At 40.2% G+C, this 63657-nt stretch overlaps 2 protein-coding genes across 2 annotated transcripts; both read left to right on the top strand.

Annotated features, from left to right (window-relative positions):
* Positions 1-6055: 6055 nt before the first annotated feature.
* pik3ap1 (phosphoinositide-3-kinase adaptor protein 1) lies at positions 6056-16693 on the top strand (the record flags this gene model as incomplete). Its single annotated transcript, XM_083897363.1, has 17 exons — positions 6056-6170; positions 7329-7754; positions 8234-8457; positions 8636-8789; positions 10562-10704; positions 10796-10928; positions 11043-11239; positions 11822-11990; positions 12073-12135; positions 12226-12483; positions 12642-12698; positions 13417-13610; positions 13704-13776; positions 13947-14102; positions 14856-14926; positions 15983-16086; positions 16576-16693. Exons 1-17 carry the CDS (start codon positions 6143-6145, stop codon positions 16691-16693), a joined length of 2568 nt encoding a protein of 855 aa, XP_083753489.1. The 5' UTR covers positions 6056-6142.
* An 11331-nt stretch (positions 16694-28024) lies between these two features.
* On the top strand, positions 28025-56541 carry sorbs1 (sorbin and SH3 domain containing 1). The gene is made up of 26 exons (XM_083897619.1): positions 28025-28073; positions 28492-28608; positions 29367-29470; positions 29600-29741; positions 29971-30000; positions 30749-30882; positions 31035-31095; positions 31230-31304; positions 33153-33188; positions 33303-33405; positions 35338-35452; positions 38330-38413; positions 42257-42306; positions 44094-44272; positions 46145-47626; positions 48818-48876; positions 49184-49354; positions 50482-50528; positions 50877-50991; positions 51138-51263; positions 51771-51965; positions 52138-52659; positions 53285-53380; positions 54955-55142; positions 55261-55367; positions 56233-56541. Exons 1-26 carry the CDS (start codon positions 28040-28042, stop codon positions 56298-56300), a joined length of 4440 nt encoding a protein of 1479 aa, XP_083753745.1. The 5' UTR covers positions 28025-28039; the 3' UTR covers positions 56301-56541.
* The last annotated feature ends 7116 nt before the right edge of the window (positions 56542-63657 follow it).

Here is a 63657-nt window from a genome sequence, read left to right on the forward strand (position 1 = left end):
AGTAAAATGATCTTTAAATAGTAGTTAAAGATGACTGCTTGATAAGTTGTTCCACAACAGTTTTGATCAATGAAGCATGCATTCAATATATTGCCTATTTAGATATGTGAGATAAATTTAACTGGTCTTCCAAATGATTCATAAATTATATTTCCTTCAGTTCAAGGTAATGACTTCATGGCCTCGTTGAATTCTTATTATACTTCAGGAAACGTATTAAAACATAGGGCATCGTATTGCTTAATACCACTTGTAGTCGATTCAGTTTTTAATCCATCACAAAGTGTTTTAAATTAATTCTTCTCTCCACATATTACACTTGTTTGATCAAATTTTCAAAGATTTTTGAATTATAATGCAATAAGTGTCTTTTCATGAACCACACACAGAAATCCATAAGACGAATAATTGAAAAGGGGCTTTGTTAGCATCCTTTTCAGGAGAATGCTTTGCCTCATGTATAAAAGTCTGTTAATTGATTTTGGTGTGTAAAGTCAGGATTGAGCTCAATCTGGGGAAAATGTCAATTTTCCTCTTTACCAGTAAATGCAATGCTTGTTTAATAGTAATTTGAATCGTATCCTGATGTTTGCTGATCATTTCCTTTGTCTGGCTTTTCTATACCTAAACTGCATTTAGGTGTAGAGTTTTTTAAAATAACATTTTAGGATTCATGTAAACATAATCTGATTACCTTGATGGAGAGAAAATGTATGTTTGATGGTTGTTTATTTGGTTTTTCTGTTCAATTGTGCTGAAATTGAGGCACTTTAACCACAGCAAATAAATGGCTGCCACCTATTTTTTTTAACAACAGCACATTGTTTTTTTGCAAACTCTGAGATTGTATATAGTTTTAGTCTTTCTCTGCTCCAGTCTGGAGAGACGCTAGGGAAAAAAAAGTTTTTTGTTGTAAAGCACAATGCTTTGATATGGCATTCCACAATCCACCTGCTCAGGAGTCAATACTGCCAGGATTCATTTGTGTGACTTCAGATATTTCTAAAAACAAAAAAACGCATACATACACTGATTGCCAGAGGGCAGTGAGTGGGAGTCTAAAACTATTCTGTGATAGTTTAGGATTTCCCACTCCCCATAAGCCTCTCATTGTGTTAGAGGACCTGCTTTGTACAACTACTTGCCAGCTGCTTACCAAATGAGGTTATAGTGTTTCCCTATCAACTGTAAATTTCAATAATTTGTTGGAGGGGCCTCTCACTGTCACTTTTTATCATATTATCAACGACGACTCAATTTTCCTCTGCTACTCCATCTCAAGCACTGACCCCCCGGCCCTATTACAGTCCTGTAATGAAGTGCAATGGAGTGGTAATTGGTCCACATTATACCAGATCAGGTAACATTAGACTTATTTTCTTATCACAATGAGCCCTGCTGGTGACTCTCAATGAGAAACCAAACACAGTTCTTTTCTTATGCAGGCTATCATCCAAATAACATTTCAGTGAGAGACCATTTCCCCCATTTCAGTTTTCCATTTCAAGATTGCGCTCCATGTCCTTGGACTGTGCTTTGTTTAAGTCTTTTAGTCTCCAAAAACAGCCTCAGAGGCAGTGCAGATATACGGTAGAAGTTTCCCCGGGGCGGAGGAAGTACAGTAAAGGAGACAGTAACATGACCATTATGTCGGCCATATTAGATGTAGCAGAATCTGACTGTGTTACAGTCCTGGGTTGCTTGGTGCTTAGTAACTCCAGTTTTGATGGTTTCCACCTTTATCTGTCATTGTAGAATTACATGCAGCGACAGTGGCTCAGAAGTAGATCGAATAGAAGAAGTCACCTTTTATTCGGAAGGTTTGAGTCAAGGCTCTGCTTGTCTACATGCCGACTTTGGCTTTACCAGCAGCGTGTGAAAGAGTGTGAAAGATGTACTGTATGATTAAAAAGTGTGCCACACATAGATGAATATGGGCGTGAATGGCTGAAAGGCAAAACTGTAGTGTGAAGCAGTTTCATGACTAGAAATGTACTGTATAAATACAGACCGTTTTATAATGTACTCCTAAAATTTAATGAGCTGAATGTTCGGAAAGTAATTCAACGCGCAAAAATCCACTACTGTCAATAATAAAAAAAAAATAATAATAATAAAATACCTTTGTTGAAACACAAGTTTGTCACCCAAGAGGCACATTATGTAGATAAATGCACTTCCTGTTACAGTGATTGTGTTTCTCTGCCACAAAAGAGATATATACGACTCTGAGTTAGTATGAGTTTACTTAGAGAAATGTAAGAATAATTGCTGCAAAGGTTCAATAATTACACTTGAGCCATTAATTGTGGAGTTTCCAGTGATATATACAGTATAATATAATTAAATGACCTGTAATGTCATACGAAATAACACAACTCTATCTAGCTAGTTATTCCAAAATAAATAAATCAGGGTTTGCTGGAGTGTTAAACTGTTAAACTTATGTTTGTAATGTCAGTGCAGCAGAATCCCACAAAGCTGTTGGTCCACATGTGAACTTTTGTGCTCTGAATGTCAGGTCTGTGTTGTGAACTGACGCACGCTCTCTGGCTCTGTTGCTCAGTGCGCTGAAAACACACCGAGCACTAAAAAGACAGGATATTGGATAACAAGGTTAAAATATAGGGCCAAAAATATTCTCTTATTAAACTCAGGCTGCAGGGATTTGGTTTGAGCCACCTAAAAGATAGTGGTTTCAAGGGATCCCAAACAAAAGGTAACCGGCCGGTCATGCTTATGGTAGCTAATGGCAGAGTTAGATGAAATTAGGGGATTCTTTTTCTACAGGAAATTGTACTTAAAGACAGGTCATGGATCACCCTGCTCTTCAGAAGTCAGAGAGTGAACTTTTGCTGCGGCCATTTAAAAGGTCTACGTTGTAGAAAGGAGGTCAAAGCAGAAACAAAACTAATTGTATTATTGAAGAAAAGCAAAGCTGTGCAAATTGATTTTGTGGCAGAAATTCATGGTTAGACAAGCAAGGAAATGCTTTTGTAGAACCTGAAGAGAAAGGGCAAAGGGAAACTATACATGTCGTTGCCAAAGTAAATCAAATCATAACACAAAAAGTTTTGAATCATGTGCCACCAAGACTTTATTAGACATGGGCTGGAAGTTTGCTCTTCTACAATAGAACACATGGTTTTTGTGATTTGTTAATGGAAGTTTGGGAAATTGCCACACACTGTGCTGTGATCAGTCAATTCACATCAATGAATGATCCTGATCTTCAATTTCTAATTGGTTCAGTTGAGTTTAGCCATTGAAATTCAATACTTTTTCAGTGCAGCTGGATTACATGTGAAATATTTTATGCTCCATAACTCTAAGAACAAGTTGTTGTTGTAGCCCAGTACTCTTATTTTGGATTAAGGCTTCAGTCAATTGATTTAGAGCTTCTGACATAATTTTAATATGGGGGGAAAAAAAGATTTGTTTTTGATTCATCTTGTACATTTAAGGGGGAACTGCATAATTCATAAATTCAAAATAGTTTCCAATCCATTATATCAGTTTTTGGTGTATTGCAGGGGTCGGCAACCTTTTTGTCCCTTCTCCACCCAAATAAATGTAATCTGAAGCCGAAAAACCAATTTGATCCATAACACATCATGTAGCTACACTACGTATATAAAGAAATACATAGTTTATTGCATTTATGAAATCTAAAAAGTAGAAAAAGAAAACCTGCTGGCATAACCATGTACAAATGACTCCATTTAAGTGCTAGGAATGTCTCCTCTGGTTCCAGAATGTTTTCAATATCGCATTTGACGTAGACATAGAATGTGACGCATATTTTAGTGGCCAAAATATTAAACCACTTTCGTTTTTTGCCTTGGTCCCTAAAAGGTAAGTGTTCACTTTGAAAGAAATAATGAATGAATTAAATACAATAAAAATTAGCATTATTTTTTAAAAGCTACAGGGACCCACTGCAGAGATGTTGAAGTGCCGCAAACATGCGGTCGGAACAAGGGTCTTTCTGCATGGAGTTTGCATGTTCTCCCCAAGTGTATGTGGGTTTTCTCTAGGTTCTCTGATTTCCTTGTCCAAAAACATGCAGATTTTGGGATTAGGTAAATTAGACACTCTAAATTGACCTTAGTGTGAAAGTGAATGGTTATTTGTTTCTATGTGTCCCTGTGATGGACTGGTGACCTGTCCAGGGTGTACTCCGTATTTCGTCCGCTGGGTTTGGCTGCAGTGGCTCTGCGACCCTCATGTAGAGGATAAAGCAGCAGACAAGGAATTTAACTTATTTGTTTAATTGATTGTATCTGGTGAGGACTGAAAGTGAAAGTAACAGCAGTAGAAAAATGTCACATGATGAGAGGGAAATGACTAGGTGACAAAAATGCTGTAAAAACATTGTATATGGGCGATAAAAAAATATCCACATAGCACATCTGTCTTTAACTTCCTCTCTGTTTTCAGCAGTCTATACATTTTTTATCACATCTCCAGTGGAGAACCTCGTCTTGCTTCTCCTCTAGATGTATTTGAGAGGTCGTAGTGAAGCTGTTTTGCAATGTAAAGTTGATGCAGAGTTGCTTGCTCCTCATCATGTTAACCTCTTACCAATACAGATGCACAAGCCAGTGTCTTTGTTAGTACTTCTCACCAAAATAGCATTTAAACAATATGCCAAGTAAATACAGTATTTCCTGTTTTAGTTGCTTACCACACCTGTGTCAGTGCACCTGGATCCCTCATCCATATGTTGTACTGACTGTTTTTTCTCTAATTGTTGTTTTCACAGTGACCAGTGATGAGGGCCTGTTTCTTGTTCAACATACTGTAAGTGATTGTCTGCTGCCCTCTAGTGGATATTAAAGTATGGTGCCTGGTGGGGGTAATCAGGGGTGTAGTTATGGGGAATTTAGAAGTTAAAGCAACAAGAAAATAATTACAACATACATGTGAGTCATTTACTTATCCATCTCATACATTTCATTCATAAATTTTTCTCTGAATTTCATTGTGTGTTGATATGAGGCGTGTCTGTTTGCTATACTTTACAAGATGTCAACAAAATATTAAAATTGATGTAATCACATTAAAATGTAAATAAGTAATAATAATAAAACAGAGTGCAGAAATAATGAAAAAGAGAGAAATAAAACAAATGTTGGACTTTAATGGAGCATAAAATCTAAATATTGACATTTGCTGGTGATTTCAGTTCCTCTGGTTGCTATAATTAGAATAAAACCCCAAAACCCTCCCTCAGAGAATCACCTTTCACTGTCGCTTTCAATATTTGAGTATAGCTGTACAATGATAGACATCTCATTTTATATGTTATATTGCATTAAATGCCATCATAACCTAATCAAAAGTTTATTGGCAGACTTAAAATAATGGTTACTATCTTTAAAAGTATAGATGTAAGTATAGCCTGAACTTTTATTTTCAGTACGTCAGCATTTGTCTCAGGATATTCCATGTCTTGCAATCTTAGAGTGTTTGTCCAGTTGAAATACAGTGACACAGTTTCAGCGTTTACTGTGAAACACCTTGTTAGGGAAGTCAAAATAAAAGAAGAAGCATGTAACTCAGACTACAGGTGAGTTGGCGTCTATTGGTCTATGGTCTATTTTTGAGAACAGAGAGCAAAAGTATTTCCTACGTCAAAGATTAGATGCTGTTTATTAATCTGGTTTGTGTGTGTGTGGGTGTGTGGGTGGGTATGTGTGCGTTGAGAGACACGTACACAGACCTCGACTCAGAAAACACATTGGGGTTTAGTCCCTCTGAACTAAACCCCCCTTTTTTATGTATAGATGCTTTTATTTCATCTATTTTATCTCCTTTGCCTGAATAATCAACAGATTAAAACTATAACGCTCTGACAGCAAGTGCAACTGTAGGCATGTTGCACGTTCTGGTGCGACAGTGGTGCATTTTCTCACTTCTTCAACAGTTTCAGGAAGTGGGGCAGTGTCACCAAAATCAGGAAACTAAGTGCTGCTATTAATACGACAGAGCAAAAAGGGTAGAGCTGGAGAAAGTGCATGTCGTCTCAGTTGGACCAGGAGCGAGGGAGTTTCGGTAAACTTAAGCACGTAAAGGGACATATTTGAACAAACGATGCTCTTTGTGGGCTGATTTTTGACAAATTCGAGGCCTCGCAATCATGGAAGAATCTGCAAGTACTGAATCAGGTAACCATGTATATGATTTTTTGAAAACTGACTGCCAGCTTAGTTTGAGGCGACATATGAGGCCACAATTTTATTTACTTAAAGACACTTTTCTTTTTATTCTCATCTTATCTCACTTTTTTTTTCTTTCTTCATTTTTTTTTAATTAGGATGTTTATAAGAAACTGAACTTTCATAATTTTTCTCTGAAACACTTTACATTACAGTACATAAATAGTTTGGTGTCAGTATGATAATTATCTTATTCGAGGGGGAAGTCATATTATGGTAAAACACTCTTATTTCTAATGCATTTTGCAGCTTGGTTTTAATAGTGTGGTAACAAAGAGATAGTGTTAAAGTATTACTATGTTATTTCCAAAATAATATCTGGGTAATAACTTGGGAATGGGAATAACTGTTGGCTATCCTATCCATTATTGAATTAATAAATAAATATTATTACCAAGCTATTACTAAGTGATCACTATAGAAATAATACAGTATTATCATAATTGACTCTCTGCTACAGGATTGTTTTCATATATTAATACTATATTTTTTACCGTCTTATAAAAACAAAGCACAAGCTGCTTAGTTTTCCTATAAAGTTGTATTGATAGGTGATTGATTTAATTTGGTCATGTTATTAGTCCATTAATTAACAAATGGTATGTTCCTGTGCTCTGCTGTCAGTGGGAACTATGATGAAGGTTAGTATCCGTGTTGGGGTTCTTTCCCAGTTAGTGTGTACAGAGGTGAGCGTGACCTGATTAAACACTGTAATTAGTCAAACAGAATTACTCTGACCAGTGTTGACACAAAGTGCTGTTTGCACAACGTCTTGTTGACTCTGCGCTGGAATACCCAAACAAATTGGACATTCATTCTCTGACCACAGTCACCTTGACATTCCACAGCCAGACAGCTGATGCGTTGTGGAGCCTTTCCACAGACATGCACAAGTTGCTGCAACATGGAAACCAACACATAATATCGCCAGTGCCATTAGTGTCACGTCTGAGCTGATTACAAGATTGTGATTAATGTTTCATAATGACGCCAAATCGGCAAAGTTTAAGAGTATTTATGTTTTGGCAAGCGAGTCATGTGACTGTTTGAGTCGATGCACTGTACACACTAATGATATTAGTGATATTATATATTCTGTTTTTGCAGCGGATTCCAAATGTCTTTCAGAACATGAACTATTAATCCTGCACACGGCAGAGGCAGAGGAATGGGCGAAATATTTGCAGCAGATCTTGAAATCTTCTCGAAAATTCCGGAAAAGGTCTATTTTGCCATACGCGCTGGGCCCAGATCATCAGCTCCATGGATACGATTTTGAAAACTTCCGAAGTTGCAAGTGCATCGTGCTGCTGCTCACGGGAGGGTTCCTGGACATGCTCTACGAACCTGACCTGCAGGGGGCGCTGCACACGTTCCTTTTCCCTCCGCACAGAGTGGTGGCGCTGCTGTGCGGCATCTCGGAGGACGACGTACCCACAGAGAGTTTCAACGGTTGGCAGAGCTGGAGAAAAGTCTGTGCTGATGATGAGCCTGCCGTCTACGTCACCACCATTATGGAGTCTATTGCTGACAGTACGCAAAACATCGATTTTTTTTTATTATTTGTTTGAGGCCCAAAGAGCAAACATAGCAGACTAAAGGCACAGTTCACACAAGTAAAAGGCATATAACCTATCTACCTGAAACAGACAAACATAGAAAATGGTATTATTGTGAAAATATCAGTTTTTGATGGCTTAAATGTAAATTACAATGAAATGTATCAGTATTTTTTTTTTCTTTTAACTACTCTAATTTTGCCTCTTTAGAATCCTGTCAATTTGTTTAATCCACGACTAAATGACTTCACTTAACTAAAGAAATGAATCATAAATTGTAATTAAATCTGGGTAAAAAAGGGTCTGTCAAGTACCTTATTATTAACTTCCTTTGGGGATATGCAATAAATAATTTGCTGTAGCTCTTACCAAATAATTAAAAACTCATTTAAAGAATATGTAGGTGCTTCTAAAACATTTTTTTTGATATCTTCTTTTTCTCTTTCTTTACAGGCAAACGACTCGAGGCTGAACATAAAAGCAAAGTTGCACCAGAGCTGAACATCCCAGCCCCGACTGAAAATCCCACCAATGATAAAACAGAGGAAGTGGTGACAGAGCTGCAAAAACAAACTGTCCAAAATGATGAAGACCCTGCGAGTTCGGGGAATTCAGCGAGTGAAGAATCTTCTCCCCTCACCTGTCTCACTGTTCAACCAAACAAAGTTCTCTGCGGGGTAAGACTAAAGGAAGCATAATAATAATATTATGAGAGGTGTAGTTTCAGGGAGCTTCTATGTGTGAGAATTCTCATTTTCTCCTAATTAAATACTATAAGAGAGACAATGAAGTTCTGACATGTTTCACACATGTATGGTCTTTTGTTGACTCTTATCTCTTTCTCTTTTGTTCCAGGAACAGGAGAAACTGTTCATCATTTTCAAACAGAAAGTAGATCATCAGTTGATACCAGAGGTGGAGTTTACATCTGAAAGTGGAACTACAAAACGGTTCCCAGGCACCGTTGAGAATGATTACACTTTAAGTGTTGCTGCACCTGGCAAGTACAGTACTGTTGTAGTGCATGAGACGTATATGATTTCAAGACAAGACATTAAAAAAATGTTTAAAAGGTATTTTAGTTGATCTTGTTTTGGTCTATATATAAATCTAAGTAGAGTTTAAAAGGGGGTACTGTTGGCTTGCAGTACCCCCTTTTAAACTCTACTTAGATTTCTATATTTTAGAATTTAGATTTGGATGTAAATCCCCTCAAATTAAAGCTGAAAGTTTGCAGTTAAAGCATCTTGTTCGTTTCATTTCAAATCCATTGTAGTGGTGCATAGAGCCAAAATAAAGAGAACTGTGCCGATGTCCAAATATTTATGGGCCTAACTGTAGTTAGAGGATCCAGTCCAGCACAAACTAAAAAAGGGATCTACATCAAGCCAACTTATACCTCTTTTCCATAACATAAACAGACATTGCAGGCTGTAAAATACATTTTAAATTGTGAATACATTTGCTATACCATTAATATATATATTTATTAATATGAAATAGTATTTCAGTATTTCATGTTTTCTTAAGCCTTAGTGCTACTCATACTGCATGATCTGTGCTGCAGGCGCACCCTTGGTAAATAGCTGTGGAAATAATATAGGTCTAGTGTATATAGACCTAGGTTTATAGGTCACATCTTCAATCTTTTTTGCAAGATTGAATCTTTCTTTACATTTTTGTTAGTCTTCCTATGTTTTGCTGATTCAAAGTGGTGATTCATTTTATATCACATATAACAATGAGAGTCGCGATAATTGTGCAGAAGTCACAAAATAGACCGTATTCATTTTATTTTTGTTCGGAAAATACAGCCAAGCGACCTTTGAACTGTGATGTATTTCCAAATTCCATAAATTCAATCCTATTTTTAAAATTTGGAGCACTCTTTACTCTTCTTCCCAGAGGCTGTAACACGGCTGAACAATCCCCCACCTCTCGTGTAACATTTGCACTGTAGCTGTTTACTTGTTTACCTCTTTACTTTAACCTATGCACTGTTTACCTGTTAACATTCACTTAAGTGCACTATTCACCTGTTTACATTTACTTCTGCACTGTTTCATCTTGCATTTATATTTATTTTTCATTCCTTAATCTGCCCATAAACCTGTGCAATATACAACATATATATGTACATATATATTTATAGAATGTCTATTTATAGTCTCTGTACACAACCATTCATACCCCTATGCCCATAAACCTGTGCAATATACACATAAATCTTACATGCAAATAATACTTAATAATACTATCTAACCACACATTGTTGTACATAATTTTACAGCCTGCACTGTGGTATTTATCTTTGCTTCTCTTTGCACTGCTGGTTAGATGCCAACTGCATTTCATTGGTTCTGTACTTATACTCTGCTAAATGACAATACAGTTGAATCTAATCTAATATAGTTGGTGAAAAATAAATGCCTAGGTTGTGCTGTAGGATGTAACACACTATATATTGCACATTATTATAGCCTCTGTATATACGTTTTAACATAGTAATGGAGAAAAGCAGCCTAAATGTTCTTTGTTCTAAGGGTTAATCGCTGATGACACATCATGGTCATTAAATTAATGCATTCAACACACCTTTAGATGATGACTGCTCAAAAGCACAACTGATTTCTTTGACTGGATGAAGAGAATTTTCAGATATGTCATTTGTAGTTACAATGTTTTATAACAGCTGCCTAGCATGACATGGAGTAAAGTTAGCCTCATAAATGCAGGAGATTATGAACTAAAATTTGAAAAATAATGTTTTTTTTCATGTAGACATGCCTGCTGGAGTGGTCTCACTCACGATGTACACTGACCGTTCTTGTGTCAGCTTGAAGCCTGTTCGATATTACACCAGTATGGTTGAAGTCAGTCGGTTAATTGAGAATGCCACTGATCCTGTTAACTTCATCTGTCAGGTGAGCCATCACGTCATAATGTTATACAGCATTTCTGGCTAGTTCTGTGCCTGTTATAGTTATCTCACTCTCTTTTTTTCTGTACTTTCAGGCCTTCAACTTCACAAGCAATATGACAGAATCGATAGACAACATATTAACTGACTCATTCAAATCCAGAATGCCTGAAACTGGTCTTCACTTGTTTGGAATCAGACAGCTTGAAGAAAACGATATGGCGGCATGTGAGTACAATACTCAGTACTACTGATCTGCTGCTCTTGCACTTCCACCACTAGATCATCAACAATATATATCTTATGAATGGTTGTATTTGGTCGATTTTCTTTTTTGTGCAGATCAGCGTGATGTGGAGCTTCCCACACTGCTACACTTTGCTGCCAAGTACGGCCTGAAAAAGCTGACCACCATTCTCCTCAGATGTCCCGGAGCTCTGCAGGCTTACAGTGTGATGAATAAGTATGGAGACTACCCAAACAAGCTGGCAGAAAAGAGTGGCTTCTTGGATCTCAGACAGTACATGGACGAATTTGTTGTAAGTCTCTTGTTTTTTTATGAGGTATCTAATAGTGTGTTGGATATTTTTCTCTCGCAGTCCTGCATCGGCTAGACTTAACACTAATCCAGAGGTGACATGACAGTTTAATGTGATACCTGTAAGTCAGAAACACACACTACACGCTGCAGTGTAGAATAATCAAATGTTGAGAGGAGACAACAGTGCAACCATAACAGAGAGTAAAAACATTGTATTAGTCAAATATCCACCAATAAAGTGGAGTGACAGAACGGCAGAGGGACATTTTCTCACCTGGTGGATGTTATCCTCATGTCAGCAACTTCTATAAGTCTATATTGTATAGCATCTCCTCATGTTTTTTTTCCTAGTTGATACATTTTTGAGAGTGGTAGTGAGGCTTTTTTGTTGTTCAGTAACATTCAGCATTTCCAGCGCTTATTCAGATTTAGCTGCTCTCCTTCCTCTGCTGGCAATCTGTGGGGTTATGAGTGCTATGAGCTACATTACTGGGTATCAAGTGAAAGTATTTCAATTTAACATGTTTTCCTAATCTCTAATAGTGCATTCCCAAATATTCTGTGATGTTTTCAAATCTAGGAGACGGCCGACATGCTCCAGTCTCACTTTGAGGACACTGAGAATGGTGAAGAGGTGTATGAACCCATGTCAACTGTGTCTCAAGACATCATGTTGAAGTATTCAGGTTGTTCTGAGGACATCTATGAGTCAATGCTGGCAATGAACCCTGAATGTGCAGAAGACCTCTGTAAGATTAACATGGTTTTGTTTGAAGCTACAATGCTAATGAAAAGACTATTACTGATGACCACTGTGTTGTTTTTTATCAGATGAGGTGATGAATGCGGTTGACGAGAATCCAGAGGAAGCGCTTCTTAGGAGATTTTTCAAAGGTAAACATTCAAACATATTTTAGAGTCACAACATTTAATAGAGATATTATATTCAGTTTATAATAAATGTGGTGGTACTTTATTCCCCAGCAAAACCTCACTGCAGTGAAGTCCAGGACAACAGTGAGCAGCCAAAAAGTCAAGAAGAAGAAAAGGATGAGCATGAAGAGGAGGATCCTTACCACATCTCCCTAGAGGATATCTATGATATTGTGGATACAAATAGTACATATAACCCAATCATTCAGAATCGTCCACCAGCTCCAATCCCCAGACATGAAGACGGGCCTGACCCTGACCCTGAACCTGAGCCAGAGCCTGAAAGGTCTTTGACCTACATCTCTAGAGGTATGTCTGTGAAGATTCTCAGTCATTCAAGTCATTGTAATCGGGTGGACTGGTTTACTAATGTTGAAGACATCTCTAGACATATTTTGCAATGTGTTATTTGACCCAAAATGTTCTCTTTACACATCTAAACACTGCTCTCCATTTTTGTTTTACAGTATTTTCAGATAAAGGTACATCCCAGCATGAAACAATGGCAACTGGATATGCTGCAGGTAAAGCACAGTTTTCAGCAAAATTGTTCATCTTTTTTTCTTAATAAAGGCAGGGTGATTTTTGGATTGAATATAGAAAAACATGTGTTTGAGCACAATAGACAGTAGATTGTCATAATTAGTTAAGATTATCTTTTACAGTTCCTCATTCATCTGACACTGAGGCAGAGTACATGCTGGACCAGTTATCAGTCTATCACAGCCATAGAGACATGTCTTTGGACTGTCTGACAGTCTTTTAATTGTTATTTTTATTCTGTTTTTTTAAATTAGGTAAACCTAAAAATCAAAAGAAAAGAAAAACAAAGTAAAAATATAAAAATAAATATTGTCTTGTCTATACAGGTCTGTTTTATATGTAGTGTCCTCATTTCTGGATTTCGTCCATAGAAACTACCCAATTAAAACCAGATTGTGGTTATGTCCCAGAGATTTTCTTTTTTTGCAATATAATCCCTGTTTTTTTGCTGAGTCACCTCTTCAAATATCAAAGATAGGAAGATCATCCTTGACCCATGCACTATGTGGTCTTCCTTGCCAGCATTAGGCATCCTTAAAACAGGACATACTACTACTACTAATTCTACTAATATTTGTGCATATCGCCTTCCAGGATAACTGAATTTTGTTGAATTTGATTTCAATTTCAATTTGAATTTCATCCTTGTGCCTACATGAGTTTCACCCGTGCAGACTGACATCTTTTCGACCTATTCAGCACGGCCTATCATGGACATCTCAGCACCTGTTTACGACCCCTATGCTGGGATGAAGACCCCTGGACAGAGGCAGCTCATATCCCTTCAGGAGAGGGTGAAAGTGGGGGAAATAACTGTGGATGAAGCCGTCCAAGAGTTCAAGGCATGGCAGTTTGACCATGATGGGAGGGCACATTCTATACGCTATCAGCAGGTAGATGTGCTGTACCGACACCATGGTCTGCTCGGTGTGGATTAATGGTCAAGGAGTTAATCTGTGTTCATGTGTGCTTCTTTTTTGCCTCAGGAAAATCTGAAGAAATTACGAGACAGCATCACAAGGCGCCACAAAGAGCGAGAGAAGACAGGAAAGGAGCTTGGTAGATGATTTATCATTAAATAAATTATCTAATATCTTAAATATTTATTATACCTGTAGAATATCTCCACGATGGACTTGAATATCTCACTGTTATAAAATGATTAATGTAAAAGCAGAACACAGCATTGTTTTCAAAACTCATATTTATCTTTGTCTATTCACTCACAGAGTATGAGATAAGTGCTCCACTGCAGAGGAACTCCAATGCCACTTTCGAGTGTGCAGTGTATGAGTCAACACCCAGAGTGGTGGCTCTTCCTCCTCCTGTCACTCATACTATTCAGAGGGGAGCCTGGAAGACAGGTAGCACATCCAGCACATCCAGTAAGTTGAAGATTGCTTCCTTTCCCTTTACCTTTACCATGGATTTAAATTGTAATTAATGGGAGAAAGAACATGGAAAATGCATCTCTTGGGAGCTTTGGATGATTGATTTTTGATTCATATATGTCGTGTTTATTCTGGACATTGTGTCAGATTAAGTCCTTTATGCACTCACTTATTTAAAGGAAGGCAAAACTCCACATGAGACTTCAGTGAAAATAGGTATCTCTATGCCCTCAGAAAAAAGGTGTAAAATATTACAATTTGTCTATTTTACGGCTTATAGTTCATCTTAAAAAATATCATAATTTATCAGAAGAAGCAGGACTTCCCCACGATCAGGTTACATTACAAAAATAGTTTTAGATGAACTAGCAGGGTCTCATCAAAGACAATACACTACTTAACACCCATTTTATGTCACCATATTCATTTTCATTATTATTATTTAATAGAGCTGTCACTTTGTACCTTTTTTAACAAAAGTGTTCTTAGAAATTAAAGAAAAATATATGCATTTCAACTTAACAAGCCTTGTGTTTTTTCAGGTTTTGCCTGACTCTTGTCTACAGCCTTCTCGTCTGCTTAATACAAACTCAAACGTTGTGACAGCTCTGCTGTGGGTCTTCGAAAGCTATTTTTTAATTGGGTTTTTTGGTGGTCTTGTGACATAATTAATCACACGTACTAACCACAGAGAGTCTGAAATGGCTTGCCTTCTTGCCACATGAACCTATTTTGTCTTTACTGCAGGTACTGAAAGCAACAGACTTAGCACTCACAGTGCCTTCAGCTACAGCAGTGGGACAGAGCCTGATCTAGAGGTGAGTCCAAAGTGAAATGAAACGTTCTTGCAGCTTTATTTCACATAATTAGTAACAAGTCTTTGCATAATTAGAAACTAGACAAAATGTTGCAGCCTGAAATACTCTGTTCTAGTTTACAGTCTCATCTGGAAAAGACTCAAACTGCAAGACCCACATTTTGCCCTGTTGTGAAATCTTTGAATGTTGGCTCACATTGCTCATAACTTCCTCAGAATTCACTGTCATTCACATTAGCTCAAACACTGACGTATATCACATGAATCTTAGTGTGCAAGCATGATGGTCTCTTATATGAAATCATCTGAGAACTTGTCAATTTTATTTATAAAACCCAACCTCACAAACACAGTTTGTTTCGAGGGGCTTTACAGTATGTACATGGTGACACCCTCTGTCCTTAGACCCTCACATCAAGTGAGGAAACACTCAAATGGGAGAAACCTTAGGATCCCTCTTACAGGAAGTTCAGCAGATTACAAACAAAACAACATATTTACAAATAGAAGCTAATGGAAGAGAGGCAGATGGTCACAATACAGTACAATCAACTTGTAGTAATATTAGAATAAATAGTTGGTCCATCCTAAGGAAATGGAAACACTTCGGTGCAGGTTTTGCCAGGTTGTGGTCTCATCTGAGGAATTTGGCAACCCAAGCAGAAATAAACCACCAACTACTGTGGATGTCGGGGAGAGGACAGACCACAAAGATAATTATTCCTATAGCATTTAGCATTTAGTAATAGTTGATCAAAGCTGTGAGGAGTCTAAAACTGCATGGCCTCCTTTTCGAAATAAATGTAGATAGGTGTTTGACTTGCTGTTTTCTAGATATCAGAAAATTAAACCCAAGGCTGTATCAGTGTTTTTCTGTGTCTGTCTCTCTATAATATCCATTGATTTTCATATTACTGTCACAAAAATTCAAGACAGAGATCAGGAAACAAAGAGTAGGTTTGGGCTGTGAAGACATAGTAATACAAGAATGAATGTGTCCAAAAGTTTTATTTTCAAGAGCTTTAAGTGTGATCACAGTATGTGTTTTTTTCCAAAGGACACATTAGAAAATCTCCCTCTTCCACCACCACGGCCTATGTGGCAATCTGATGCTACAGCCGTCATTCCTCCACCCAGGATTCCTCCACGAGTCCCAGACAGGTCAGTCCAAAGCTGAAAATTCAGTATACATAATGAAGGCACACATACACACATAAATAAGTGACAGAGGTGGATAGAGAAATAATTTAAGAATGTGTTGGCAGCAGTGAGTAAAACACAGAGGAGAAAAAGGAAGTCTTCACCCACTAGTAATTCACAGCTGTGCATTAGACAGGAAACTAAAGTCAGAAAGTGATAAAAGTGCTGATGTTTATGTGACTAGCATACGCATTAAGAACATTTCTAAATAAGGGTTGAAATAAACACAGTGTCTTATCCTTCAAAAGTGATGTTATCACTTCACAATAACTGTTTACTTTCAGAGATAAATGCTAAAGTTTAAAACACTACTTTTCGTCTGGGAGTATACAATGATTGGATCGTGATTGGTGCTGCTTTTTTTTTTTCATGATCAGTAAAAAGTTGATCACAGTTTCCTGGGGCATCATTGCATCAGTCGCTGAACTGACAGCACTTTCTTTCTTGCAGAGTGCCAGATAAAGCGTTGCACGAGCGCTACATAGCCTTCCCCACACGAGCACTTCCTCAAATACCCTCACACAGATCGTCAGGCTCTGCGCCTCCTTTACCTCGTCGCCTACGGTGATCGACACGTGTTCACCTTTGCTGGGTTGTGTTTTCTTGGATGTGACAAAAATGCAATGAAAATAAGCCACGCAAAGAGATGGGTGTTTGTTTTGTTGTTTGTATTTTTGTTATTAATAATTTTATAATATTCTTTTTTATTAATTTTATGTGTACCTGTTTGAGTGATATTTAGTACATTGTCTTTTTAGTGTAAAACTGTCCCCTTAAAATGCTGTGATACAATAATAAAACATATGGGTCATGTGTTTAAGTGCAATGTGCTCAATCGAGGGAAAAGCCACATTAATTGTTTTATTTAGATATTAATTATATTTGATTGTGGTTGATGGTGGCTCACCTATAATGTAATGAGCTAGAGATGTTAATACAGTTCAGTTTACCAGAGGGAAATATGTGATGTTTTGTTGAATGTGATTTTATTATGACATTAATTTTGATCAAATGCTTTTATTTCTTAAATGACTTTAACATTGGTAGTGATATTTGCACATGTCACTCAAGTGTTTTTACATGGATCTTTTTTTTTTTCCTCACAATTAAATATTTTATTACCACTTATGTCTTTACTATCACCATATACATTATCCTATCCAGTATCAATTTATGTTTTTGTGCAGTATGAGGTTTGGTCACTTGATGGTGCTCAGTATGCTCTGTTTGTCCTTTAAAGTTGCATTGGCATAATATTTTCCGTGTATGTAACAGATCACACAAAGTACAAATGACTCCGCTGTTGAAACAAATGTCTCCTCAGCACGTGTCTTCACAACAAGTGAGTAGAAGTGTCAAGTAAGTCCTTGTCAAATGTTTCAAAGTAAAATCCAACTACAAGACTTTGAATGTACACATTAATAATACAGTAAATAAGAAGGCTTATTGGAAATGTTCTTTATACATATTTCATTAACTTTTGCTGTAATAAGCAGATTAGAAGTTATATATATATATATTAAAAAAAATTCAGCTGATTGTTTTGGTTTTCACGTTTCCTGCAAACTGTATATCTTTAAGTCAAAGTATTTTAATGTGTCAGCAGCAACTGCAACTCAAAAGTTTTGTTTCCTGTCGTTTCCTGTGGCTTTTGTGCTTTTATTGTGAAGGGACAGCGGTGCTCAGCGCGTGTGTGTGTGTTGCTGCGGTGTTGACGCAGCCCGGGCCGTTTGGTTGGTTGTGACAGGACACGGTGGTGTTAGAGCAGCAGAGGAGGAGAGGAGAGGAGAGGGACACCGTGAACACACACGGAGAGAGAGAGAGTGCAGTGGAGTGTGTCTGCATCAGCAGCGAGGAGACGACGACACTGGATTACCATCACACACAGGTAAAGAAGCATGTTCTCATCTGCTGATGCCAAGTCTTTTTTTATTTTTATGTATCTACGTCATTTTCACACCTTGGCACCATAACAGCTGACTTAGTGTTTTTGTTGTGATGTATGATGCAAAAACCAGCACCTTCCACTGAATGCATTTTTATTTCTTTTATTGATGGATCATTCAGTCCTTGTTCCTGCAAATTCAGCAGATTCAGTCAAATATAAAGTGTCAGTCTTTTTTTTTTTTTCTCCAAATGTTGCCCCTCAGCAGCAGATGGACAGAGTCTCTGGCTGTGGGACAGGACACTTACTGCAGCAAAGACTGATCCATTCAGTGCAAATGCAGCCCGCATGGGTGCCGCACTCTGAGGTTAAATTCCCAGAATAAAACATAAATACTCAATCTGATTTTATTTTATTTCATTTTTTTACACCACATTGAATTCCGTCTATCATCATTTATGTGTGATAGTTTATGTTTTGTGTGTAATCCACCCTGTGTGGTGCTGCTGTCTCTGTAAGTTGTGAGCAGCAGTGAAGTGTCACTCTGGTGTCATTGTGATTCAGAGTGGAGCAGACTGTGTTCTGTTGCTACTCCACACGTATACAATAAAAGGCTGTGGCATCGCTCATAATGGAATGCATATAATGCGGCACGGAGGTGCTGGAGAATAGTTTAATGACACTGTCATGTCCTCACTGTGTTGTCAGGTCAGACCATCCTGTCATGTGCGATGAGGTTATTTCATAGGTGAACTGGGAGTATGAGCTGCTGTTGTTGTTGTACAGTTGCTGTGGAGGACAAACTGCATTGTTATGTGGTCATAAAACGGCCTGCAGTGTTGTTTATTTTCCAACCTATTTCAGTGGATTTATTTTTGTGAGTCAGCAGCTGTGTTGTGTAACTGCACAGTAGTGCTGGACATGAATGTAAAACTCCACGTTAGTCTGAAAAAAAAAAAAAAAAAAAACAGGTCTGACTGAGGCCCAAATAATGAACGGCATGTGACACGAGAATCTGCCTTCCAGCACACGAGTGCAAGGCAAACAGAAAGACAGAGTGTGTAACGTAAAAGCGACTGGATCAACTTTTAAACAAAGTTATATGAGGGATGAGTGACAAATATATTGGATAAATAAGTGGTTCCATGAGTTATGAATCCTTCAGCTTTCTATTTTATTAAATACCGGTAAAGAATGAAACTCCGCACATGTGTTTTTCCTCTACCTGTGTTTTCATTTGTGATTTTACTACGTTTACCCTGTTCAGTACTCTGACTCACTCCTCCATGGCTGATTTGTCCTCTCCCTTTGAAACTCTGCACATGCCTGTGTTTTCATTCATGCTTTGACTACACCGATCATTTCTTCTGTGTTTTGTATTCCCCTACACTCCACACAGTCCTTGAAACACGACGCGACACAAACTTGATTAAATATTAACCCCAGCACAAATAATTAAACAAAGAGCTCAGAGTGCAGAGTCAAAGCAGTTTGACTGATTTCCCCAAAACTACCAGTTTCCCTGTGTTGTAATATGCATGATTTCAGACTGGACACGGCTCTCACAGATACTGTATCTGGACAATGTTTGCTCACAGAGAACACAGTGCATCCATTACTTCAAGTCAAAGGACTTTGTGGATGTTTACCCAGACCTCAAAGAGTTGTTCTTAATGTTATATCTCATTAAAAGAGTTGTTGTTAACCTCCCTGAAGGGACGGAACAGGATAATCAGCGCTACCTCTGAAATTCTCGTTTTTCAGGCTCATGGGAATATTGACTCAGCTGTAGTGGTGCATTGTATGAAGCAGGCTCCTGGTTTACAGCGTGTGAGCAAAGGAGCTGTAGGTGTTTACACAGAGATAGTGATGGGTTTTGCGTGTGTAAATGGAACAGATACACATTCGTCATGTGTTTGGTACCCGGTCAGTCAGTCAGTACAACCACTGTGACCTTTTGCACATAGCAGTTGTTCAGCACTTAGATCAAGTCAAGCATGAAGCCGCATCTATCAACGTACGCACTGTTTATCTCTCAGAGTTAGATTGGCTACCGTTTAAGATTAAAGAGGGATTTTCTTTCTAAACTAATCTAAATTTCCAGAATAAAGCATGTGAAGTTGTAATGTTGGCGTTAGATGTTTCACACGACATCTATTTTTTTTTAAAAGAGAGGGAAAAAAAATCAAGGTCAAAGTGCTGCATTTGAGTCTTTTACTAACTGATAACCTGTACAGGAGGGATGGGACCTGTTGGAATGAACCAAGCGCGGTTAATATTTTATGAACTTGTTCAGAGTCGCGTTACTTAGATCCCCCCCAGATTTGTGAGGGGTGACCCTCGGAATCATAAATCTCAATTTTAAAGATTTGCCAAAAGCCGACACTGTTGCTCTTGTTTTGCTAAGATAAACCAAATTTATTCAGGAAGTAATATTTCCTGACATATTATGTCCCATTATATTAGAAATAATAACTGTGTTTTTTCTCTGTGGAATGACCTCACATGTTATTATTGTCATTAGTATTCACGTGATTATGTAACCTGGACAACAGCAAGAATATTTCAGTCTCGTTTCCTAAGGCTTGAGACTTTGTTTTGTTTTTAAATCAGCTTTATTCATGGGTCTAAGTGTACTTCATGGATTCTAACTGTGTGTATAGCAAAGTAGGATAGAAGCAGCTATTGTAGTGCGTATCCTTGTTCGCTGAACAACGGATGGCATCGAATCAGGCCGGATGTTTCAGCGAGACACCAGGTTTCTGTTTTCACTCCATGTTAATGTTACAACAGGTTGCTTAGCAACCCCCTCCTCTACCCCCCCACCACCACCCCCATCTACTGACTTTCTCCATCTGCTGCCATTGGCTGAAGTGGCTGGTGAAGTGAAGTGTTATGCTTTGGCTTTTCAAGGTCCATGGCACAAAGAAGCTCCCCTGATCATGGACGCATGTAAACAAGGCAGTGAAAAGACAATTTATGCTTTGGTGATTGATTTAAACAGCAGCAGCAGTAGCAAAACCCTCAACCCCGCCCCCATCATCAACACCACAGCTTCTCCCCTGTGTTATGTCTCAGCACCTGATGGAAAAAACAAAAGCATCATGACCGTGTTTGGCAGACATTTTAACAAGAAAACACATGTTCATGTTCATCACCACGAAAACCAGAATTACCGAGAGACACTCATGCACTGCTGCTTCATAAATGACTCACGACCAAATATGATCAACCGCAATGAAAACCCGATATCTGTGTTGCCAGCTGTGAAGTGGGGCTGTTATTGCTAGAGGAGCCTGTGGCGTTTGTGTCTGGGTGTGACATGACGGGTCAGACTGGGCCCAGCATTCCTGAAATAGACAGATGATGGAGGGGGGGGGGGAGACTTGCTGGGGTCCTGCTGCACACTCATTTCACACGAGGATACCTTCAGAGCACTTAAAATTGCTGGATTATCACATTGCTGTTTATATTCATGTTTAGCCACCATATCCTATGACTCAATTATCAAGTGGTCCTGTCACATACAGGCGCTCAGAGAGTTATATTAGGGAGCACAACTCAGAGCTTCCAGTCCACGCTGGGGTGAAAATATCCAGCCGAGATGAGGAAACACTTTCAGCACTCTCTCAGACGGCAATTTGAATTGTCATTGCAGCTCACCTAATGTGCAGTCCACCCTATTATCTAAGCTGGGAGGAATCTCTTGTGCACAGCTGAGCTCATTATCTAGTGATGGCACTTAATGCCTTTGATGTGGATTAAGTCGCCCAGACTGCATTTAAACTGCAGGGCTTGATGTGCAATTCTGATCTGATATGTTGCCTTTTTTTAAAGACCCATATCTGGGATTTGGATTCACACTGGTTCACCCACAGGTTGGGTTTTCTTACTGAACTGGACATATATAGGCCTGAATGGAAGTGAAAGTGGTGTTATTTTGAAATCCTGTATGTTGGTGAGAACAGATTTTCAAGTCACTCACATGAAATATTTACATTTCAGGATTATCACAACAATAGAAATTCACCACGATTGACTTATTGTAAGTGCTTTTTTTATCGCTTTGAGCAATAATATCATATATTATTGTCCCATCACATGATCAAAAGTAAGTAATAGGATCATGGATCATGTACGTCGTAGATGCAAATCTACATATCTGATTTGTATCTGAATAATTTTCCACATACGAATGAGGCTTGAAACCGATCTAACAGTACCTGAATCCATGTGCTTTTTCCCTGCTTACACCTTCATGGGTCATATCTGATTTGTGTCACATGGGAGGAAAAGATCATATTTAGGTCAAACTTGAACCATGTAAGTGTGAATGCAGCCAAATTAAATGCCACTACAGTATATCTTGATAAATATCTCTTTATTAAGGCTGCAACAAATAATCAACTGCAGCTTCTCCAATGTAAATATTTAATTAACGGAATATTTGGAGTCATCAGTTTAAAGGTCGTGAAAGTTCACATACCAGTGTTGTGCCAAATCAAGCTCAAAGTATATAGTTAAATATATATATGTTGTTATCCTTGAATTAGAGTAAATGGTGTCACATAGTAACGCTTCATCAATGTAAAACCTATTTAAATGGAAAATACTAAACTGAAGTTACTAATTAACCAGTGTCACATTTGCTGAAAGTGGAAAAAAAAGGTGCAATTAAGTTATACTTTGCGATATTTGCTTCGCAGTATTACCCAGGATTAACAATAATTTGTTCATTTTCTTCAAAGAAGGACATTCATTGAACACAAACACCTACTACACAATTTACCAAAACATTGACATTGAGCAAACATACTATAATTTTTTTTTTCCAAATATGTCACTCACTGTTATGACTATCCAGCTCAACATTACCTCCTTATTTGCTCATGAGCTTTTCTCTATTTTACCTTTTCCCTCTGCGCCACCGCCTACTAAAGTAAACTCTGAGAGTCACTACAGCTCAACTTGAATATTCAACTGTGAATGTTTATCCTCACTCTGGCTCTGTGAGTCAAGCTTCCTGTGCTGCAGGAGAGAGAGAGGCCTGCAGCTCCTGTTGTGGAGATGCATCACCCTGAGTAAACTCTGGGCTCCGTGACATTAGAAGCCTGGCAGTCGCGTAATAAGCAGGCTGGCGTCTGTAAAAGGCTCTTTGGTCCATGTCACCAGCTGCAGCCTTCCTTCACATGTGCCAGCCAAGTGTTTCCTGTCAGCTGGGATCTGACCATGGTCACATCCAGTACCTGTCAGGACTTTTCAAACACTGCCAGGCTCCATGTGATGGATGCTTTTGTTTTTCCCCCTCTCTCTCTCTCTCTCTCACATATGACACTGACACTAAAAGATGTACAGTAAACTTGAACTATTCATTATGTCAAGCTCAAAGAATTCAAAAGCAGCTCATGGAATCTGGGCTTGAATTCCATCCCTTATCAACATGAACGTATAATCCCGCTCTGAGGCACCGTAATGGCTTCGGTGTGTAGGTTACATACATTTCCTTTTATGCTGCCGTTGTTTGAAATGAACTTCAAATAGCTGGGGTTGAGGAATGTGTAGAATCCCAGGCTGCTGTCCAGTGTGGAAGCTGTTTATGGAAGAAGACGTTGGGGCGGGTGGAGGGGAGTAGGTGGGGGTCTCTTCTCAATTAAGAGGCTAAGCCGCTGCTCCGGAGCAGCCCTTCATAGCCATGTTTGGAGCTGTTTGGTGGGATTCACGCTCAGCGCTGGAGAAGCTTCTCTCCTCTCTGTGCCATTTGTTGACAAAGCAGAAGTCAAACGGTGTTATGTAATGGCCGTTTCTCTCCGACCGTGGTACAGCCGAGCATGTGATGAGAGCTCTTTTGTGTGTGAACATAGCAGAGACCGCTTGTGTGTGACATACATCACCGTCAGTGACGCCGCGCGTTTGTTTAGATGTGGTCGACAGAGAGAACCAGGAGCCTGATTCTGACAAAGTGATACCATAGTTACTACACTCTTAGAAATAAAAGTGCTAAGTAGAACCATATAAGGTTCTTTGGCTTGTCCTCATAGGAGAACCCTTTTTGGCTCCAGGTAGAACCTTTTCATAAAGGTTCCACCTGGAACCCTTTAAACACCATTTATTCAGAAAATTCAGGGTTTTAAAGGGTTAGCATTTTAGAGTGACACTGCAACCAATGTTTCACTAAAACTTCCAAGATTTTCCTTCCCAGAGCTAAATATGACTCTGAGCACTAGCAGCTTGTTTGAAAATATACATACTAACATTTCCGATGCTCAAAAGCATCATTTTTGCTCCTGTTTTATTATCGTAGTACACAAACGATAGAGTAATACTAATATTCTTCCTTAAGTTTTTATTATTCTTATCATTTACAAGTAGAGACCCCTCCTTATAATAATAATTAAACAAGAATGGTCATATATATTGATTTAAAACTTGTTTATTGTACACATTTGTGGAAACTGTTGTATTCTCCATGGGAAATGTGATAATAGTAACTAGTAAATAATGAAAGGAATTGTAAGATTTAGTAATTCACACAGTAATGTCCTTTATGGACAGCTGAGTCATCCAGTAGCAGATTCCGTCCGTCCTCTAGTGGTCCGTGTGTTTCTCATCTTGTGGCCCTGCTGGAGTATTCTGTAGCAGGGGAGGGTTTTTACATGGTCGTCTGCACAGTTGTTGAGTGGGTGACACATTCCCAGGTGGCAAGTGGTGACAGGTCAATCTGGACACGCCTGCAGTAAAAAACAAACAGACTGCCCCCCCCCCGCATAGTACGGATCAAGGTCAAAGCTATAGGGCCGTCCCCCCTCAGATGAGACTCTCAAATCTCAGGCGGAACGTCCCAGGGGAGTTCAGAGGAACTGGGACTAAGGACACACTGTGCAAGAAGGTAATGCATCCTTCTAGATCTACAGTTATGCTCGCTGACAAGGAGGAGGAGGAGGATGATGATAGCCATTTGGGAGTTCCTTATTTTGGAATGGTATTTTAGTTTCCCCCAACATAATTGTATTGGATGTGTATGTGTGTGTGTGTGTGGGTGGGTAGGTGGGTATGTGTCACAACAGACTGAGAGCTGCTAATTAGATGAATCACCCAACCATTTCTGCGTGCTCCTGCTTTTAGCGAATCACCCGGGGTCTAAGCTGACAGCGTTTCATTGACTGTGACTTTCCTGTGATCTTGACTGAGGATTTTAAGTGCATGAGTAACACCTGCGCTTTCTCAAGGTTTGTCAATTCTGAGGATTTGCTGCGTTTACGTTCAGTGTGGCCAGAAGACGTTTGAGCTCAGTCATAGACTTAAGGAAACATAAAAATGCTGTTACCACAAGTCTGTGAGGAAGTTAAAAGAGAAAAATGTCCGATTCTGAGAACATGTTGAAGAACCCAGTTCATTTAAAACATTTAATATGGTTATGTTACGTCTTTTACAAGTGCATAAACATTATATCCATGTATTGAATCTTTGAAGAAAATGATATTGCTATTGTTAGCATATTAATGCCCATTAACTCTGTTAAGTTTAAGAATTTGAAGCTTGTTTAAGCTTTAGATTCATATCTGTTCTGTTTTTGTTCGCCAAATTGTTTGAGGAGTGGAAACATCCAGGCATGTCCTAGATTATTATAGGGTTTGGTACATTTAGGTAAACTGCACTTTGTCTGATAAAGTTTCTTTTCATTTTCCTGTTTGTCTTGGCTTTGAACAGCTCCCACACTGCTCTCAGTAGATGGTGTTCTTTGCCCCCGACTCTGCTCTGCAGCATCTCTTCCTAAAAAGGCTGGGGGTGATCTCGGCTCTCCTTTGTTTATACAGCAAACTGAACACTGCAAGCTGTCATCGTCAGAATATCTGTTATAATTATGAGAGAGGGGTTCAAACACCCGGCTGCATATCTCCTTCAGCTTTATATCCACAATGTTGGGGTTCATGTGATGATACAAGGGGGAAATAGAGTTTAGATCGGTTGTTAGCACTCTGTAAAGGAATGTCGTTTAATGGTTTTTAGACATTAGATCATGAATTCATTGTCTCTCTGGGATGCAGGGGGTCGAGAAGCAAGCGGATGTTGCTAAAGCGAGAAGCAAAATGAATACATTGCGTGTGATGCTGTGGGACAGCTCGGCTCCAAGCGTCATAGATGTTTTAAAAGGTTTCTTGCTCCTTGTTCCCGTGGGACTTGTTTGGAATCGCTCCCGTTTTCCCTCCTTCATTTGCTGTAGGCCTATTTGTGGACGTTTCCTGCTAGAACATCAGTCTCCTTCGTGTTCTGCATGTCGACTTATTTACCGCCACGCATCAGCGACAGAGTCAGATCCGCACAAAGTTACAACTTTATAAGCAGATTAAATATTTATATCAGATTTCCATCGCCTACAAATGAAAACAGTAATCGAAGTGTATTTGTATTCATGCTTGAGTTATGTGTGTGTGTGTTTCTGTTTTGACTCATTCAGCCCCTCTCTTGGCCTTTTTATATGGAGATGCTCCCTCACTACATTGTGCTGTCTGAGCACAGTGGAGGGGCCCAGGAGAGCAGTGACAGGCGTTTGACAGCTACTTTTCCTGTGGCCCGGGTGTTCACTCTGCATGCTCCACTGATGCAGCTCAGATTAGCATACAGTGTGTTTGTTCTCTCTGTGGCGCCCGCCCTCCTCGTCCTTAAAAGGGGAACACACACACACACATAATGTTTTCAGCTCATTTGAATATAGCCTCAGGCAGGACATGCTTCCTCCTAAAAGCAAAGTGACATCACCGGGGGTAAATTCGTCAGTGAAAGTGACTTACAGATTTAGCTGAGTAAGTAATTAGAGCCAGCCTGTTTTAGCATCTGTTTTAATTAATTTTATATGAAGCACATGGCATGGTTAGTTTTTATTTTATGTATTACTTTAATATTATATGTAAATTGCAGTAATATGTATTTTAAGACGATAGATTATTGTGATCTGTGCCACTGTGACTTAATGAATCATGAACAAGCAAAGTTTGTTGTATTATTTATTGTTTTTTTTATGGTTAAGAAGTTTTTTTGCAGTCTAGGGAATACAAACTATTTTGAAGGTGATTATATTTTGTTTGCTGAACAAATCAGCCTGATATTTTTATTAAAATAAAGAAATAAAGCAATCTTTAAAGGCTCTAATAATTATATAGTATGTGCTCCTTGTGTTTCTTCTTCAGGGCTCTCCAGCAGAGGGCAGTGTCAGTCCAAGAGCATCTCCCAGTAAGTCAGTCTGACTTATGTTATGTCATGTGATGTCATGTCTTGATTATATTACTGCACAACATTAAAGTTAAATCAGTTAAAGTGAATTTCTCATTTGCCAAGAATGAAGTGCATTTTATTTATGATTAGTTACACTGTTTTTTTACTTTTTTTTCTAGAGTAATTTATCTTACAGTACACAAAGAAAGAAGGAAAAAAAACATGAGGAAAAAGGCACAGATGGGCGAGAAAGAAATAAGCAGATGGGAGATGAATCTAATGGCAACGTGTACATTTTAAGAGTTTGAGCTAGATCCATGGTTCAGGGTTTTTCTTCCACTTGCCCATAGTCTTTTCTCTACAGCATATACACTGTATATACATAACATACACTGTATGTTTTAACAAAGCGGTGACAATGAAGAATAATTAATGTACATTAAAGACTTGCATAGATTTTAATGATAATAGATATACTTAAAGATGTTAAATGTGACAATCTTTTTGTGTCACAATATGTTCTCTGGTGTCCCTCCCACAGTCAAAAAACATGCAGAGGTTAATTGGACACTCTAAATTGACCGTAGGTGTGAATGTGACATGTGAATCTGTCCATGGTGTACTCCACCGTTTGCCCTATGTCAGCTGGGATTGACTCCATTGGCTCTGCAACCCTCATGTCGAGGATAAAGCAATGAATGAAAATTTAATTAATTGCTCTTTCTCCTTTTCTGTCTCTGTCTCTGTCTCGTGTCTGTGTGTTAAGCCTCAACAGGCCCACGAGCGTCCTGCGCCGTCAGGATCACGCCACTGAAAACCATGAAAGGCTCTCCTGACCTGATTCCTGCTGCAGGTGATGTTTCCCTTCGCCTCATCAATATTTCATCTCCTACAGTTGTGGGACACCTCATACTCCCAAAGAAAACTTAGGAGGATGCTTTTACAAGCCATTTGTCAACAATGTGGTGTCAGTTTAACAGTCAATGATGAAAGAATAAAAACACAGGTCAAGCTTTGGCTGCTCCACTTCCAGCATTGACACAGTGATCCTGGCAATTATTTTTTTACGGCACTACAGGATATTAATTTGATGGCCTGATTTTGTTACATTTCTATTTTGGTGAATTGGGGCATGAGGCTGTGATAACTTGGATTCTCAGGAGTTCTCTCCTCTGAAGCAGGAGTGCACTCTGATTGTACAGATTATAACACTGCTTTGCAATGAACAATGAGGAGCAGAGGAGGTGAGAACATCTTTTTGAATTTTTCAGATCTGGACCCCAGCAGAGTGTGCAAAGGAAAAGGAGTCGTGACTCTCAGAGCGACCCTCGTCCACATAGATGATGAGGGCTGCATCAGCGAGGAGCCGAGCGTCATCACAGCTCCAGGTAAGTCAGGGTGAACTCCTCAGCTGTTTGCAGCATCTCACCACATGGAAGCTGTGTGGAAAAAGTGGGCACGTGGCTGTAGAATGTGGACAGAGGACGTGAATGTTGTAGTAATCTTAAAAAAAGTGAGTCAACATTCCTCTCTTGCCTTTCTGAGTCATGTTCAGATGTCAGGATTATGAAACACATCCCATTTTGAAGCGTACGCTCTGTCACCAGGAACGCTCGTCGTTGTGATAAAGGCCAATTGCTCACATTTTCAGGAGGCTTCCACAGTGGTCTTTTGTTATGACTAGCCCACAAATGTCCACTGGAGCAGAGGGCCAGGACTGTGGGCTTGTTTGTTGCGTATAGAGCACAGTGGAACCAGACTGGAGGCTGGCCAAGGCTTTTTGGGAGATGCTTTAATTGTTGTTGAGCTGGAATATAAAGGCCACTGGAACAAACGGCCTTTGCAGCTCACTGAATTGACGCTTTGTTCTGATGACAAAGTTCAGAGTTTGTGGGAGATTCTTTTTTCTTTCTTTCTTTTTTCCTTTCCTCGGGACATTAGCGACGATGTGCATGAAAACCACTGGAGAAAGCATTCACACCCAGCGGAATGAAATGGATATTTATTTGATTAGCAATTAGCTGGTGCATGGTTTTTCTGGTTTGCTGATATATGTTTATAGAAATGCTAAACTTTGTGATGTGTTCGGTGTTTTCATTCTTGCGTGGCTGACTGCAAAACTGAGAGAGCTCTGGACTCTTTTTAGGTGGCTGGACAAGCCAGATTAATGGAGACAGCTCTAAAGCAGGACTGGCTGAGGGAGGCAGCATCACAGCTGATTTACCTCCTGTAAACAACACCCAGTGCCAGGTACGTTTACTTCCACCCCATTTCACTCTTGTTGTACATTTATGAAGGCAATGTGATCTCATCAGTTTGGTCTCTCGATTCTATTTTGAAAGGAAAACTTTTTCCTTTGTATTTTTCTGTCATTTTCAGGCCACTTTAGCCGAAAGCTTAAAAGAAAACCAGGCTCCGTCCTCCACTGACGTTCAAAACTGTATCTCATCACCCTCCAGCTCGGTCTATCCCTGCACTAGCTCAGTCAATCCCACCATAGTCCTGTTACAACACAACAGAGGTGAGCACACCAGTAAATTGGCGATGACAAACTTACTTTTATGCTGTTTTATCTGTTAGAAAGCTGTGTCAGTCAGGCTGTGTGGTGTCCAAAGCTGCGGTACATCTTACTGTAACTGTGTGTCGTCTGTGATCCATTAGCCTTGTCTTTTTCTCTGTATGTGTTCACACATTTGCTTTATTATTCACATTTCACTGTCCGGTCCTTGTCTGTCTTTCTCTCACAACAGAACAGCAAAAGCATCTTTCTCGTTTGAAAGGTATGCACAGTCGGCCTAACTTCATTGTTTTTTTTATGCTTTCATCATGCCTCACTTTTCATTTCTTTACTTTGTTATATCTATTTCTAATTAAGCTAAGGTTTATCAAATGTCTGACCCCAAACCCTCCCCTTCCTTCTTCATACTGAAAAATCTAAAAATTTAAACTAGATAAGGTTAAAACCTTGAGTATGACTGATGTAAAAAAAAAAGCATGGGATGATATCTGATTCTGAAGGTAAATATCACAGTATTATAATGTAATTTTTAATCCTTCTGTATCCCTGTTTATTGGCCCATGCCATGTGGGACCATTTGAATTAGCACTTTTAATGTAAGAAAGTCAGATAATTTGTATTTATTTATCACCAAATCATTAAAAAAAGTTACATCAGGACCTTTTTCGGGGGAACAATATATTACAGTGCAGTGACAACATGGTAATAATCAGGAGGTAATATTACGCTTATACCATCTTATTACCACGCTATACATGTAATATTCATGTAATACAACACAATATTATCTTCTTATTACCATAATGATATTACCAAGCTAGAAATTACATGAGAAATAAGCTGCCATGTTACCATAGTAACATGCCATTATTATGCCATTATTATGCCATTATTACCATATTGTTATTGTACAATTAGTGTTGTGATGTGGTATGTTGCTAAAAATGTGCTTTTATTGTTTTATTTATTGTGGCTTGTTCATTGTTCAATGCTTTTTTTTCCATCTACAGACCCAACTCCAGAAAGGGACAAAAGCCCTGATCCTGGCAGAGAGTCCGTGAGTCCAGTTTCTGATATGGAAGAAAAGAGGCTGCGACTATCACCTGTGTTTAATCCTCTCAACAATCCCCCTGTGCCTGTACGGGTGAGCAACGGAATTTACACATCTTGCTATTGACTCATCGGATCCTATGTATTGTAAAAAAAAAAATGTTTCGATTTATCCACTCTTTGAAGATGAAATGTTTAAAGTTATGGCTCATTATTAATAAAAAAATGTCCACGTCTTAATTTCAGAACACTGAGAAGTCCAAAGACTGGTATAAGACCATGTTCAAACAGATACACAAAATACCTGGTAAGAGAGATGATCATCATTTGTACTCTTTGTGTGTTGGATCATATCTGTCGTGTCCAAAGCCTGTGTATGTTTCTCCATGTGTTTGTGTGTTTATGTCACACTGTGCTCTGTCTCTCCATCACTGTGCTCAGAGCCAATTGAGGAAAACCCTTACCGCCCCACCTACATTTTCCCCGAGAACTATGACATTCACATGAAACCAAAAGGTATCCGATGGCAGTAACTGCACTATCCTTAGAGTTCTACTACTAATCTGCAGCTGTCCCTATAGCCTTTTTCAAATACTTCATCTGTCTCAATGCTTACACACACAAAGTGCAATACCACGCACTTTGAGGATGTCCAAAGTATTTGAAAGGATTTGAGCTAATCCTTTGTCCTTCCTGCTCCACACCTTGGAGCAACTATTAGTCTCGAGTACACTGCAAGTTTCGTGCTCATCCTGATCTAATCCAAAAATGGATCTCATGGACATTGAGTTGCACAAATACAGTTAAAGCCATGATCTGTCAACAAAAGCATAGCCATCTGCCGAAACATTAAAGCTGTAGTGCTTAACTGTTGGTGACTTTTTTTTTTTTTTTATGTTATTATTTTGACTATTTGGTCATCGTGAACAGAAACAATACAACATTATTTGTATGCTGCATCCTTCATCTGGAAACAAGCTCTGTCAAGCAAAACTATCAGACCTGCACCAGCAATGCAAGGGCTGGGCGGCACAGCAAACAGCATTTATCCCATAAAACGGCAGGGTTCAGAATTTACTCCTTTGTGTTTTCATTCATACTCCAACCTGTTTGCGGCCATCTCACTTTACTAGCGCAATGTCACCATTGCCTCCCATATGCCTTGATATAAAGTGACTCACTTCCTGTGTGCAGCATGGCAATGTGAAATCTAAACACTGCTATACTAAGAAACAGAGAGGGAAAGGGAGTCATGTGGAGCTGATAGGCTTACTCAGAATTGTGTGAAGTAATTTGACAACCGTTCGATTGCCATAAATATTTAAAAGTTACGCACTACAGTTTTAAGACATTATACACTGTCCATCTTCAGTGGACTGACAGACTTTTTATACACTGAACAGCTTCCTGAGGCAGATACTGTAGATCGATCAGTAATCAAGGGAAACCAATGCAGACATGGATAAAACTACTTTTGTCACAAACATTTCAGATTGAACACATTTCTTTAGGATGCACGAAACCTGTGGTGTTTTGCTACTTGTACTAAATGTAATGTAACAGCTTTTTCATGATCTTCCTGTTTTTTTTTTTCTGTTTCCCATTTCATTTTTGCAAACTCTACAAAGGCATCTGACTTCTACAATAGTTCATAATTTCTAGATTCAGTTTGTAGTCCTGAGATGTAGTTCAGGGTTGTTGCCACTTGGTGCTGCTGCAGTCCTGTTTTGGAGTGCATGCTGTTCATAACCTTCAGAGAGTGTGTTGTTCATTCTAAGCTTCACACATTAGCATAGGGTTTGGATATCTCAATGGTTATGGGTAAAGTTAATGGTTTTTGGTTTATGGGTTTGGATTCTTAGATCTGCTCATTTTAGCAATGAAGGCAAATGAGAAAAAAAAAGAGCTGCCAAACCTCTTCCTCGGGTGTCTCAGTCTTTAGTCAACTCAATGATTTCCAATGGTTTCCATGTGCAATCCCATGTATAGCGGTGACTAATATGACTCTGTTAAGTGTGTACTTTATAAGTTAAATAACTTATAAAGAGATCACTCTGATTGTGGTGACTACAGTGTTCTTGCTTTGCAGTACATTACTTATTCATAACCTCGATGTTTATCGATATTCACGTCCCCTTTTAGCTCAGTAATGCTTCCTGTAAAATGCTTAGAATTGACACTTTGATTTGGTTTAATGTCTGGCCTAATGGAAGGTGTGAAGCAGGGGACAAACACAGGAAAAGGGGAGGGGGGGTTAATGCCTTTTGAATAATTTAGTATTGTGGTTTATTCATGACTTTTCAGAGATAAACATAGTTAAAATTATAATGAATGGCTTTTGAATGTTTCCTGTGCCTCTTTCAGATGATGGCCACACACCCTTTGGTTACTTGGAGGATGGTGAGTCTTTGTAGGCATTAAAGAAAAAAAAAAAACTCATCCATCACTGCTATTTAACTCAACATTGTTAACATTTCAGCATCACCTTGTCAATATTTATGTGCCTGTTTTCAGTCAGAACGTTCCCCCGCTCAAAAAGCGATAATGTGGTTGATTCAAGAGGAAGGTCGATGCCGGTGCCAACGCGTTCCTCTTCCCTCAAGCCCTCAGTAAAAAGGTCAGTGTCTTCCATCTGCTCCTTATGCCAGTCACTTTGATATTAAACACAAAAGCCAGGTTGTGTTTGTCACTGAATAAAGGGGCTGTTTACAACTCAGGATGGAAAACAATATTTTATATATAGCTTTTCTAGAATTTGATTGAAACCAGACAGGCAGTTTTTCCATGATGCCATGGCCGCAGTGGCTGATCAGCATTTAATATCAACATGTCTTGTGATAAGCAACTGCTTATCTGTCTGTAAGTAAGCGTGACTAAGCATGACCGTGAGCAAAAAACAGAAAACACCTCCTTCCTGATTGTTGCAATCCAAGCTTATTGTATCCCACTGTTTTGGCATAATGTATCTCAGCACTGACACGGTATGATCCTCTCTCAGAGAAATGAGTGATGGGGTGGTGAAGGAGGACAGGTGATGGAGGATAAACTGTTTTCCACTAGAGCTGTAGATGACATGTGGAGCACTGACCTTCCTCTTTCCTCTGAATGTTGGGGGTTTAATGCTGATGGATGTTCAGCAGTGTGTGAGTGTGTGGTGAGTGCACGTGTAAGATATAGATAGATATTGTTTTAAGAGTCTTATTTCAGTCCTTTACAAAAATAGTAAGTAAGTGTTGTGTGTCTAGTAAAGGTCCAGTGTGTAAGAAGTAGTGATTTTAAAGTCCCTTCCTCTTCACACGTTGTATATATTAGAAAATAGTGACTGAGGACATGAGGGGAAAACTGTGGAGTAAAGAATTGTAGATTAATAAATGAAAACTATTTCTCTCCAGTCATCGCTTCAGGATTTTTTAAGCGTGTCTAAAATATGGCTCAATGATGCACAGGAGCCATAGTTTATCTGCATTCACCTTTCTCCCACACGACTGTCTTTGGTTTCCATGTCTGCTGAGATGTCTTTCTCTTGAAAATGTGTCTTACCTCAATGCAGAAGCACAGAAAAAAGCTCTAAACCTACTCTGTGTTTGTGGACACAATGGTGAAAATGTCTCTTTTATTCTTATTTGTTGAACAGGACATTTAAAACCAATGTGGTTGTGTGACTCTGCTGTACACACACTGACAAAAAGTGACTTTGGTCCCCAATAAAGCAAATAGGCCAGAATGTGTGTGTGTGGCAGGGTATTAGGAGGAGAGGACAGAACATAGACGTAAACTGACGACTACGACTCATACACGCTTTAGGTGCCACCAAATCAGGTGAACTCCACTTCTCTACATGGACTTTGGTCCCGAAACATTATTTGAAACCTTTTTTTTTTTTTTTTAAACACAGCAGCTTAACTTGTTTAAATCGTTCATTCTTGGCAAGGGGGTTAGTAACATTTTTCTTTTTTGCTGACAATTACTTTACAGGGACTTTAACAAATAATAGGGGATGCATTTGACTCTACTTGCATAGTGAGCTTTCACCTCAAAATGCAAAGCACACACTCTGGCTGCCCATATAACAAGGCCCTTATCTAAAATAAAAGGCTTATTCTGGAGCTACAAAAAACAAAAACATAATTTTTTTGAAAGGATTATATAAAATTGTACGGACATACTTGTGGGAGGTATATTAATTTTCTGCCAATAAATCCTAACCCAAATGTTACACACACTCTGAACCTTAAAGAAATGATCTAAGGAAATAATGAGGTTCTGTTTTTTGTCACTAAGTCAAATCTAGTTAACCTGATCAAATTACTGATTTGGCTCAACCAAGAATTAGATTTTCTGTCATATCATCATTAGAGGATGAGAGGCACCAGGAAAGAGAGAGAGAGAGGAAATGGGGATAATAAGGACATACGTCATACTTGAATAAAAAAAAGAAAGAAAAGAAAAACATCCTAGCCTCCGCTGGTTGCTATGGAGACTACTCGCTAAGGATTGGTTGTCTCCCATCTCACACCCCACCCCTCCCTGACCACCCGCCTCTCCACAGGAACGAGTGGGAGCCCCCGGATAAAAAGGTAGACACCAGGAAGTACCGCGCTGAGCCTAAGAGCATCTTTGAATATGAGCCGGGGAAATCGTCGGTGCTGAAGCTGGAGAGAACGGTATGCTATAGCCGCCCGCCTCTTTGACTGTGTCTTTCTCGCTTCCTCTTTCAATGTGCATGTCGTGTGAGCTGTTCCCCCCACTTCACACACACACACACAGCACCCTCCCTTTCACTCCCACCTCTGTATCTAAGCTCCTGGGGTGGCAGCAGCTTCATCAGCAGCTTAAGAGGTGATGTATGTGCAGCCCAATTCACCATGTGCACCACATTCCTAAAGGGTGTCCTGTTGCGGAGACAGATGATCCTGCTTGGCAGTGGGGGAGTATCACTTTCAAGGATAGCCATTGTCTCCCCCCCTCCCCGTCTTCAATTTAAGACTATTGGGCTGAATCGGCTCGGTGTGAGAGGATGCTGGTGCAGACACAAAAACGTAGCTCGTGTCTGTTTTCTTACTTTCATGTCGAGCTTTGTTGTATCACGTGCTGCAGTTTATTCGGTTTCCTTGAGGGAGGAGGAGCTTTGTCACATTTATTTAAAAAAATCTAGCAACATGCTGACAGGGGGAGCACATTTACTTTGCATTTAGATTTCATTTGTCTCACAAGTTTTTTGGTATTTCCCTATTACACACCGTTGACATTGATAGTATTCAGTGGTATTCAGTTGATTCAACTGAGTGGCTTGTTGATTATATCATTTATGTTGTTACATCTGGCCTGGTCCCAGTATTAGCAAACACATACTCATTAGAGTTCACTCCAGTTCATCCTGAGGCCTCCGTGAAATAATGGACTGTTGTTTTCCATCACAAGCTCAGTTATTACAGGTCACTGACCAGGACACTGGTCACTGTTGCTGTCACTGGTCATTTTAGGTCCATTGTTACCTCCTAAAAGGAGGTTGTGCTTGTGCCATCATTTGTCTGTGTTTCTATGTGTGTAAGCCATAAAACAAAACAACAGCAAACCATTAAAAACTGATTTGATTAAAACTTCTCAGATGTAGGTTATGGCACAAGGAACACAAATGATTAGATTTTGGTGTTGAACTAAATATGGATATGGATTCAGGGCTTAAAAAAGGGGTCAGGATAGACATAACTGTTAGAAAAAAAATCACATAATAGTACATTTTATAGGTGTAGTTTATTAAAAACAGAAAGATCTTTATCTGAAGCATGATCAATGTGACACTGTGGGAAACTGAGTGGCCTTGGTGGAGGTTTGCGCTCTCCGAGTGCCTTCTCTAGCTTTTATGTGTGGTGCTTAAAGTTGTGTCGTCTATTCCCTACTTTAGAAAGATGGTCATATTACATCTGAAAAATGTTTTGTTGGTCATTATCATGTCATGCCTGAAAAATGAAACCACAAGTCCTGTTGTAAAAGACTTTGTGAAATGATAGGTTCATATTTCTTTCATGTTCATGTGTGTCTTTGTAATACATCATGAACACAAAACAGGTTTCTGGTAGCTGTAATTGTTCTTCCTACTCATACAGGCTACAGACAGATCCCCTTCTGAAAGAGATGAAAACAATGTTTTTCTAAAAGATAATTTGAAGCTTATACAAGGGCTTTACTCATCAAATATTAATGATATGGCCTGTGGGCTGATGGAACAGTATGATTAGGAGAAAGAATTACAGTGCCCTATAACCCTTTTAATGTGCATCTATTTATGTGAGATATACAGATATACACAGGAAAAAAAGTCAGATGAGGAGATACCACCCTTATATTTGTGGAGATAACAGCAGCCATGCAGCTTGGCTCTTGACTGGGAACAAGAGGAAACAGCGAGTAAACTCAATTACAGAGGAGGCCAGAACAAAACAAGCTTATAGATTATATAAACGCGATCACATTTGAAATTAAGGGTGTGTTATAGTGATTGGATGCTATATCTGCTTTCCACCTGTCTCGAAAGCCCCTGTTTTCACTTCATTTTGCCATTTCCTCAATGAGTCAGGTGACTTGATGAGTGGGAGTGAGCTGGCACATGCATGCAGCTCTCGATTGACCTGACAGTGCACCAGCTCTGCAATCTGGGATTTGTAGTATAAGTGGTGCGTGCACTGTATACAGACGGTCCAATTATGTCATGAGACATAGGATATTATGTCACAGGTCATACAGTATACAGCTGTACTGCAGGAACCTACGTGGCCTTTTATGTGTCATGTAACAACCTATAACAACATCCACCTGTAAAAACTAACATGTTTCATTCTGTTTAATTAATTGGAGTTGTGTGTCATATGATTTAGGGGATATTTAGGGGCAGGGATGAGTCAAGATCAGACAAAAGAGATGTCATAGATGGAGACGTGTCAGCTTTAGAGGTGCTTGTGGTTAGGGTTAGAAAGTCAGGCTCGCTGTTTCCCTTGTTTCTTGTCATTATGCTAAGCTAAATCTACACCTGCTGACTGTACCTGCATAGGTAACATTTGATAGTAATAGTAATGGTATAGTAGTTATTATACTTTGTAATAGGGAGGTACTGTTATGGTAATACCATCTTGTTTCCAGTAATAAGATGGAGAATGTATGTGAGACACAAGGGAATTTCAACTTTATAATAAGGCAATTGTGAAGGTGTTACACTGATGGTAGTCTATAGTAATTATCATTAGCAACCTATGCCCTGGATATTATCTTGGTAAAAACATGATAATGCTGCAATATTATTTCAATTTTGCCACACTGTTACCATTGTTATTACCCAGCTAGAAATTGCATTAGAAATAAAATGGCATTACCATTACATTACCTCCTTATTACAAAGTTATTACCATACTATTACCATGCTGTTGCCGCCAATGTAAGGAATCAACCTTGTCTGCCAGACATCGGGAGTGTAATTTCTGTGCTGTCTGAACTGTCTTCTCTTTGTCTCTCTCCTCCTCTTCTCATTGCCACGCCCCCCCCTGTAGACTCAGGATGTAAGTCCAGAAGACATAGATTTAGAGAATGAGCCTTGGTATAAATTCTTTTCAGAGATGGAGTTTGACAAAGCGGTAAGTGGTCACAGTCTTTAACGTGACAGTATATATTGTATTTCACTGCATGTGGTAACATCCATGTTAAACATACTGTCTGTCTACGAGGACTGCTCGAGTCTTTACTTTTACTTGGAATCATTTTCTTTTTTAATCGACTCCTTCACATGAAACCTATGTGAAAGCATGTGTAAGAAAAAAACAACAACGTCCTCTTAAGTTACTACCATTTTCCCCCATATCATGTGGCTTAATGTGGCAGATGGGGTCGTTTTCTCCATTTATTATTTATTATCATTATTATTATTTCATCCATCCAGGGTGCTGCCTCACCTTGTACATTTTAAAACAGATCTATTATTTTTCTTTGAAAACAGTTTTTTGTTGTGTCTCCATGAGGCTGAGCACTATCAGCAGCGCTAGTTTATTGAAGTTCAGATAATTAATATTTAATAAGGCAGATTATTGATTGGAGTGTTGAACACTAGCAGTAGTAGGAACTATGGAGTGATCACAGGGTTTGTTGTTATTCAAACTTTCTTTAAAAGAGGCTGGCAACATCCCTGTTCTTCCATCCTTTTAACTCAACACCCAAGCGCAACACTTTGTTGTTGTCTTTTTCTTTTTTTATTACGCCCGCCCTGCCAACTACAATTCATCGCATAAGCTGAAGGCCAAAACTGGGTGATTCATCCAGAAGTCACTCTTCACTTGAAGGGTCCGGAGTCCAAGCGAGCGCCGGGCTCCACGATAATCCCAGGCCCTTGAAATAATAATTGCGAAACAAAAATATCTAAAAAAGGTGCAGGCATGTGGAAGCAGTATACAGAGTGATGATAAATCCATGCCTCAGGTCTTACATGGCACCAGACAAATGTGGCACTGGCTGCCCACAAACAGATGTTGCCTCTCCATGCTCTCTGTCAGTCAGAGCCACACTGCCACACCCTGGATCATATGAGGTGGCACCACTGACTACAACATGAGATCATGTCTTAGCAGTAACCAGCCGCAGGGGCAGAGTCTCCTATTCCAGGTCAGTGCATAATGTGGAGTAGGTTTAGTCGTGGAGGCGGTCGACTCTTGTCTCATGGCAGCCTGGATGTTTGCCAGATGAGCTGGACTTGATGACTGGCTTCTGTTTAATGTCAAAGTCACTTCTAAAGCTGCACCTGGTATGTGCAGTATTTGACCTTAAGGCTCAGCCAGACACACTGACTCATTGGGGTGTGATTGACATATCAGTACTTGCTCTATTTTACCGTAAGTGAGATGTGTCTGGAAGTCTGCAAGAAATGACAGTGTTCAGAAGTGAAGTGAAGAGGCCTTGGCTTTTCCTGGCTCTGATCCATTTGTACTAATAACCTGAGGATAGTGGAGTGCTGAGGACAGCGACCTCTACTAATGAGGCACTGTTATGATAAGGGGAAACTTAATATCTTAACAATATTAAAAGTTCATCCTAAATCTTTGAGTTACAATTATCTTGTGGCTTCCCACTGCTAATTGTCTGCCAAATACCTCTAAAGAGGAGGATTACTGTCAGTAATCCATTTTGTACTCCATTTTGTACTTCGTTATCCTGTCTTGTCAAATCATCATTACTTGTCCATGAGTTACCACGTGTCACCTAATAGCCACAGGGTAGGTGTGACACCTGTGTATAATCACAGTAATGGTTCTCGTGATTAATATTAACAGGTTCTAGGTTCAGGAGGAGTCTGAAAGCACATCCAGTGACAGTTACAATCTAACACAGGCTCATCGATATACATGGCAAGCTGAAGCTAGAATTCCACACATAGCTATGGTCAGGAAGAGCAGTTTGGCCCCCTACGACCGACAGAGTGACTCCATCTGTTGAGCATATGCTGACGAGAGCGCTGCTGCCACACTGTCTCAGCGCTGAGTTACACAGAGCCTCCCCCTACCACCTGACATATTCTAAAGGAGGCAACTTCGTAAGCCTGCCAGCTCATTGTGCTTTCATATTTAACCTCTGTTATACACTTAACCTTTACCTTTAAGCATTTAGTGGGGATGAGGTGAGGGGCATGCACAGCTATAATGGGCCCTTCATGCTGGGCTAGCTGTTTGTTTTCATGAGAACATATCAACACAAATAAGGTGCTGGAAAGAATGGGAATCATGTTACCATGACCTACTCATGATCGCTATTTTGAAAATGAAAGCGGCACACAGGAGCCGGAGCTCTGACCAGCCAGGGACACCTGTTAGGAAACACGCACATGAAATTCTGCAGAAACACAGTCATAGGTGTTCCACTGACTCACCGAGGCATCCGCTTGTGTCCATATCCAGACGTTTCACACCATTAATGTTTCAAACGAGTACTTTTATGCTCTCTGCGTGTGTTTATTGGACAAGTCGTATCCGTTTAAGCATCTCTCTTTTACACTCTCTGCCGTTTGATGGGTAGAATGAAGAAGTTATGCAACGTCCTCCGAGTGACGTGATGTTAAATGATGTGTGCTGAAAATTGAAAAAGTTTTTCCCTTTTGCACAAAGAGCAGTTCACATGGAGTGACACCAATTAAGCATCTTGTTCATAGCCAGATTAAAATTCCAGTTCTCTACGTCAGATAAGCCATCCATGTTTGTTTACTGCTTACTTTCCACTCATGCATCAATTACAGGGGGTGTCCGAGGACATTATCTTCCCCCAACTGACACCAGATTTGTGAGGGGATACAACACCTAGGGCACATGGAAGATCTGCAGATTATTAATTGACGCTGGTGTGTTCCCAATGTCAACATGGAACATTGGACTTTATAAATAGATCACCAGCCTGAAGTTCTCTTCTGATGCAGATAGGCATTTATTCTGAAAGGTTATTAATGCTAGTCCTCCCCCAGCAACTAAAGCATGTTGTTGCAAATGAACTGTTGGGAATGCTCCTTGTCTGGACATTGGTGTGGGAAGCGGAGGCCTGGGGCTGGGGGGGGGGGGGGGGTGAAGTGGATGTGGTATTAACTGCAGGGCTGGGCTAGCTCGGATGAGAATTGTGCAATCGTATTTGCAAACAACACTTGCTCTCTTATTCATAGTGCCCGTGTCACGTCTGTTATTTTTACCTGCTGTGACGTCCGAAAGGAGCAAAGCAACAGAAACAGTGAGCTAAATTTAGTTGGCTCGAAACCATTCAGAGTGTATAAGCGGTGTGCTCCTCACACCGTGTCACACTGCCCCATGTGTTTTCAAGGAAAATACTAAATAACTTAATAACTCTTACAGTCATTTGTGTACTCACTTTGTGCTCACACTTAATGTATTCCTGCCCTTTTCTTTTTTGTTCTTTCTACTTTGTATTTATAACATTATTATAGTTGTGTATCTTAAGTGAATATGTTTTACTGTTTACTTTGCTGCGAGTGTGTATGTGAGTGTGTGTAATTCGGCCTACTTGCACCACCAGCTGGTTAATTGTCCCTGGTCTGGTCCAGTGGTAATGAGAGTGACTCAATACCAGACAAAAGAGACAGCTTCACAGCAAGACAGCAGCCCATTGGCTGAGTCTGTGACAGCCCCCTCCCCGCATGGGCGCCCCCTGACCAATGCACGCCCACATCACCCCCCCCCCCACCAAACCCCTCCACTCTCCTCACTGCCGCTTGTTTTCTTCAACTTGCATGCAGGCCAAAACACACGCTTACTCCTCCATGCCAAGCCCAGTCAAAAGGAACTAAGAACCCCGGGTGCTCAAGAAAGAAACCCAGAGCGGCGACAGAGAGGGAAAGAGGAGAGAATCTGGCCATAGCTAATGCTCCTGCCTCTGTTCTAGCTGGAGGGAACCTTCCTGTGGATTTATCAATGACTTCTTTGTTTGGTTTGTTGCAGAGTACCCCCTCTTTCAGTCCCCTGGAAACAGCCTCCGACCTGCAGCAGTAGTAAGTTTGTGTTTCTTTCCTGTATTTTATGTACTTGTGTTTTAACCCTTGCCTTCTTCTTCCAGAACGTAGTTGATAATCTAAGGTTTGCTGTAAGAATAAATGTCAGTGAGAGATTTCTCCACCCTGTAGAGCTCTCCCGCCTACAGCAGGGGGACTCCTGCTTCCTGAGGAGATCCAGTTAATAAGGCAAAGAGCTACCAGAACAGTGTGTCCTCTGTGTGTGCGTCTCATGGTGCTTTTAGGAGGGGGGTTCAGTGGTTGTAGTGTGGACACATGGCTGCTATGTGGTGATTTATTTAAAGACAGCAACCTGGATGTCACTTGGACAGAGGGAACTCACCCAGCTGCTGCATAACTTAAAAACCGTTATCTCCTCTTGAATAGGTGTGTGCGTACAGAACTATGAGCGGCAGCTGGATTATGAAGGATCATCCTTAAGACAAAGTCAAATCTCACCAAGCTGTGAATCACTTTAAGTTTTTTGTCTGCTGAGACTGACATTGTCTATTTTTGTTTGTGTTGTAAAATTCAAGGAATTTAGGGCTGAGCCAGAACTGTCTCACACTACAGGGAAAATAAACTTCTCCCTCCATTTCTGCTAAGAACTTTTCCATCTGCTACAGTCATTATCTCATTACGGCCAAATACTCAAGAAACGATTCCCGGTCCAATTTTTAACGAGTTGATTTGTTGTTACATTTGAAAGAAATAAGGCTCCTGAAGAAGTAGCAGTGAAGGTTCACTCCCTCAGGCTGTCATAAACTGACTTCCTTTAAAGACACATTATGTGCGAGACAGGATGGTTTTTTTTTGTCTCTGAGGTCTGTTTGAAATTGGTGGCATTTTGAAGGGCCAACAATATCTGCCAAATACAAAGCCATATGTGTCTGTGCCATGTTATTGGATAAATGAATGAAGAGCAAGTGAATGTGAATGGTTGTTGGCCTCAATCAGACACCCACTGTTCATAATGTGCATAATAGTTATTTTCATTGAGAATGACAGAGAAAGCTGAAATAGAAAAAGGATGTTGGAAGTGTCACAGTAGATCTTTTTTGCCTTATAAATGAACCTGAGTTAGTCAGCTCGCTAAAAACTTACTTCAACAAGAGATTGTCTTTAATCTGTGGGAATGTTTGTAAGGAACCCAGAACCAACTTAATTTCCATGGTTCTCTACAGTCAGACAGAGGAGTGCATATTTTTGTTCTAACACAAACAGAAATGAAAGAGCTTCTTGTTGAGCTCAGGAACCAGAAAAGTATTTTATCCATACGTTTGTATGAAACTGAAACTCTGAGTCTCAGCTGCACTGCAAATGTTAAACACATTTTTGGATAATCCATTTGTCTCTCGCTGTCAGCTTAATGACCGTGTTGGTCTGTACTCACATGAGCGTAAAACTTGAGCATTGTACAGGTGCATAGCAGGGCTTGATGCACCATGTGAGAATGTGTTCCAAGAATATTTATAGAAAACAGACCTACTGGCCTATCTGCACTGTCAAGATACAGTATGTGTGAACGTCAATGCCTTCGCTTAACAGCGTCCTATAAATTCTGCCATTTCTGTCTCAACTTTGTCTTAATCTGTCTCTGATTATTTTGTTTCCCACAAGTCTGCAAAGACAGGAATTACCCCGAGATATGCTAAATAAGAACCACATGATGCCTCATTATCCAATTATGCGTGCCTTGGTTAATTAAAAAAGAACTTAGCACAACTCTGCTGAAAGAATTCAACCGTGTTAAATCAACTGTCTGCGTTCCTCCCACTGCTGTTTAGCTCCTCGAGTAAGTCTGGACACAGCGAGGTGGAGAAGGACAGAGAATCGCCAACAAGTGAGCCTACGGCTCCAGAATGCGACCGTCATGTTTACAAGAGTGTCCTGGAGGGCGGCGACATACCCTTACAGGGCCTACGGGCCTTAAACAAGCGCCAAGGGAGCTCTTCCTCCTCTAAAGGTAGGATAGTAGCCACTTTATATACATGTTTCACCAGTAAAACAGTAGGTGTGTGTACTGTACAGTATGTTTGTGTATTTGGATGTGAGGCTTTGGTCATTAAAGGCCTCGTCTCCTGCTGAGACAGAACCAATGAGTCACAGACACTGGTGTGTCAGACAGAGATTCATGTGTTTCCGTTTACATTTCTGTTGGAATCCACGTATTTTCTTTGAACCCAGACCTAACAGTATTGGCCAATCACCACACAGCATTCATTCCCTCAATACACTTTTGATTTATTATTGATGCCATGGGTGTTTTCATCAAACGTGTGCTGGCCATCTGCTTTGGAAAACTCATGGTGGGAGTGAGTTTGTCTTGCTAAGTCGATGGAAGCTAACCTTGGGGATTTTCCCCCCTCTTGCTCCAGTTGTGATCCACCAGTCGCTAGGCAGGCTTAGGGCAAGACTCCAGAGTGTTCTAGCACCAGGGAGTGGAGTGCCAGAACAGGGAGGGATGAGAAGGGACGAGAGCAAGATAAAAAACCATGCTCTGCTCTTCACAAGCCAGCTACACAGGGGTGAGATAAACAGGAGGGACACAGAGGGTGGGCTGGTATGAGGAAGTCAGCTGTCAGTGTGGGGTCAGGGCTGGAATGACTGTGCTTATGGCCAGGGAGAGAGACGCTGAAGGAGAGTGTGACCCAATACATGTCATCAATACATCTTTCTTCAGAAACTCAGATTTAAAGTTGATTATGCTGAACATAAATGTGTATATATCAGCAATCACAAATTAATATGAAAATAAATTGAAATTATGGATTATGAATGTGTTAAATGGATATGGCACTCGGGTCAAGTGACTAGCGTGATCTTTTATTAACCTACTGCTAGAGGCACCACCTTGATCATTAGAGTAACTCACTGTTCACTGTACAGTCTGTGTTGAATATGCTAGAAACCAGACAGTTCATCATGTGTTTCTGTCTTGTGCCCATGAGAAAGAAAAATATGTTTTATTCCTGGTTGTTTTTCTTGTTTTTTTTGTTTGTTTTTTTAAAGAGCTGAGCCTAGTTTAGTTTTTTTTCTTTAATTGCCACAATTGTCTAAATTTGTGTAAAATATCTGGGTTACTTTTGTGTTTTCCTAGCAGATATGATTGGGACAGATGGCTCATTCATGCTGCACAAGTGTTTCACAGCGTGTGAAAGTCTTGTGTCATTTCCCAGTTCCATCTGCAGTGCTGTCACACACATACTGTAGCCAAGAACTGACTGTAGCAAGGGCCTGATAGGAGTATTACTCAGAGAGTTTTATGGTCAAGTTGAGTCTTGATATATTTGTGTTTTAGGGTAGCAGTGCATGGATAATGCCTTAACATTAAGGCAGAGAATAAATTATATGCAGGAGGTTAAACATTAACCTCTTGCATTTTGTTTATTCTCCTCCTCCTGCATATGCAGCAAAAACAGACCAACATTTAAATATGTTTTCTGTTTTAAAACTTGCAGCGCTGCAGCAGCCAGTGAAGAATCCCTTTAAGTGCACACCATCACATCACATTTCAAGGCATATAGCTGTTTTAATCATTTATGTTTCACTTTGTTTTGTTGCCATTTACAGTGATAATGATAATATTGGCTTCTGTTAGTCAATTCCGCCATGTTTCATTTATTACAAAGCATAATTCTTCATTGCAGTGCTATTCTGTTAGTAAAACAGTCATCTGTTACTTGATGCTCAGTGCATCAAGTCTGCTTCCTCTTGATGGAATATAGTGTTTACTTTAGAAATGTGCCTGAGTCTTTTTTAGTGTGTATGTGTGTGTGAACCTGTGACCATTGTAATCTAATATGTTGTTTATTCTGTTGTCCTGCATGCTTGCCAGTGGATTATAAAGGTGGGAATGGCTATATAATTTCACCTTGCTCCTCTGTAAATAGTCGATCGGTTCTTGCCAGTAATGCAATAGGTAACCAGTGTAAGAGCAAGAAGCCTCTTTCTGCTGCCAAGGCCTGCATACCTCAAATCCTGCCTTCTAAGTTTAAGCCCAAGCTGCTGCCGCCCAGTGGTGACAGTGAGGAGTGCAGGACTAAAACTGTCAAGCACCCAAAGGCCCACAGCTGTGAGGATCTGTACACAGGGCCGTGTGACACAGACTTTTCTCGAGCAGAGGAAAAGCAGAGTGGGCAATATTCAGACTCTAGCTATGGCAGCGACTGTGTGGACGGCCTCAGGAATGTTTTCCCTGAAATCAGGAGGAGCGCATCCGAGTTTTCCAGCCTGTACCGGACCATGCATCACATCCAGCGGCCCAGCTCGGCTGGCTGCAGCCCCCATGGCAGCGTCCGGAGCCTGACCTCCCTATTTGAGAAGGCAAAGGCTGAGGAGGGTGAAAGGTTAGATGACGGGGGCAACATTTCAAGGGATACTGTGTTGTCACGGGTCAGCGAGTTTGAAATAATCATTCAGCGGTCCAGTTCGGCTCCCAGCCGCTCCTCCTCCCTGCCCACCCTGAACTCCAGCCATAGCCATAGCCCTGACCACACCCCCACCCACCTCTACATGACATCAGCAGTGTCGGCTGAGTCCCTTTTGGTTGCTGATACCACCCAGACAGACGCCTGTACCCCAGTGGTGGCACAGGAAAAGAGTTGTGAGGAGGAGGAGGAGGAGGCATTCCCGCTGAACAGTATGAGAGTAGAAGAGGCTCCGTCCTTCTCAGAGGAGGGACATGACATCAGGGCCGAGTCCCCCTCAAACACTGAGGTGGAGGTCGAGCAGATCCTCAGTAAGAGTTCTCCAGACCTGGCCCAGCAAAGCATCAGTGGATCAAAGAGTCCTGTAGCACTGCTCACAGCATCCTCTCAGCAACACAACCACCTCCAGAACCACCTCCAGAACCACCTCCACCACCACCACCACCTGCACCACCTCAACCATCAGCTCCTCCTCAGACCCAGTAAATGCAAAGGCTCTTGCCCAGCCTCCTACACCCGCTTCACCACCATCCTCAGACACGAGAGGCAGCAGGCCACGACCCAACAGGAGAAGCGGGCACCTCTGGAGAAGAAAACCACGCTCCCTGGAAACCTCTTCCTCATGGGCCCTACTCCCTTCAAACCACGGAAGAACCTGCAGTCCCACCAGACTCGCCGATCCCTGTTAGCCACCAGGGTCACAATGGTTCCCCAGAGGCCCAGCAGTCTGTCCCCCGAGCCTAGACCTCTAATCCCTCAGCGTCTGTCCTCCAGAGAGGTCTTGGAGAGGTTGAGTAATGGAGATGGAGGCAACACTGACCGCCTGAGTAACGGGCAGAGATTGGACACCAATGGGAACCTACTGCAGCCGCTGGCAGCTCACCTCAGAGGTGGCTATTTCCATCCCCTCACCACTGTCACCCTCCTCTCTCCTCCGTCTGTGGTCACTCATTTATCTCAACTCTTTCTTCACCTTGTGTTCCCTTGTTTTCTCCACAAAGTGACGCCGCCGCCCTCCATCTGTAGTCTCTGTGTGGTGTGTTTACAAAGTGACAGGGAAGCCTCCATTTCATTCTGAGTGTGCTTTTTGGTGCTCTCCCATTTCACTGTGAATGAGTATGGTTCCCACAAACGCATCACAAACACTTCACTGTAGGAGGTTCAGGCAGCGTTTGGTAATGTATATCTCCATGTGACATCATATTTGAGCTGTATGCAAGAGTGCTAGAGTCTGCGTAAGCATTACACTGATTCAAAAAGAAGTGTTTTATTACAGCCACAGATAAGTGCACATAAAACAGTACTTAAGTACTGATGTGGGCAACAACATTGAAACACTAATTTTAATTCCAATCCCAGCTGTAATGTTTAAGCAGGGCATTGTGATATAACATTGCATACCCTCTCTCAAATTGATGTCTCACCTTGTCTGTATTTTATTTCTCTTTTTTTGGAAACTGTTCACATCTACCTCGTCTCATTCTGTCACCATGAAACGTCAGGATGTTTCTTTTGATTTCTTTTGACATATGTCAGCCAGTAAACCCTTGGAGCATCAGACACAGACCCAAAACATCATGTGGCCCTCACTGGGACACAGTTAAAGATCTATGTTAGCGTGCGTAGTAAACAAAGTTATGAGCAAAACCTCACTAAACTAATGGATGCTGGTTGGTTGATTAGTAACACCATGTTGTCATATTTATTTTTCCTTTGGCCAAGATACAGTAGGTTTCACACTTTCCTCCCTACTTTTTTTTTTCCTCATGAACACATGTGGTCATTCTGTGTTCATTCCCATATGCATGCAGGATTACTTTTGGCTTTTTTTGACGTGTGATTTTATGTTTGTTTGTTTGTTTGTTTTTTGCTTTAGTGTTGCAGAGATTGTGGCGGTCATTTAAAGAATGCATGATTGTACACTATTGTATATTTAGTTATTATCTTCATTGGAAGGAGGAGTTCACTGTAATTCCATCATCTTTTATATGTATATATATAAAAAAGATTCTATAATTTATTTGACTGGAGGCTTGACGATGAAACTGCTTCACAGTGTAATTCTTCTGTTTCTGTTCCAGACTCGTCCCCAGCTCACGGAGAGGATGAAGTGTTGCGAAGGCGCCATGGGGACAAAGAGGTGAATTTTCTTGACAATGAGGCCAAAGTTTCGGTAACACTTTAGATTAGGGAAGACCTCTACCTCTATTACCACGTGAATTAATATTTTTCCTACATAAGGTGTTAATATTTACTAATAAAGGGCTAGTATGCTACTTATATGCATTTTAGTAAGCACATAGTTAACGGTGAATATGTGTTCCCTAATCTAATGTGTTACCAAAGAGCAGTATTGTAGACATTATAACACTGTGGCACATGATTCAAAGTGTGAAAGAGGCACATATCTGGTCGTGGACAAACACTTCTATCTGGTTTCCTGGCAGAAAATCTTGGAGGAGCAGCGGCGGCTGAAACGGGAACAGGAAGAAGCTGACACAGCATCGAGGCGACACACAGGCATTGTCCCGACGCACCACCAGTTCATCACCAACGAGCGCTTCGGGGACCTGCTCAACATCACAGATAACACAGAGAAAAGGAAATCAGGCATAGAGGTACAATGCAGGGCCGAGTCTTATCCTTCTGTAAGCAGAACAAAGACGACACATGCTTTGTCCATTTGCGCGTGTGACTCACGCTGTAGGACTCGTCAGCAGGATTCATGTAGACGCAGATGAAATTCAGAGCAGCAATAGAAGGGAGATACAGGACATGAGTCACTGAGAGTATCACTGAATGTTTATGGATATGGATCTTTAGAATGTGCTTTCACAGTGCACACTGGTTTACAGTAAGAGTGCAACTAATACCAGTTTCATTACTTTTAACTCCATTTTCACCCATTCTTAAAAGGACCAGTAACCCAGTCGGTACCAAGCATTGACACGAACACACCACAATATCTTTTCTTGATACACAGAAATAACTACTACTAATAAAAATATTAATAATAGCTTTATTTGTATTTGTATAGCACCTTCAAAAACAGCAGTTTACAAAGTGCTGAAATATTAATATGTATGGACGGAATAGATGTTTGTCTTAAACCTAAAAAAAGAAGATTTTTTTTTTTAATACAAATGCATACATGTTTTATAGCTGTGTACTTTATGAGCACCATTTGGTGCTCTAGGTGTATTAATGTGATTATTTTAGACAATCTGACATTACAAAAAAAATAATAATGCAAAAAAAAAATGTTTCTGCTGATCTTTCACATAATCTTTTGCAGAGAGTATATTATACCAGGCTGCAATAATCTAAACTAAAAAATTCCAGTTTGCATGAAGTATAATGAAAATAATTATTTTTTTGTGGTTTTTTTAGATCATAAAATAAGGTGCATCATGACTGGGTTAAAAATATAAAAAATATATTAATATTTGATATGTATGGAAAGAAAAGATAGAAGAGAAAAAAAATCCAAAATTTAAGAAAGAGCAATTAGATAAAGGATTAAAAAAAAAAGACAGCATCACATAAAGGACAGTCTATAAAAATAAGTTTTAAGAAGTGATTTAAAAGAAGACACTGATTCAGCAAGCCTATAGCCAATAGCCAAAGATTGTTGAAGACGTATGTTCCTCAGGGTAATTGTTTGTTTGAAAACCTCCCGAGACCATTATTTATGCAGCTGTCATAATAACTTAAGGGTCACCCATATTTCTTTTTATCTACACAGAGAACTCCAGCCATGGCTCGCTTTGACTTTAGAGCAGAAAGTCTTAAGTAAGTGACACTGATGCTTTGTTAATGTTTGCACTCGGTTTTTCTATGCACAGTACAAAGAAAGTAGACTTAAATGATTCCTAGCGTGTTATACTGTACAGTAGGTGGGGTTGATGATGAAACGCTGCCAAAAAAATGTACAATTGCAGGAAATGACTGTTTAGAATAACAGTGACAGATTTACAGATTGACTGCTACCAGAATGTGAACCCTACTCTAAACAGATATGTCAATGTCACTGAATCCCATTATGTGTGTATGTGTGTGATGTCATACTTGTAAAGTTTCATTCTGTGAAGCAGTTTTGTTTCTTCTTTCATTTCTTATATATGAACGTCTGATTTCTAGGGAATTACCGTTTCAAAAGGGAGACATCGTGTACATCATTCGACAGGTGGATCAAAACTGGTATGAAGGAGAGCATCATGGGAGAGTCGGTATTTTCCCCCGAAGTTATGTCGAGGTACGAGTCTGCTCTTTGACTTTCCTGTCTTCAAAAATAAACATTGTCATCATTGTAAAGATGATTTAAGATGTTATATTTAACTGCACGTTTGAAGACATTTCTCAAAGCTATTCTTATTTTTTATTATTTATGTCCTTGTGAAGCTTCTTCCCCCCACAGAGAAAGCCCAGCCAAAGAAAAGTGCCCCAGTCCAGGTTCTGGAATATGGAGAGGCTGTCGCTCGCTTCAACTTCAACGGGGACACGGTGGTGGAAATGTCCTTCAGAAAGGTGAGGTGTGAAAAGGTTTTTGTAATTCTAAACTACATTTACACTACATTTGAACATTTTGGGGTCACCTTTGCGATTTTTTATATTAAAATTCACACTTTTATTCATCAAAAGAGTTGCAAAATGAATACAAAATATATTCAAGTCATTGACAAGATTAGAAATAATGATTTTCAGCTGTGCTAACATAATTGCACAAGGGTTTGCATGGTTTTCTAATCATCCAATAGCCTTCGAACGCGATTAGCAAACACAATGTACCATTAGAACACTGGAGAGCAATGGGCCTCTATACACCTATGTACATATTCCATTAAAAACCAGCTACAATAGTCGTTTACCACATTAACTATGTATAGAGTGTATTTCTGATTCATTTAATGTTATATTCATTGAAAAAAGTGGTTTTCCTCAAAAAATAAGGACATTTTTATGTGACCCCAAACTTTGAATGGTAGTGTATGTGTCACTAATTATTAAGCAAACTTCTTCTTTTATCATGTGCAGGGTGAGAGGATCACACTTATTCGTAGAGTTGATGAAAACTGGTATGAGGGCAAAATCTCAGGCACCAACCGCCAAGGCATCTTCCCCGTCACCTACGTGGAAGTGAACAGAAAACCCCGCGTGAAGAACGGCATGGAGTACAGCGACCCTCCTGTCAGCCAGTCGCCACAGCGCAGCACCAACGCTTCTCCTCAGGTGAGTCAGCGCTCTGAGCCCAGAAAAAATGCCTTAAATGCTCTGAGTCTGTGAATCCACACAAAGAACCCATCCATCTTAAAGTTGTAGCCTTTTGAATTTGTTTCACCTCTCATTTCCTTTTTCTTTCTCTCATTCCTTCCCATCTCCTTCACCTCGTGGCTCTAAAAAGCTGTATCGTAATCGCCTCACCACCTCCCCTCTGCCCCTCCCTCGCTCCCCCCGCCGCTCTGTGTCCCCTGAGGTCCACGCTATCTCCTCTGAGTGGATCTCCCTGACTGTCGGAGGAGGAAGTCCTCCAGCCGCCCCCACCCCTCCTCTGCCGCCGTTGCCCACCGTGTCGTACCGCTGCGGCGAGTACCTGCCCCCGCCTTTCTCTGCCAGTCCCGTGCCTCCCATAAGCAGCAGTCCATACTACATCTCCCCTATGGCGTCCCCGTCTGCCTCACCCCTGCCCCCGCCTCACCCACCCAGACCCAGCTCCGCTACTCCCTTCCTCACGTTCACCCCACCTCAAGGAGAGGACTTCCTGCTCTCCCCTCCCTCACTCCATCTGTCACGCAGCATGAGTCCCTCTAGCGGGCCAGTGCTGGACGGCTGGCTGAGGGGGGAGAAGGAGTTGACAGAGGGGGAAGGCACAGAGAGGGACAGGGGCCACGCAGCCTCGGGCAGCAGGCAAAATAGCCCTGCAGAGGTATCTTCTGCATGGTGTGCAGTGTTTGCATCTCAGGCTCACTCTGGAATGTGAGCTTTGGGCCACAGTTTTGATTTTCCTAAAACAGAGTTGGATGAAGCACTGAAGACGTGACTAACTTGTTGATTTGACTGATTTTTCAGCCGTTTGATGGTTGAATGTGCTAGTTCGGTACCTTGTCACACTGATTAATACCGCAGGTCTGCATGTTGTAGTCGTGTGTGCTCCACTAACACGCAAACAATTTACAGTGAGTCAGTGAATGTTCAGTATCAAATTACCCAACTGTAAAAGACTATAAGAGGAACTGTTTGAAAGCCCAAGTTACTTTGTCCACACAGAGTTCAGTGTATGGTTGCATGCTGTTGTTCTAAGCAGAGGTGTCATATCATGGATGCCACTGGACTTTGGAAGTGTATTCTGGACAGTGACATTTATAGCTTTCACGTGTTGGCTTCTGTTTCAAAAGCTGCCTCAAAGTTTGGAATTCCACCCACAAGGAAGTATAACCTGTCTCTAAAGTACGACAGCAATTTTACAGCCAGAGGATATGAGGCGCGATCGGCCAGAGAAAACGCACCAAGTCTGAAAAGGCCGTGCTAATGTGAGTGTTTTTGTGTTGCAGTTTATGAAGAATGAGGCTGACCATCATGGGCGGAGCTCCAGAAGCCCCGTGATGCTTTATGACATCCAGGATAACAACAACATTAACTCGTTTGCGGTAAGATGCCACAACAGAGTTTCCTTGGATCGCTAACACGACATCGCTAACAAACATTATCTGTTAAACTTTGTAACCCATCACCTCCATTTCACTCAAATCATCTTTAACTCCCATTACGTCTCCTATAATTGTGCTACATGTGGAAAATCCTTTAATTTAAGGAATATTTTGACATTTGGGGGTAAAAAAATAAAATGATGTCATTATGTCAACCTCACTATAAAACTGCAGTGTATAGCGCTTAAATATGAATTTGTTATCTGTTACATTCAAGCCATTGCCAAATGACTTCACACAATGCAAATTAGGATTATCAGCTCCACACAACTCTCTCTGTGTTGCCCTGTGACATTCCTGCACTGCACACAGGAAGTCACTGGTGTCATGTCAAGACTGACAGAGGCAGGGAGGGAGGCGCAACAACCACGCTGTGAAAGTAAAGGGGCGACAGCTGCAAACAGTTTAGAACACTAAAAAATGTCAATCCAGAAAAGTAGATTTTACTGCTAAAGAAAATTACCCCGACATTCAGCAGCTACAGGATAAAATGCTTATTGCGACTGGGAGACAGAGGTGTTAGGGTGGTATGAGATCATGCAGAGGCAGCAGCAGTGTTTTGGTAATTACCCAGAATACCTTAAGGGTGCAAGAGAAGTTACACACGGGAGCTTTAAATATAAACACGGTTTGAAAAATGAGGTCACTTTGTGTTATTTTCAGGCGAGTGTTGTCTCATCAGTATGCAAATCACCTTTTTTTAATGAAAGCGAATGAACTGTTCTACTGAATAGTTGTGGCCGTTTTTTAGTGTTTAACTAGTGTTTAACAAGTTTAACTATTACAACAAATGTAATGAAGGATTTTCAGGCAAGATATTCATTCACATTTTTGTCTGGCTGACAGAGAGAGAGAGAGAGAGAGAGAGAGAGAGAGAGAGAGAGAGAGAGAGAGAGAGAGAGCCAAAACCACATAAGAGCACATTTACAGAAAGTCTGCCTTTTTTTTCCACTGATGGTTCTAATAAACCTTACGAGAAGGTCACTAACTTGGCAAAACTTGTTTTTACCACCATATGGCCGTTACATTAAACACCCCCATACTCATCGTGCTAAGTTAAGCTAGTGGCTGCTGCAGTTTCACTTTACATGAGAGCAAGTCTCAACAAGAAATACAATTTAGAGCTTTACCCAAAATGTCAAATTACTCTTTTAAATTGCACGTGTCAGCTTCCTTTTTAATACTTCATGTTCATCCTGAATGATACCTTGTAAGAAGTGAACTAATATTTCATTTTCCCTGTCTACATGCTCTCACTCTGGTGTCTTGCCTTATCATGGTTCTCCTCACGGGCTCCACCATCATCTCCTTTGCTGTTTTCTACTGGCTTTTACTGGATCACCACCTTTTCTTCTTTCCTACTCACTGGACCTACATTCCTCTCTTGCCCCTTTGTCCTTCCTCCCTTTCTTAACTCCTCACCTCCCTCCTCAACTTCTCCCCTGCCTCTTCTGGGACTCTTATTGGGCCCTGCTGTTTGTCTTTTCTCTGATGGCTTCACCCACTACTACTAGGAGGCAGTGTGTAATGAGATCTTGAATATAGCTGAGACCTCGGTGAGGTACTGCAGCACCCTGTCCCACCACCCTCATGACTCTGTTCATAGACTGCTCCACCACCCCAGTAAACAATCTCTCATCATTTCCCAGCAACCCCAGTCCCACAGCAGCAGTCCAGAGCCGAGTCGTCTTAACTGTGGAATGTAAGTAAGATTCTGTTTCACTTCCACGCCCCCTTCAATTTTTTACCTATTCCACATTCAGCATCTTCCCCCCCCCGTTTTTGCAAGTTCGTCAGTTTATCTTTGTACCGTGCTCCAGTTTCCAGGCTTTGTACAGTTACGTGCCACAGAACGAGGACGAGCTGGAGCTGCGGGAGGGCGATCTCGTCAGTGTCATGGAGAAGTGCGATGACGGCTGGTTTGTCGGTATGTGCCTCGGGACGGATTCTTCAGACGTGCGGTCACACTCGCCGCGTCACATCAATCCACATAGGGTTTCGGCGAAGTGACAGCAAACGACTGCAAGCGTGCAATGTGCACGCTCAGGGCTCCTGTAAACATGGAGACATATTCACTGTGTCACATATAGAGTTTCTAGAGGATGACAGCGGATGATTGAGTGCAAGGGACCAAGGTTATTGCAGTTTATAGTGAAAATAGGCTTAGTTTTCATTATTTCATACATAATCCTTTTGGGTTCAGATGAAGTGTATTTATTGTGTGTTTTTAAATTGTTTTATTTTGCAATGTGGGACATAGGGCTACATTCTTATGTAGTTAATTGGGTTGAGTTGGTTTAAGTGAATCAAAACGATAGTCTTTTATTGGGTTTATTGTTGAGATTGAGCTCCCTAAGACTTGTGGTTCACAAGCAATGTAATGCGTCTTATGAGGATTATTTATTATTATTTATGTGTGTCTTAAGTCTATTAGCTTTTTTTTTTTTTTTTTACCTTTCACACTAACTGCATCCAACCTCTATGATGCACATTTTGCACTTCAGGTTAATTTCTGGTAGACTTTTATACTTGATTCAGGGATGGTTGTCCATCATCCCACTAAAAGTACATCTTTTGCTGGGTTTTTATGACAGAATACTTATTGTGATCTGCTTTTTGAAAAAAAAAAAAAAACTACAAAAAACTAGCAAACCCCCTCTAAAAAAGAATTAAAAGTAAGACATTTTAAAAACAAAAAAGTCAAAACTAAATAAAAACCAAGCATTGTTCAAGCATTAAAGAAATAATTATTACATTTTTCCTAATCAGCGTCTTTTTCTCTTTCTCTCCAGGTACCTCAAAGAGGACAAAACAGTTTGGGACTTTCCCTGGGAATTACGTGAAGGAGGTGAAACTGTAAAGATATCTAATCTGGCTGTAACACATGATGATTGCCTGTCAAGCTTGGGAAGTCATTACTATCACGCATGGCTGTTGGTTAGAGTAGACGTTTAGCCAGCCACAACCGATTGATCACGGAGAAAGTGACGGATTAAAGCCTGAGGTATGTCAAACTGCACGAGGCGACGACAGAGACAGCTCACTGCCCGAACCTCAGTAACACTGTACAATCAAAATACGTCCACCCTCCCGCCCCCTCCTCTACGTGTGGAAATTCTCTGTCAAAAACCTAACACACACTTGCTTTTTGTACAGACTCCTGCTTTTCATTTTGTTTACGTCCAACACCTCAGTCTGGAGGCCGGCAGCAGAGCAGAGTTTATGGATCAAAGATAGGATTATTTTTACCTGAACTGGACTTTGGAGAAGAGGAAATGTATTTTTGTTTGTTGTGGGGTTGGAGCTGTTTTTTTTATCATGATCTACCTTTCAGGACAGGTTATTTAAATTCTAAATGTGGTGATTCAGTCTTTCACTCTTTGCTAGATTTGAGGAAAATTTGAGGAGATTTGGTTGCTTTATTTTTTTATGGTCCTTTAGATCAGGGGTCTCAAACTCAAATGACCTGGGGGCAAGAGGGGACCGGCCTAGAGAACAAAGTGGGGAAAAATAACAACTGTTCACAATATTGCATCATGATATCACACACATACTTAATAATACTATTTATGATGTAAAATGAATGAAATAATATCAAAAACAGAGACATTTATTTTAAATTACATGAATAATAGTGTGGACAACTGTAATTAAAATTTGTGTCAGGAGCCGTTTGGGCCACTGCCATTCGTGGCTCGGGCCCTAACAAGTGTATTAATATATGTAATTGAATGTTGTATATGATACATTTAATGATGGGATAATTATGACCAAATGTCTTATTATTACTGTTATAAAAACATTTCTAGCAAACATATATTATATTCTATCACCTCTCTGGCAGCTGTGCCTCAGCTACACACTGTGTTTATAAGACGATGAGGTCGTGGGATGTTTTCATTATAACATGATATTAAGTGGGGGGCCACATGTGGCCCCCGGGCCGCCAGTTTGAGACCCCTGCTTTAGATACTGTTCTGACATAATCATACGTACTTATGCTTTCTTTTCCATTTTCTGAATCACCATAAAGTCAGTATTGGCTACTTTTACAGTATAGTACACACAGCTTTCACATAGCTCTCTGTGTAACCAAAAGGTTTTAAATACAGGTTCAGTATTGCCTTCACTTGTATCCAAAAAGTTGTTATACAACAGTTGTTACAGTTATGTGCATGACCGGAAACTCAACAGTGTTGGAGTGTGCTTCACCCTTTTCTCTGTTCCCACACTAAAACACAAATACAGAAGCCGTGGAAAGTGCCACAATTGTCTCATGGCGGTGAAGAGAAACTGCGTACGTGTACATCCTGTATTTGTTTCTTCTTTTTTATTTTCGCCACCTCAGTTGAAAGTGAACTGTGTTTGCCGACGGCTGCGGCCTGTAAGGCCTGTAAGGTAGCTGCTGATACACAGCCGGCTCCAGCTCAACCACAGAACAGGCGTGGTAGCTCTTAACTTCCTGTTCAGACACCTAGAAGATAACAGAGGGTCCCACTAAAAACAGAAAAACTATTAATACCTTCTCATGAAAGAGAGAAAGAGAGGTGTCGTGAAATAATCGTACTGAATTTTTGAGCATATATTTTGATTTTAACCTTGCCCTTACTGATGAGATTGTGTGTTTTAGCCATGTAAATGTGTACAGAAAAACTTTAAGAGGCCTTCTATAGATATGGCTACATATTTTCATATGTCTTGACTATGACTCATTGCAGTTAGTGGAATGATTCGATTTCAGAGGTCAGGGTTAGAACAGCATGTACTGTAAAAAAAAAAATAATAATAATAATAAAAAAAATCAATTAGAGATTGACAAATCCGAATCGGAGCATGATACACTATCAGCTAACAGCTCTACTTTTGCATTCAGCTTAAAGGAAACTGAAGTGACGACAGGCTCATCAGGTTGCTGTTGAGAAGAGAATGGTTTGCATTCTGCTCTCACAGCTTCTTCCATCAGCTCCTGGACACACAAACACACATGCTGTCAGAATAGCTCCTCTGCATGCACAGGTATTTCTTTTTGGTGTGCTTTTGTTTTCACCAAATTCCCCTCTGTCATCGACTGGTGCAGCAAGCAGGCTCATCGGCTCTCCGTGGAGTTCTGAAATAGTACTCGCAAAAATAATTCTCCTTGCTTGTCGTGACCTGCTCGCAGCAGCAGCAGCAGATGGGTGTAGTTTGTTGAGCAACTGCTACAACAACAACAAAAAAAGTATTTTAAAATCACTTTTGTCAATGCCTGTGTAAACAAGCAGCCCAAGTCGAACTCAGTCCACACATTTCCACTTAAATGGTGCCAGACTATCACCTTTTTAGAATCGTATACACAATCCTACAGTGTGAAGTATATAAAGATAATAACTATCACTAGACCTTCAAAGGTATGTTTACTATATCAAATCTAGAATGTAGCTGTACGTGGAAAACCCCACACAGTGAGTGAAATATGACGTTTAGTAATAGATTAAGTACTTTTTTTACTTTATAAAACCCAGTGGCCAACGATGCTTCCTCCTTTCTGATGTTTGCTACTGAGACGACATCAGCCGTTTGTTCCTGAACTCATTCTACATTTGGAACAAAATAAAACACAGAGTAGAATAAATACACTGTTGGTTTTGCTTTTATAAAGAGCACCGACATTTTTGTTCCTCATGACTATACTGACAGGTTGGAATCTGATGACCCGTATAGACTCTCGTTGAAAAATACTTTATTCTTCCCTGACGGAACAAAAGCAGAGAGACGTTTTCTGTCTCAGACACAAGACTGTTTTCGGTGACAAAACAATCACTCGATCCCATCGTCAGATTGTCTCTGTGATACTGCGCTCCCCCTCAGACGTCACAGTGTGTATGAATGTATGATGATATGAATGTGGTGCTGACTCTGTACACACATGGAGCTGTTCAAACAAAGTCTGCGTTTGTATTGTGAGCGAACGCAGACTGTCGAGCAGCCACACACAAGAAGGCACAAGAAGGACTGTAAATATGTAAGATAAAAAAAAAGAAGAAGAAGAAGAAGAAAACTGTGAGTGATGTGAGCGTCACACTGAGCTCTCAGTTACTCGCAGTGATTTATTTACCTGAAGGATTTCTGGCAAGTGGAGCATTACTGAGCACAGGAAGTTTGACTCGTATGAACATTACGCTGCCATTGTGAGGATCATAATGCCTTATTTTAGATGCAAAATTGTGCCTCATTTTCATTTCATGTGTTTGTTTTTTTTTGAGTATCACTGAAATGTATCAATGACATATTTAATGTAACCATTGTTCTCCCATTAATCCTTGTCTCTGTGAGAGGAGCACATTTTACTAAGCCCGTGACCGCGCAAGTACCTGGGAGTGTGAAACAATGCTTCAAACCTAATGATTAATAATCATGAGAATGGACTAGTTTAATGAGACACACAACCTGTAACAGGTTTTGGTTTGTTTGCTTCAATTTGCAGTGCTGTTTCATTGACACTATTAAAAATAAAGATCCTATACACTGCTGTGACTTCGGTATTATGCAATATTTAATAAACCATTTAAACTTTCTGGTGTGTTATGTTTTGATTTCGGGCAAAAGCAAAGGTCCAGTTTGGATGTACTTGCTTTAAATGTGAATTATTTGGTTCCCATGGCCTTAAAATAAGCCCTTTATACTCTAAGTCATTGGTTCTCAAAGTGCGGCCCACGAGCCAATGGCGGCCCGCAGAAACATTTCTGGTGGCCCGCAATGAATTACAGTACACAGAATTACTTGTTAAATGTTTATTGGACATTACTGCATACAGACCAATAAGTGTAAACTGTAGAACTGTAATCTGGTCATTAAAATGATCACAAATGGGATTTCTTTCTGTTTTTTTCTTTTTTTTTCCTTTGGTGGCCCTCAGTCCAATGTTGGGTTCCTAAATTAGCCCTCAGGTATCAAAACTTTGAGAACCCCTGCTCTAAGTACTTGAGGCAAGGACCTCTCTTTATGGCGGCCACACATATTGTACGGCCACGTTTCTACTGCAGTCGCGATTTTCATTTTGAAACAGAAGTTTACTATTAAAAAACAAAGAAAACTGACATCCTCTCTGTTAAAGACCACCGTAGTTCCCCGAGATGCTTGGTAAAAAAAAAAAAAAAAAAAGGATACGCAGAAGAGGAGTCCTCAATGTGTTGCAATTTGCAGTCTCATATTACATGCATGTTCTTCCCGTGTGTGCGTGGGTTTTCTCCGGGTTCTCCGGCTTCCTTCCACAGTCCAAAAACAGGCAGATTTGGGGATTAGGTGAATTGGTCACTCTAAATTGACCGTAGGTGTGAGTGAATGGTTGTATGTGTGGCACTGCGATGGACTGGCGGACTGTCCACGGTGTACCTTGCCTATCACCCTATGTCAGATGAGATAAGCACAGCACCCCCCGTGACCCTCCGGTGGAGGATAATGCGGTATATAATGGATGGATAGATGGATCATAGACAAACACCCAACACATCTGTGATCTTTTAACCCCATACTCTTCAGGTCCATCACTTAGGTCTTCAGGTCAGAATCTTGTGTCTGTGCGTCAAACCAGATGTGACCTTTCGTTCTAATCTAATCTGTCGCTTTGTGGAACGCTCTATGCATGTCTCTGCGTCTGACTGATTCGGTCAACTCTTTTTGAAAAAGACACGCTAGACAAGCTTTTTCGTTTCCCGGTTTTTGTGTTTGTTTTTAATCATTTATATCGAAAACGCTGCTCCAACACTACACCACTATTCCTCTTCAATACGCTAACTTACATTTAGTCTATTTTTGGATCAAGCACAAAAAAATAACGCTATGTTCGTTGATGCCTGCAACTGGTACTCGCCACTGCCCTCTAGAGGAAGTAGTACATAAATGTCCATACCAACGCAAGGTATGTAGGGTTCAAGGTGCATTATGTAATAAATCTAAAGCAACTGGCCATATAATCCTCCTAATATGTCCCAGAGACTCAGGAATAATGTTCATATAACCAACTGACCTCACCAACTGCAAATCATGTTTATGTTTTGAAGTCATGTTTTTGCATATGGCGCCACCTACCGCCATCTACCAATCATTGCAGTCAGTAGAGTCTCAGTTGCAGAGCAACCCCGGGTTGCCATTTACGTCTGAGCTACAATGGCGGAGAAAACGAAACCAAAAATACCTCTGTGTTTTGAATTTGAGTGTAGTAACCGTTTTTGGCCACATTCTTACATATGGAGGCTTTCAGTTTGGTATGGACGGTGTATAAATGGGCCTTTGACATTTAAGGTAAATTTGTGGTAACCTCTGCACGGCTATGGTGCGTTCCATTTACATAGGAAGTTGAAGGTCGAAACTGGGAGTGACGTCACCTCCGAGTTGACCACGTTCTAGTTGAGAAGTCCGAAAAAACATGGAAGCAAAAGTATATAAAGGTTGACATACAAACAGCGTAGGGACATTTCCATTACAATTTGAACGACTGATTTTCTGTAAAATAAATATGACAGAAGTGCTTTTAACAGTACAAAATAACATTCTTTGTATGAGTGGCAGCCATCTTGGAATCCCATGTCGGGGTTGGTGAGGTCGCTCTGACTTTTTGAGCTGGAAATCCAAGATGAACTAGGAATAACGACTTCCAACCACAACTGGCACGCACCATTAAACATAATGCATCATGTCTGCTGTGTGTGAGTCCTATGGAGCAACACACTGTATGTATGTCACATAAGGATCGATGCGTCGACAGATATGTATTTACAACCTTGACAGCGAAGAGCAGATGTACTTTTCCTTAAAATAGAACTTACATATCATAAGGGCTTCACTTTGAAAGCTGCCTTTTTAAGGACTTTAACTGGCATGTCTGAGGTCATGTGTGTAAACCCCACAAGAAAGGACGTGTCTGGTTCAGTTTGGCTGCGTGGAGGTTTTTTCTCTTCACTTTGAGAAGAGATCCTCTGGCAGGAATTCTGGGAGAGGCACATTCCACATCCTGGGATTTTGCTCTACCATAAATGGTAAGCTTGCATAAAACACAGTGACGCACCGGCAAGGCCCACATCCGTAAAACAAACAGGAGAGCTCGTCACAGAGGAGCAAAAAACGAGGAGGAACCACTCTGCTCTGCTTTCAAAATATTTTCATTCCAAACGCATTTTAGCAGTGCTACTTCATGCCTCAACCTCGGAGTTAAAATGATGAATGATTTTGAAGAAGAAATGTTTGAAAAAAAAGTATATATTTTCAGACACAACTTGAGTTTTCTGGTTTAAACAAAAGTTCTGTTTCTTGTAATTTTTTTAATGGTAAAAAAAAAACTTTCATTTTCCAAAACGTACAGAAATTCCACAACCACTGAAGATGGAATGAACATTCTCAAGTTATGGAAAGCCTGTATTTTGAATGTGCCCTTTAAATGTCCTGAATAAAACTTCTCTCTTTAGTTTCCAGGGGCCTCAAACTAAAATGACAACAGGGGCCAATGAACTTCTAGTCTGGGCAGGTGAAACAAGTCTGGGTAAAATCAACTGTTCAGTAGTGGTGGGCGATTTGAGCTTAAAATCATATCTCGATATTCAGTCATGATATTGCAATTAAAGAATTTTTGATGATTGTCGTACACCATTTCAAAATAAAACTGTTTGTTTTGATGTCGAACGTTATACAGTTCACAAAAAAAATACATATTTATGATGCTAACATGTAGAAAGTCACACTTAAAACACTAGACATATTCATTTTATGTCTTGCCTTTTGGTTTGTTTTTTTTCATATGTACCTTATTTGATTTACTTATTTGTTTATTTATTTGTTCTTTTCGAGCTAACACCTGTCTTGGTTTTGTACATACATTTATCTGTATTAGTGGATCATTATTCTGAAGTCAAATTTTAATTAATATTCCAAATATTTGTGTGATCCTGACTTGTGTGGGACTGCGGTATGCTGCGAGTGTATGGATGAAGGGATCGGATTTAATGTATTGTGACCAAGGTGGATGTGTGTGATTTTATGTACATCATCATGTCATTTTCTTGTGTGGAATAAATAAAAAGTTAAAAAAAAAAAAAAAACAATAGACATGCTTATATATCATTTAATAATATTCATTATAAACGGTGGGCCACTTACTATCAACAAGGGGGGCCACATATGGCCCTCGGGCCACAGGTTTGAGACCTCTGCTTTAGAAAATGAAATCTCATCTGTCAGTTTTGTGT

This window comes from Microchirus variegatus (genome assembly GCF_963457635.1).
Source record: "Microchirus variegatus genome assembly, chromosome: 11".
In the NCBI taxonomy this organism is placed as follows: domain Eukaryota; kingdom Metazoa; phylum Chordata; class Actinopteri; order Pleuronectiformes; family Soleidae; genus Microchirus; species Microchirus variegatus.

Excerpts from the sequence above, each read along its gene's own strand:
- sorbs1 (XM_083897619.1), top strand. The coding sequence starts at position 28,040 with ATGAAAGGCTCTCCTGACCTGATTCCTGCTGCAG. Across the intron at positions 31,096-31,229 it reads ACAGATACACAAAATACCTG|AGCCAATTGAGGAAAACCCT; the intron begins GTAAGAGAGATG and ends CACTGTGCTCAG. Across the intron at positions 53,381-54,954 it reads ACAACATTAACTCGTTTGCG|GAGGCAGTGTGTAATGAGAT; the intron begins GTAAGATGCCAC and ends CACTACTACTAG.